Genomic DNA, 72089 nt, shown 5'->3' with positions numbered 1-72089 from the left:
CAATCTTTATTTGCGAATAAGCTCTGATTATAAGATCTAATGAGAGACAGAGGGACGGCCATCTGCCTCCGGCAACTGTGTGGCACTTACAAACCAGCAGCTCCGATGGATCTTGAAAGACAAACTACCCTCTGCACCCCAAACTTCCAGGGAAAAGTTACATGACAGTTACATAGACCAGTTCCCAGGTGACCTCTTTGTAGCTTTTGCCCCAGGTTTGAATTTGGTCTTCCATCTTTTTCAGTCCTCACCAGTTTATTCATGATGGATCTTGAGGCTAAAGAATAAATGAAATCTTTCCTCTATGAAGTCTTTACCTATACCACCCTGTCCTCGTGCCTACGCTGCGTCAGGCTGATGGGCCATGTAAAGTTAGCTCTTAGTGGAATGTCTCTCAAGCACCGTCGCAATGTTACATGCATGCGAACAGTGACAACTCCTGTTTGCCAAGTGAATGCAAGGGCATCTGAGAGCCGTCTTCAGAGATGATCAGAATTGGCTCGTGTGATCTGTCAGCCAATAACATTTAGCTACAGATGTCATTACCTGGAGGCTCTTAAGACTCCAAAATAAGGGCCAAATGCTCTCCATCGGGCTGTGCCCATCTACTTCCTCCTACAGGAAATGGCAAAACAGCATACGTCATCCAAACGTAAGGCACAAAAGGAAGAATAAAACCCTGAGTTAACTTTTCTTGAGAGAAGATATCAAATCTGAAGCGAATGTGAGCCCATTTTCCTTACAGACAAGTAAACCTGCGTTTAAAACTCAAAGTTCTCTTTTAGCTTTGGTCTCCTTTTGCTTCCCTTTAAAGGCACAGTATTTTCTCGTTTTGAGGGACCTCTCCCTTCATTGATTCGCTTGTCACCAACTCTCATACTCTGAGAAAGAAACATTGAGCAAGTTACTGACCTCCACTTGCTCCCGTGGAAGCCAGACACCACAAGAGGATATCTACTTGATGCCCCCCCCCCTCTGATCGTCTTTTATAAACCGGAATGAAAGGAGGTTTAAGAGAGTCGGCTGAGGCAAAGCTAGAATGCCACATCAGCACATTTCATATCCAAGTGAGCCGGGCCAATAGTCTGCTCTTTCAGAGTTCACAGGAGGGAGCCAGCAGAAAGCCCAATCCAAGGACAAGCAGAATGGTTGATCTCTGCCCCAAGCTGCCACCCAGCAGAACCTGCCAGAGTATCTGAAATCCCATTAAAAACACATTTTTTCTTTTCAGGGTAAGTCAGTACTTGTTCCTAAATAACCTCTTTTTAAATTAATCCAAATGTTAGGAAAGATGAGGTTGTAATGCATGATTTATCTGCAAAACCACTTTGAAATTCTGTTCCAAGTTCCCTTGCACCCAGACTGGAAAAGCCGTGTGGGGTTTGCTTTTTGCTTTTCCTTAGTAGCTATGCGAGACAAAGCATTATATCATCCTGAGTGATGTTGATCTCGTTCCTGAAAACAAGCACTGCCCTAGCTAGACTCTTACACACACCCATTCACCCACTGAGCAAACATTTATTGAGATCTACTCGCATAGGTTCCATAGGCAATTTTAAGTAGAAAATAATCTTGGCAAAGTGACCTGATGTGTTACAAATTCAATGGTTCTTGAATAATTTCAAAATATATCTTAAAACATAAGCTAAAATTATTTTAAATGATTTATAAAATGATTATATATACATGTATATGCAATGCATTTCTTTTAGGAAAGGGTGTGTGAGGGTGTATGTGTATGTGTAGACTGATATATGCACACACACACATACACACACACACACACACACACACACACACACACACACACAAAGCAGCAGTTGCAGAACACAGCATCAATGGACATGACAGAAACATGGTCCTTCCATCTTCTCTAAGGCATCCAAGTTCCAAAGACCTTCACCTGCATAGACTCTTTTAGAGCCTTGAATGGTCTAGAAATGTGCTCGTTTTGACTGTGTCGTTTTGATACATGGCTTTAAAGAGGCCCTCTGATATTATTTGTGATATGGCCATGAGTAGCATCAATAATACATGGCTGGAAGCAGATGTTAGACGTAGTAATGTGCACTCACTGGCTATTAAATATATGATGGATCCAATAAAAGAGGATTTAAACACTGAATAGGAGCACAAATATTCTGTTTCCAGACGACTGTGTCCCCTCCATTCCTGGCTTCGGGTAAAGTCACTTCAGCTGGTGCATGCGTCCAACCCTCAGTTCACTGTGTCACAGCTGCATGCAAAGGGATGATGACAAAGAGAGGCATTTTACAAACGAGAAATGAGTCAGAAATGTGTGACGACTTGATGAAGGTCAGGTGGTAAAGAATACCGGCAAAGAGACCCGGCTTTCTAAGCTCTCCCTTGGCGACCTTTCCCCTCCTGCATCCCTTGAAGCAGTGGAAGAGGCGAGAGGCGCACACCCTCCCCTCATAGCACACATACCGCAGTGCTGCATACAGTGGAGGCACACAGAAGAAGCAAAAACACAATTCTTTCTCTTGACTTGTACTGGGAGAGCAACAATGAATAAACCCATCCTGACGTAAAGACAAAGCTTCCAAAACTAATGCTCAACCTCTAAAACACTGTCCTGGCCCCCACAGCCTCCAAAATTGTGCCACTTTCTGGCTCCTCAAGCTCCCTCCTCTCTATGTGTCTCCACAGACACTTCAGTATTTCAAAGAATGCAGTCTTTTAGGGACTCTGGTCACATTCCACTGCGTGTGGAAGCCATGAAGATATTTCTAATGTCAAAACAGAAGCATGCATCGCCATCAATTCCCATTAAAATAATGAAGCTGAACGTGAAAAGGGCCAAAGAGAGAACCATGCCAATTTTGCCCAAATCCTCCACCTCTGGGAAGTTATTTCCTATCCCTGAATGAGAAAAAAAGCCTTTAAGCTCAGTCTGGGCCAACAGAACAGAAAAGGAAAGATGGCAGATATGTAAATGATTTCCAGACAACACTAGCTAATTTCTTGAACAGGCAAGTGATAGATAGCTCTTGTGTCTTAACCATTCCTTTAATAGTCTCCTACAGCCTGCTTTCCTCCTTCACTCTGTAGGACGGCCCACTTAAGGGCCTCCAATGACCCCCCTCAACCAATCAATTTTACTCTTTTTTTCCTCTGTCCTTATTCTTGGCATTCTCTAGCTAGCTGATATAGTCTGAATGTTTTTCTCGCCATGGTCCACATATTAAAAATCACACCCAGAAGGTGCTGGTGTGTGGTCCTGGGAGGTGATTAAAAGAGAACTTTCGTGATGGAATTGGTGCTTTAGTAAGGATACCCCCAGAAAGCCCCCCTTGCCCCTCTGCCACGTGAGAACATGCCATCTACAAACCAAAACACACACACTTATGAGACAGACATGGTCTGCCAATGCCCAGATCTTAGAACCACAGTCTTTCATAACTGTGAGAAGCAAGACTTGGTGCTCCCAACCCTCTGAGTTGGTGGTACATTGTGACAGCCGTCCAAGTGGATTGAGACTGGGACCCTCTTACCCTGTTGACCTCTTTCTGAAACCTCCAGGCCTGTGGCCTTCAGGATACATCTGGGTCTGGTTCCTCTCTCTTTCTATTCTTCTTTTCTTCTTGGTCTATTGATAGAACCTTCTAGTCTCTGTTTAGCTCCTTTTCCCTCCCAGGGCGACAACAATGACAAAGAGATTTAAAACCCAGCGTCATCTCCGACAGCCCAATCTGAGAGATAAGCCACTTGCTTCTGCTTGCAAATGTGTTTCCAGGATTTATCTCAGAGACTAACTGGAGCAAGGCAAGGGTCAGCAGAATTTTTCTTTGGGTAGGAGCACGCATATTTTCATGCTTAATAAGGTTGTCTGTGGAATCAGTAAAAACTCACAAGCTCACTGCCAAAATCTTCCCCAAGGATGGAGCAAACACTGAAACTTTTTAACTCTATCCCTGATGGACCAAGTATGAAGGTCTCAAGGTCCATAGAACCATATACTTTATCTGACTGTCCAATAACCAGACTCATATTGCTAATAATCAGTCAAAAGCTAGATTGATACATAATTGATACATTTTGCCTGTTGGCACTCTGTGAGGATCAGCATGTTTCTCTGACGGAAGGGCAATATAATTAATGAATCTAATTTGGAACTCAAAGAGGAATATACTTACCTTCAGGGAACCCTACTGTGCCCACAGAGACACGTTCCCTGGCCAGGAAGAAAAGTAGCCATTACTGATTGTACGATTCACAGATTTGACAAAGGTTGAGGTAAAATTCTTGCTTTCTCAATAAAATATTTTAACAGGATTATTAGAATTTTTATTAATTTATTCAGATTACATCTCCATTGTTATGCCCTTGCTTGTCTCCTCCCATTCCTCCCTCCCTCCCTCTTACACCCTATTCCCCTCCCCTAGGTGGGTGACAGAAGGGGACCTCCTCTCCCATCATATTGATTTAAAAGTTAATGAATAGTCTTTAATGTAGAGGTCTCTTTGTAAGTCATTGATACAGCAAGCTAAACTAAGTGCATTAGTTACTTTTCTAGTGCTGTGATAAAACACCATAGCCAAGACAACTTCTAGAAGAAAATATTTGAGCTTATGCTACAGAGGGATAAGCGTCCATTATGGCAAGGGAGGCGTGGTATCAAGTGGCAGGCATAACAGCGGGAGCAGGAAGGTGAGGGCTCACATCTTGAACTTCAGGCACAAAGCAGATAGAGTGAGCTAGAAGCGGCGTGAGTCTTGAAGTCTGAAAGCCCGTTCCCAGGAACATACTTCCTCCAGAGGGCCACACCTGCTAACCCTATCCAGACAATGCTGCCAACTGAGGGCTAAGTATTCAAAGGCCCAAGACTATGGAGGAGAGTTATCATGAAAACTACCACAGTAATCGAGTGCTGGTCATGCTGCAGGAAAGGTAAAGGAGAAATACCTTCTCTAGACAAGAGATGGAGAGGTGTGGTTAAATGTGCCCTTAAATGACTACAAAATAAATGTTGCAAACGTTGTGCAGATAAAACACTCCATTTCAGGTTTTTAGGTTCCGGTACAGAAGTATTACTTCTGATGCCGCGGAGTTGAGGCCATGGAAGAGAGGAGAGATTAAGGGGGATGGCATCATTTCATCTGTGGTTGACTTCTCTCATTCATTCATTCACTGGACAGTTAGTTAACTTGCCCACAAATAGAAGGTGTGGGGGATAAGACACTGACAAAACACATGGTGACCTAGGGTCTATGCAGTTCTAAGTCCCATGAGGAAAGCATATGAAAGTGGAAAAAAATAGAAACTAATGCACTGGGAGTTATAACTTGGCCACTTTAGGGGAGCCTAGCATCCTTCTGTGCCCTAAGGCATCCTAAGGCTTTTTCTTTCCTAGGCAAAAAGCCTTAGATTGTGACTGTGGGGTTTTTACTATTTACAAAAACAAACAAACAGACAAAAATAAGCTCTATATTTATTAGCCGAAGACCATATTGGTGTCTGAATAAACAGGAACCTGTCTCTACAGAGAGAGAAAAAAACTGGAGAAATTAAACATATGCTGATAATGCTGCTGGCTATGGATGTGGTCATGCATCTTCTAAGACATGATAATCCTCTTTACAAAAGCCGGACAGACATATGATGTGTCCATATTGAGTCCTTGAGCTTCATGATTGACACACCCTAACCTAGGGTATTTAAGACTACTGAAGTGGATCCAGGCTCAGAGCTGCATGTCATAAAAAGTAACTCTCCAATTATGCCACTCAAGCAGAAGTAGCATATCTATACCTCCTAATTCATTCACCTCAGTCGTCAAAAGCAAATTCATTCATAAATAGTTTTAAATGTACTGGGTGAGCTCATGTACAATGTGGAAATTCCTTTATAAAACAATTAGGGCACTGTTCTTTAAAATTAAAGCCTCTATGATTATATAAATTTTGTGTGGTGATTTTAAAAATGCATTTTTAAAAAATTAGTGTGCTTGGTTCATTTATATTTCTCCCTGGACACCATGGAGGTGTTTGCATGCAGACCTGAATCCTTGCATTTAAGCCCTAGGTCCCACGTGGTGGCAAGAGAGAATGCACTGAGCTCCACACAGGGAGCACACAGCCTTGCACTCCCTTACACCTAAACAAGTGTACACAAAAACTAATACAATAAAGCAAATGTGTTACTTAATTTATCGGTAGACTTATTTTCTCACATTTTCACTCATTTAGCAAAAAATTTACTACGCTGTGCTAGACAGTATACTTAAAAAGACAGGATTAAAAAAAAACAACCATAGTCCCTGACTTCAAAAGTAATTATCACACAGTGCTTTTCCAGGTGACCTCCGTGGAAATGGGTTTTAAGGAAGACAGTATCACCCATCTTGGACACGAGTATACCAGAACAAGATAACAGATAAAGTTTTTTTTTTAATCTCAGAGGCTTATGGGAAGAGCAATTTAGGACTTGGTTAAATTACACATTAATGTAATAAGACATTTTCCCCTAGAGTTATGTTACTTGTTTCCCTTTCTATTGTTGGACGGTTTCATACATCTGTATAATGCATGCTAGACCTTTCTACCCCTATTCTTCCCCCGCATGCCCCTCCCTTTCCACTAGCACCCTTCTTTCTGCCAAGTCTCTAATGTGGCCTACTGAGTTTAATTAGAGTTACTTGGCCTAGTGTAGGTGGGAGGTAATTCCATGGCACAAAGGCAGCTATCTGTGATTACACTACAGAAGAAAGCGACACTCCTTCCCTAACAAGCCTTACACTGAGTGTGCTGGGGTTTGAGGAAAAGCTAAAAATAGAGGACACTGACTGTAGGAGCTGATTTTTTTTAAAAAACCATCTAAGAGCATCAACCGTTAATAAATCCTGAAAGAAAGTATATGGGAAGAGCCAGAAGGTGCGTGGATAGTCAGCCTGCTGCACAGACATTCCCAGGATTACCACAAGAGAGACATGATGTGTGCACATAAAATAAGACTTGGTGACTTGAAGACTTTAGTTTCATTACAACAAGAGGGCCAGCGTTTGCTTTCAGTCCTGAGATAAGAAGTGTGGTTTCTCAGCACCTTTCTGTCCCCCGCGCTAAGGTGCTCAACAAGAGTGGGCTGATGGAGTTGTTTCTAATCCGAGAACCCGAGGTTGAAAGGGTGAAGAGTGTGACAGAAGTGGCCTGAGCTCAGGACAAGGCAAGATGGTGCTTGGTGTAAGGCCCAAGGGTCAACCAACCATTTAGCTTTTGAGACAGTGCTGGATGAAATGTTCCTAAGTGAGCTGTAGAGCAGAGAAGATGTGCACTCTGAACCACTTTCAAGCAGATCCAAGACGCCTCAAGTTAGTGCCGCCTCCTCCAACTCAGAGGGACCAAGAGTCGGGGGCTCTCACAGATCTCATGTGTGCTGTGCATAACTAGTGGCTTTGTTCTTAGAACTGCTGAAAAATCCCCTATCACTGCCCCCATCCTACACCACTAGGATAGGCTCTGCTTTATTGGCTAGGGAGATAGAGGGATTTTCATCCATGATAATTTTTTCTAAAATATTAGTTCATGTTCATTTGTTTTTGCATTCCTGATTGTACACTTCGGCAAATTTTGAAATGCGTATGATTTTATATAACCACTACTGTGGTAAAACCACAGAACATTCTCGTGTTCTTCACACCCCGAGACCTCTCTCTGTTGTCCCTCCCACCCAGCTCCCACCCACAGAGGCAGAGTGTGAATCTGGAGCGGAAGGGTCTTTCCTTTCTGTGGAGAGCCACAGATAGCAGCTTCCCCGGCGCAATGCACCCCCTTTTGCGCATGCGCAGTGCGTAAACCATATGCGCACGCGCAGTGAGCAAGCCCCTTATGTGCATGACTGAAGGCATGACGTAAGGTGGCATGATTCGAACAAGACACAGCGTGAGGTGGTGTGATCCGAATGCACCAACCAGGAGTGACGACGTGGCAGTTTCTGATAGGACAGGCACACTATAAAGGTTCTATGGGAGCTTTTCCCGGGGTCACTCTGGTAGTCAAGGATCCTGAATAAAAAACTGCTGTAAGAAGAGTTCCCGGTGTTGGTGTCTTTCCTGCTGGACGGGAGCGGCATCGACACCTTTCTGCAGGATGCCAGCTGCTTGCTGTCAAAATGGGCAAGTTCATGAAACGGGGGAAAAGTGGTGCTGGTCCTGGCTGGACACTACTCCAGACGCAAAGCAGTCATCAGGAAGAATATTGATGATGGTGCCTCAGACTGCCCTGACAGCTATGCCCTGGTGGCTGGAACTGACCGCTATCCTCCAAAAAGTGACAGCTGCCATGGACACGAAGAAAATCACCAAGAGGTCAAAGATCAATTTCTTTGTGAAAGTTTGTAACTACACTCACCTCATGCCCACCAGGCACTTTGCGGATATCCCCTTGGACAAGGCTGTTGTCAACAAGGATGTCTTTATAGACCCAGCCCTGAAAGGCAAGGCCAGGCGGAAGGCCAAGGTCAAGTTTGAGGAAGGATACAAGACAGGGAAGCACAAGTGATTTTTCCAGAAGCTTTGCTTTTAGGTAAATGTTCATTTCTATCATTAAATTTTTAAAGAAAAGTGTGAATCTGTAGAATTTCCTGATATTAAGTGATACAGCTCATCCTTTCTGAAGCTAGTTTCTCTCCCCCACATATGCCTGCATCCATCAGTGTTGCTGGGAAGGCTCATGTTTTGTTCTCTTTTGTGTGATGAAATGACCACAGTGCTTTACACATCCTGCTGGGCTGTTTCTAGCTCCAAACTTGCAATAATAGAGCTACTGTAAATACACCTGACTAATTCTTCGTGGGGGCAAATACATCCATGTCTCTTGGGTCAATATTGAAAAGGATCACGAAAAGGAGTAGGTAGGTGTTCAACTTAATAAAATTATTTAAAAGTCAAAGCATTTTTCCCTTTGGAAGTTGTACCATCTAGCCTCCCACTGATACATGAAAACTGTACTTGTTTCACGTTGTCAACAAAGCTCGCTGTAAATCATTTGGGGTTACAGGTGTCACGTGCTCCTGAGGCAGGCACTCAAACAAAGATAGAGCTTTGTCCCACACCTTCTGTTCTCAGGAGAGTTTAAATGTCAAGTTCGAGATTTCCCAGGTTTGCACATGCGCCATCTTACTAGTCCCATGCACTTTCCCCCTGGAGGCACGGTCCACGAGCCTCACAAATAAGGGGCTACTTACAAGAAGCCAGGAGTACTTAAAAAGCCATTGCATCTCTGAGAACTCTGTCCCCAAATGGGTGATGACTCACTCAAGAAAGCCTCGTGGCTGAAGCTCTCTGCTCAACTCAAAGGCAGCTCAACAGTGTGAGACTCTGTTTTCTGTAGAAGGGTTATTTCAACCACACTTTTCACTGTAGCCTTGGCTGGCCAGTCTCTTCTTCCACTAGCTGTGGATTCCTTTTTCCTAGTGGAGAAAGGCCTTTGAGGGTCTTTCTTGTTCCTGTGGCCTTTTGTTTATCTCCTGAGTTTCCGAGCATCCTCATGCTTCTTGGAGGGAATGCCTTAATTAGAAGGAAACTGCCATATGACAGAAACACAAACACAGACGTCATATCTTGTTGGTATTTGGAGTGGAGCCTTCGGGAGGTGATAAGAATTAACTGAGTTCATGGAGGTGCAGTGCCCATGATAACATCGGTGGCTTTATGAAAACGGATGGGAAGGGAGATCAGGACTACATCGTTTATTTTATAGCTCAGCACACTAGTGTTGCTAAATATTTTGTGAAATATTTAAAAGAATGTTCACCAACATACCCTTTATAACAATATGGATTTAAGATGGATAGTTTTTTTCCAATTTATATAAGCACATGTTTGGGTTGGGTTGTTTGCACAACATCGTATACCACTATGTATGTTGTAAGTTTAAAACTTATTAATATTTTTGCTTCGTTTATTAGTCTTTTAAGTATAGCAAAGATTTCTTTCTTTATGTTTGTCCAAATATATTTTCTGGTATTGTATGCCTACAACTTCATGCAGATCTGAACCCCAAGTCATATTGCTCTATAGCAGTTGTAAGCTTTTATCTCAGCTAGGGGAAATAAACACACACTATTCAATACTTTAATTATTCCTGTAACAGAAAGAACCAAAGCTTCACAGTGTCTGAATTTTGAGGTGTTTACTTGGTTCCGATAATGATTACGTTAACGCTCACTGCACCCCCATAAATCAGGTAAACATTTCTTTACGGCCATGCTTCAGATGTTTTAGCACACCACCTCATTTTATTTGCAAGGGCTATTGCCATGTGTGGGCTTTCATTTTGAATCATAAGAACAGAGACAGGAGGAAGAAAAGAGGCTGAGAAAGAGACCTGTTTTTTTGGATAGGCATCTTACACTGGTTCCCTTCTTTCCTTGGGACATTGAAGATATGGCTCCCAATCACATGACTTGTAACAGTGAAACGGCTCATTAAGGGCACTTGTGAGATAGATCAAAGTAAACATATTAAAAGTTGTGCAATTGGTTGTAATTAGTGTGGATACCAATAGCTCAAGAAGACAAGGAAAGGAAGTTCACTTGAGGACTAAAGACAACGGCTTTCTAAAGGAGACAGTTTATGCTAGACTTTATGCATAGCCTTCGTGAAAAAAGATGTTTGCAACTTAAAGCACCCCAGTTCCCTTCTCTCGGTCCCCTGATTCTATTTAACAGTTGTTCCAGAACATTTTACAGCCATTCAGCAGCTTGCATTGATTTCCCTGCCTGAGCTGAGAAAATATGATCACACAATGTTCTCTTGCTTGGAACTTCAAGGAGAAAGTGTAATTATGTTCTTGAAATGTTTCAGTTTTATTTGTTCTATAGCCATGGCCAGATAATAAACATTTTTTAGGAGAAAGGAACTTCTCCTTTATTTCTTCCTAATCAGATGGATAAAAAGCAAATAATGTTCATTAAGAGAGTGGTGTAAGTAAACGATGTGCACGATTTCTCACAGTGGCTTGACTGGTTGATGTCATCTTTCTCTAAGTTGGCAGATGATGGTGGACAGTTGGCATGAATGATGCTTGGACCAAGTGGGTAGGGTTCAGAAATGCAGTACTGCCTTAGTTAGGGTTTCTATTGCTGCGGTAAAACACCATGAACAAAAGCCAGTTGGGGCAGAAAAGTTTTATCTAAGCTTCCAATTCTCAGGTCACCAAACAAAGTCAAGGACTCAAGGCAGGAACGTGGAGTCAGGAACTGAAACAGAGGCCACAAAGGAATAATACTACTTACTGGCTTGTTAGCTGGCTTGCTGATGGCTTGCTCAGTCTGCTCTCTTATATAGCTTAGGACCATCTGTGAAGGGTTGCCACCACCCCCAGTAGGCTGGGCCTTCCAACATCAATCATTAATCAAGAAAAGCCTTGATGGACTTCACTATAGACCTGATATATAGAGGCATTTTCTCAATTGCGAGTCCTCTTCCTAAATAACACTGGCTTGTGTGAAGCTTGCAAAACACTAACTAGCACACATACAAATACACAAAAATATAAGAGCAGCATCCCTTGTAGCCCCTAGGGCTCTGCTGCTAATACTTGCTTCAACATAGATACCAGAGAACGCCATATTTTTAAACTCTGGTACCATGTGGATGTAGTAATGCTATTTCTAATGTCAATTACTATAGCATTACTAAATAGTTTGTGAGGAATATGTATTTAAATTTTCAACTTTGAGAAATTAAAAAGAACAATAAACCCCCCTTCTCTCTCTCTCTCTCTCTCTCTCTCTCTCTCTCTCTCTCTCTCTCTCTCTCTCTCTCTCTCTCTCTCCTCCCTCCCTGTCTGTCTCTCTCCTAAATCAGATGTAAGAGAACATCTCAGAAGCAAGAGATGGAAGAGCATAGACAATACCTTTTAACTCCTTCTAATACACTTTTATCATTGAGATTTTTGTCAACTGAAGACAATTCCATCCTTAACCCTGGCATGATTGTTAACTCTTGAATCTTGCAGCTATACAATCCCAGGAAATCATATTGCTTCAAGTATATCTAGAACCTTGCCAGCTCTCCTGTGTGCCACTGGTGTCACTAGCCATCTGCCACCTTTTCAGTAGATTCTTGCATCTGCCTGTTTCCAAGTTTTACTTCTCAACAGCCAAGGCTCAGCCCAACATCTGGACCAAGCATTTTAAAACCAAGGATCGATCTGCTCAAAAGTCTGCAATGTTCTTGTTTGCTTGTTTCCTGTTCTTAAAAATGAAGAAACCAAAGATAAACCTTTGAACATAGAAGCACAGCTATGTCAACTGACAGCTGACCCCCCCTCCTCCACCCTGATCCCCCACCCTGAGTATCCCAGTGGGTGGTGCATAGCCCAAGCTATCCTTACATACAGGACAGAATAGGACAGGTCCCACATCTAAAGGGTGATGGAGTTTTATGAGGCCAAGTCTTCCTCTCTCCCATGTGACTGCCTCCTACTCACTGATGGATAATAAAAATAAATTCAAGCAAGACCATATAACTTTAATCCTTATTAGATAACAAAAATATATATTACTGGAAATTTTTGTATTTAAAAGTATGTGAACTTCTCTTCTTGCCAATAAAGTCATGCAGATAAATAGCAGTAAAGAGAGAAGAAAGTTCAATAAAAATCTTACACAATAAGGGATACAAACTTTAGCTGGAGCATACTTTTATGAAAGCCCCAAACTAAAAATGATTCCTATTAAAGTTTTAATGGCCATATAAAAATTAAATGTGAAAATAACAGTGTATATTTACTGTAGCAATGCAAGGAATACAAATACATAAATAAATACAGTTTTTCATTTACTTTCAAATTCTTATAATAAAATCCTTTTTAAAAAAAGAAACCATTGTCTTTCCTTCCCAAAAGCTGTGATTTCATAGCTTGGTGTACACTCTGTGCTTCTGCTGAGCCATAGTTAAATGTAAAGCAGACTCCAGTGGAAAATGAATTAAACTTTAGACTCAGTTCCATTCTCTATTTAGGTTAAGGCTGTTTGTCAAAAACTAATTATAGACTTCTCTAGAATATTTGAATATGAATATTCTATTTAAGAATATATATATTCTTAAGAATATAAGAAACAGCATAAAAGCATATAATCCTTCAGTATGTCTCTAAATGTCTGATAACCCAGCTTTCTGGGTAATGTTTTGTGTGTTTGCTTCCATCTGAGATTGTTGTCCAAGTTCGTGCTCTCATCCAAGGAAGAAATAAGATGCCATTTTCCTAGGTTTCTTTCTTTTTTACATTAAAACTATAGGAGGAAAAATGACTACTTAGACCTGAGACGGTCAAAATCCTTGGCCCATGACAGACAGTGTGTTCAGTACACCCAGGTCATGAATTATTTCCTGAAAGCCCTCTAGTAATTTTCATTTAATTTAGAAAAAAAAGTTGTTGTTGGTTTTTTTTAACTACTTATCGGGCACATGCCTAGAACCTAGCATTTGGGAGGATGTGGCTGTGGCCAACTTGGGCTATGTAGGGAGACTTTTTTTCATTAAGAGAAATAAAATTTCCAATAAAAGTCAGAGAGAAAGAGAGAGAGAGAGAGAGAGAGAGAGAGAGAGAGAGAGAGTGTGTGTTTAGAGGTTTGTGGGTAAGAGGGCTGAAAGTTGATAATCTGAAAGAGAGGACGCAGCTTGGCCATGTAATATTTAGAAACTTGGAAATCTGCAGTTGGCACAAAACAGGGCTCAAGTCAATGAACGGTAGCTACCAGCTGCCTCACTCTCATTTTAAAAGTGCTAGATAATTTCTTTAGACTCACAGTAAGATCAAGAACTTACTCAGAAGAAATTCCCAAAACTAAGATAATCTGTCCAAACAAATACTTCCCTGCTTTAAGGAAGTATCTACATAACACTGCTTTCAAGTTCCAATCAATTTTTGATCATTTTTTATACATTCAGTATCTATGCATTAGTTATACCTGGCTGCACAGGCCTGTACATGGAAGGTGAAGGCAGCGTGATCACGAGTTCAAGGGCTGCCTAAAGCACACAGACAGTTAGACAACTCAGACCTTGTCTTAAATAATAGAAAGCTGGCAGGTAGATAAATGTTTGTCTAGCATAGACAGAGCCGTTAGTCTAAGCCAAGTTCCCCAAAAGCATGAATAATGAGTTAAGATGTATGTTACATATTAAATATAAGCATAAAGCATATAAAATTATATGAATCCAAACATACACACACACACACACACACACACACACACACACACACACACACACACACGGGGGGGGGAGAGATTCTTTTATTGGAATTTTATTTCCTTTAATGAAAAAAGTCTCCCTACATAGCCCAAGTTGGCCACAGCCACAGCCTCCCAAATGCTAGGTTCTAGGCATGTGCCACCATAAGTAGTTAAAAAAAACAAAACAAAACTTTTTTTCTAAAGTAAATGAAAATTACTAGTTCCCTTTCTTCCTCCCGTCCCTCCCTCCTTCCTTCCTTCCCTCCTTTTTTGCCTCCTGTTTTCATTTTAAAACATGGAAGAATACACACAGTAAGAATGTTGTCCAAGGAAGCACAGCAGAACGTGACACTCAGAGGGTACTTTAGAACAACAGAAAAGAAGGCACACTCCCCCGGAAGGACAGAACTGACCATCAGCTCTACTGGCCCCTCCCCCGGAAGGACAGAACTGACCATCAGCTCTACTGGTTCCTCCCCCAGAAGGACAGAACCGACTACCAGCTCTGGGGGCCCACGTTCCTGCATCTCGCTTTAGTCACGCTTTCACTCTGAGCCTGTGTTTCCACCATGGAAAGTTGGACCCACAAACTTCTCCAAGTTCAAATCTACTCAACAGCAAAAGTCAAGGATGCGCTGCTCTATTAACCCTCACAACAGCTTTCTGGTGGGAAACAAAGAATGCAGCTTCCTTTCCTTTCTGTTTCTCCCCCCGCCCCATACCCTCAAAATCATGAGAAATATTTCAGGACTTGTTTGCCTACCCTCTCCCCCGCAACCTGAAAGAGTCAGGAACCCAAAGGCAAGCTTCCATTCATTAAGTGTTCGCATACCAAACACTGACAAGGGGAGAAGGGGCTCTTTCAAGTTCTGTTGATCAAGCATGAATCTGTTCTACACTTCTGAATAATGATAGCATTTAAGTTAAATAGATGCCACCAAGTGACAACGACCCTAAAAGTCATCCAGATAAACTTCTGAGGACAGTAAGGAAGGCAAAGGAGTTAGGAGCTTTAGTTTTAACATTCAATGGTTTTTAATAGAAAAACAGAAGTCAGTATTAAAGGGATGTCTGGTAAATTACACAAAGAAGATGCTGGATATGAGAAGGAGAACAAGAACTGCTTCCAAGATCCACCCAGAACTAACAACAGTACCACTACAGTCACGATGATACAAGTGGGGCCATTGTAAAAAGTGGTAGCAGTCATAATATCCACTGGTGTCTAATGCACCTTTGCTATGTGCCACCATGCACAGGACAGAGCCCTCAAAAACCATCAGCTAAAATGAATCCTTCCTCCCAGCAGTTGTTTCAGGTATCCCATCACAGCAAACTGACGGATACTGTGGGTACACAGGACACATAACTGATAAAAAAAAAAAAAAGTGAACGGCCCCCAGCTTACCCAGAGCGTGTGCTCACAGCTTTAGATATTCATTGGGAAATAAATGAGGACCTCCACTGACCAAAGAGAAACTGCCCTCCCTCAGGGCCATGAGTGAGGAGTTCCTGTGTGAACTAGATAAGGGGAAAGAGTTCCCATCTTACCCCTGTGGTGTGGCGGCTAATTTTGTCTTATGTGTGAGAAGGTATATGCTTTTCTTACCTTTATACCAGGTAAACTAAAGATGTCCGCAGAAAACCCTCCCAGGTTTCTCTCAACCGGTTAAACTGGCTCTTGGACATCCCTAACCCCAACCTTTGTAGAGTAAGACTCAGCTTTAACAGAACCAGTGACAGAGAATACTGCATCCCTGCAGAAGGACACGTCGCCGGAACCTGTTTCGGTGGGATATGGGGGTGGTCCTCTACTCTTAAATTTTTCTCCTTCTAAGAGCTAAGCTTTGAAGCGCTTCCACTGGGAAACAACTCATCAGTTATATCTACTTACGCAGTCACTGCGTCGTATTTTTTCCTATTGATTTTATTGCATGTGTTATTACCTAGGAGTACAATGGCATAAGCAAAGGACATGGTGGGACAAAGGAGAAATGTGCTGAGTGATTAAAACCAGTGCTATTCATCTCCAGAAGTTGAGATAAACGCCAGCTATATACACTTGAAAACACAAGCCGTTGCCCTAGCTGCAGCCTGCAGTCACTTATTTGCCCTGTTCTCCAGCTCGCTCGCATCTATGAAATTCAGCACAGCAAATAACATTGCTATCCTTTGACGGGACAGTTCCCATCCCCAGTAGGGAAAATTAGCTTTTGTCACAATTTGACTCTTCATGTAAATATAGCATATGCTTAATTCTAAATATCTACTAATTTGCTTTAAGTCGGCCTACTGATTATTGTTGCTTAAAATTATGGCAATGAAAACATTTCTGCATTTTGAAAAGCTAATCTCTTGACAGCAGGTGATTTTTTTTTCCTGCCAGTGTAATTTTTTTCCTATAAAGATCGTTGTCAGTTAATTGTGAGTGGCAGCTGTTTGGAATACATGTTCATTCATGACAATGGCTTGATTGATTATTGGTGCTCTCGTGCCACTGTGTGATTTGAAAAGAGACACCATCAAAAGCTTTACTATCAACTCACATTAGCTCATTCTGTCATGAACTGGCTACATACAAACATTTTGGAGGTTAAAAAAAATATAAAACTCAAAACAAAGCAATTTTGTATGGCTTTAAATAAAATTTCTCCAGTTCTCTGGCCAATGGGCAGGACATTCTCCACACTCAAGTGGAAAGTGGGGACTGACTTTCACGCGAACTCTGGTGCCCCATATTTTAACATGTCCCCTGCATGGGGAGGCCTGGTGGTACTCAGAGGAAGGATAGCAGGCTACCAAGAAAAGACTTGATACCCAGTGAGCATATATGGGGAAAGGGGTCCCCCTCAGTCACAGTCATAGGGGAGGGGAGTAAGGGGAAAATGGGAGGGAGGGAGGAATGGGAGGATACAAGGAATGGGATAACAATTTAGGTGTAATATGAATAAATTAATAAAATGTATTTTTTTTTAAATTTCTCCAGTTCTTGCCTGAAACAAGATATTCTCTGAAGACAATTAATTTAGACAAAGTATTTCATTTGAAGGATATTACTGTCTTAAAAGAAGACAGGGTTCTATAGATTTAGAAGAATAAAATCTAAGATAACATATCCCATATTTAATCACATCTTGGGGAGTAATGGGCCCTCTTAGGAGTCCAGAGCACATGAAAAATATGAAATGACCAGATGCAGATGGCTGGACTTCAACCTCACCTAGTGTGTAGGTCACAGGATGCAGATGCCAGATGATGGATATCTGTTTGCCTCAGAGATGGGGATGCTGAGCATGGTGAGCTCAGAGACACTCTCTCCTCTTTGGGAGCCAGTACCAGCACAGGATGAATATCTAACATTGGCTATGCCCCAGTCCTACCCCTCTCTTAACTTCTTAAGGGGATGTAGCTGCATGACTTTTGGCAGGACTCATGTCTCCCCTCTCCAAAAACCTGCCACATCCATGAAATTATGCTGACAGTATAACCTGGTGTTGTGAAAACCAAATGACAGGACCTACTTCAAGGTTTTTGAAACATTGTCCTCATGTGTTAAGCATTCAAACAGTATAGACCAGTAGTTCTCTGTGGGTCTTGACCCTTCTGGGAGGACCAAGGACTGTTTTACAGGGGTCACCTAGTCATGGGACTAGCAAAATCACATTTATGAAGTATCAACAGGAATAAGTTTATGGTTGGGGGGTCATCACAACATGAGGAACTGTATTAAAGGGTCACAGCATTGGGAAGGTTGAGAACCCCTGGTCTAGGCCATCTCAGAGTCATTAGCCCTGCACTGAATGTCTTCACTAAGCATCTCCTCAGGACCAGATACCCTGCTAGGTGAGCATAAAATTCCATACCTACCCTCTAAAGCCGAGGTTGGAACACTGCTGTTTGTTGCTTCATGTTTTTGCTTGGGCCCTGTCTCATGGAACATCATGACCAAAAAAACAACTTGGAGAGGAAAGGGTTTCTTTGGCTTAAAATTTCACATCACGGTTTATCACCAAAGGAAATCAGGACTGGACCTCAAGCAGGGCAGAAACCTGGAGGCAGGCGCTGATGCAGAGGCCATGGAGGATGCTGCTTACTGGCTTGCTCCTCATGCCTTGCTCAGCCTGCTTTCTTATAGAACCCGAGAGCACCAGCACAGGGATGGCCCCACCCATAATGGACTGAACCCTCCTGCATTGATCATTAATTGAGAAAATGTTTACAGGTCTGCTTTTGGAAGCTTTTTTTTTTTTTGAGGGAGGTGGTTTAGTTGGTTTGGTTTAGGTTTTTGTGTTTTGTTTTTCTCAAGACAGGGTTTCTCTGTATAGCCTTGGCTGTCCTGGACTCTCTCTCTGTAGACCAGGCTGGCCTCGAACTCACAGAGACCCACCTACTTCTGTCTCCCTGAGTACTGGGATTACGAGCATGCACCACCACACCTGGCTCAAGGCATTTTGTTAACTGAGGTTCCCTCCTCTTCAGATGACTTTAGCTTGTGTCAAGTTGACACAAAACTATCAACCACAGGCTGCAAATTAATAATAATTCATATTTTTGAAGGGTTGTAAATAAAAGCAAAGAATATATAACAGAGATTGGTAAAGGTGTGCAAAATCTACAGCATTTATTAGGTGGTATATAAAGAATAAATTCCCATATGCCCTACCTCTATAGAGATAGAGAAAGAAATGACTGGGTAAGGAAGAAATTCCCAGGGAGGGAACTCAGCATTGGAGGTCATATCTGAAGAAGGATTTATGGGGTTGGTTAAGAGTTCACCAGTCCCAAAGGACAAAGTGGGATAAACTAAGGAAACAGAGCCTCTGCTCAAACAGTAGGGCAGTGGACCTCAGGGTTGCTGTCAATCAGCTGCTTGACTGTAGGAGGCTCCATGTACAGAAATTGGAGTCAGATGAGGGTTGGAGATTGGAAAAGAAGGCAAATATTACAAAGGGCCTTACAATTTGGCTAAAGACTAGAACTTCAACTTGAGAGTAAAAGGTTATCACCAAAGATTTTTCAAAACAAAAGATTGAGGAACTATAGTGAATAATTCAGACAATGGTATAAACATGAATTATAAAGAAAGTGTAGCTTTTACCTCAGATGGAGCAATCGGATCTAACTTTCTATCTGAAAGAACTTAAGAAAACAATCTAGCCAGGTGTGGTGGCACACGCCTTTAATTCCAGCACTTGGGAGGCAGAGGCAGGTGGATCGCTGTGAGTTCGAGGCCAGCCTGGTCTACAAAGCGAGCCCAGGACAGCCAAGGCTACACAGAGAAACCCTGTCTCAAAAAACAAAACAAAAAAGAAAGAAAGAAAGAAAGAAAGAAAGAAAGAAAGAAAGAAAGAAAACAATCTAGATAAAATACACAAAACACGTTTTTCAGAGCTAGACAACAGATAGTTGTCCTCAGTCTATCTGGGGGAGAGTTATATGTTTCAGGACAGTAGGACAAAGATGTAATCTGCAATGAGGAATAAAATGAACCAATCCCAACAGACCCAGAAAGAAGCACAACAGATTTTATGACATATATTTAAATATAAGCCTTTATCCCGGGTATCCAAACACTAAAGATGTAGAGGCATACCTATACCCACTCATCATTCCCATGCCATTTTATATATTAAAAACTGAATTTTTAAAGACAAAAGACAAGGTTAAGGGTGAAAATATGTGATATAGGAAGCACAAGAAGCAGACACTGTTGAAGAGTCTCAGACTGCGTTGGCTGAGCGAGCAGCTATCAAAGAGATGCTTGGCAGAGTCAAGCGTCTGGCAACACCTGAGGTTTTTATGTTGAGTCACATCCCTGAATAAAGCTGTCTGTTAATTCAGACACACACGTCTTTCCAGGGTGGGATAAGAAGAAAAGATAACAAGGCTTCGGAGAGCTGAAATAGGAAAACAATGGTGGCTTCGATGCACAACTCTGCGTTGTAGGGTACACTCCTGTGTGCCTGCTGCTCAGCCACAAGAAGATAAACTCTTAATTTTCTAGGAATCTATCATCATCATCTCTGGGCTTACAGTAGCTTTTGACTGTGGTTTTACAGCTCACAAGAGAAAAGATGACACGATAAAAATCTTCATTCTCATGAGAGTATGTATTGCTTGTTTGGTATGAGATAGAAGCAGATGCTAACATCATCCACTTCATTTCTAATCATTGGGGATAGACTAACAGCAAGAAAGCAATTTAACTGCATAGCTCGGGGACAAGGAGAATAAAAGAACAACAACAATGAAACGATAGGCGTGTGTCCCCCAGAGCACAGAAGTGATGAGTGAGGGATCCTGCTAATTGGAGATTAGCCAGCAACTTAAAGTAATATGTTTCTCAAACCCTTCATGAAGTAGGCTTCTTCAAGTTTTGAATTTTGAAAGCTCTGGTGACTTATTTCTACTGTCACTCATGTTAAGTGTCTTTCTTGTGTGTTCACTCGCCTTGCTTCAAGCTTTCATCCACTTCCCAAGCAGTCACAGTACTTGGACCTCCTACACAACGCTCCTCCAAGGGATTCTGCCCTCCATTTAAAAAAAAATGCCAAGAGACAGAGAGGTTTCAGTCCAGAACAACTGCTATTTTAAGAATCACAACACACAATCCAGAAGGATGAAGTGACTCGAAAGAGGCAACCTCCCCGGAGGAAATGTAACAGTAACCCATAAAAAGTAATTAAACCATTCCTAGTATACTCCAAAGAGGTCACAAGAATTGAATTACAGACTTCATAGTTACATCACGAAAATTTACACCACCACCAGAGGCAAGAAGTCACCAAGCTGGGAAGGACTTCGTCACAGAGTGTGTCTTGATGTCACTCACAAAAGATTACTAGATGCCCCCCCACAGAAGCATATTCAAGGACTTCTGGGTAGCTTTCACAGCAACCTCTTCAAAGACGCTGCAATGCACACAGGAGACAATGGCGAGAAAGGGTAAAGTCTTTATTCTCCATCTGCTGTGAGGAAAGGTGATAGCAGTTCATCTAGGTTCATCAGCGTCATCACAGCACCAGCCTGGGGATATGCCAAGCAAAAACACATTTGCCTGATTAAATGAGCAAGGAAGGCAGGGTTTTTTGCCAAGATGCATTTATTTTTCTTGCATGTGTGTATGTGTGTGCATGTTTTGTCTGCATGTATGTATGTGCACCACATGAGTTCCTGGTGCCTGCGGAGGTTGGGAGACTGCACCATGGTCTCTTGAACCAAAGTTACAGGTGATTCTGAGGCCCACCTGACTCTACTCCCTGAGGTTGGGCGCAATACAGTCTTTCCCAAAACATGTAGGCAGGAGAAAAGGTTAATGAGTTACAGCGAATTACAACTTCTTAGGATGGGAAAAGGGGAGGACGGATAAAGCTGGCTGTGGGAAAGAGATAAGCAAAGGAACACTGAAAGAATTGATGTTCCACTCCTCTTGTGTTTTCACAGGGGAAACACTAGCTAATGAGAGGACCCCACCCCACCCCAGGAAGAACGGTGGAAGGATCCATGCCACCCATGCTGACGTTTTCTGTATCCACGCATTCCAGAATCCCAAGTAATGAGTGACTTACTGTTGCATGGACCTACTGCAGAAGTGTAAGTCCTGTGTCCCTTTAGGAAGTGGGAAGAAAGGGGGGATGCCAAGCATGCAATTCCCCTGGAGAAAAGTCTTGGGAAGGGGTCTCTTAGGCACCAGTGCTTAATAACAGTGAGCCATTGCTGGATGATAGAAGATTATCATTTCTGATCCAGTGACTTAGAAAAACCACTGTTAAGAAAGAGTGTAGGTGAAAATCCTTTCTGACTGACACCTATGGCATGTAATACAGAAACGTACCAAACTATAGTAGCAGCAGCTTTTTACCCCTTCGTAAGCACCTTCCATAATTGGAATATGGAAAACTTGTCAGGAGACATGCCTGCAGAGCTCCTTCCTGTTACATGAGAGGACCTGACAAGTGGCCTAAGTACAGGCAAGTCTCGACAGATTGGCGTATATTCTTTCAGCTGAAAAGTTTTATGGACTTTGACCTTTAATAACATGTGTATTTGATACCACCTATTTAGCACTCAGACATACCTTGTTGTATCTTATTAAGGGTTTCGCTAAATTATAAGTTCTTTGACGGAGTGTATGTTCCCCTGGGGTAAGTATTTCGTTTCTTCTTGATATAACTTGTTTAATAGGTGTTCAGTTAAGAATGGATATGGAGTTCTACATTTTCTTCCCTCCTTCCTTTCTTTTCTTCCTTGTGCTTCCCCCTTTCTCTTCCTCCCTCCCTCCTCTTTCCTTTTTTCCTTCCTTCCTTCCTTCCTTCCCTTTGCAAAACAGTTTTGAAAAGATTGGTGTTCCAAAAATGTATCCATAACCTTGGACTCAAAAGATAAGCTAACTTTTCCACTTGGTATAATGCTCAAGGTAGCAGTTAGGTCTCCAGGGTAAGCTACTTAACAAATAAGATAGTCAATATGGGATAGCTTTTACATGAATAGCAGTAGAAATTCATCCTACCAGAGGGGTGCAAGGATCAATCCAGAATCACCTGGCTTCAGACCCCACGGTGTCTTTGAAAACCAATAGCATTTAGTAGTCACTATGATAGAAGTTCTACAATGTTAAAACACTGAATATTAAAATGCTTGAAAACAAAAGACAGTTGTTCTAGCCTAAAGTACCGCTTACTTTTGCAATACATAACATAAAAATCTTTTTTAATTTTTATTTCTTTAAGTAATTTATTCATATTACATCTTATTTGTTATCCCCTCACTGGTACCTTCCCATTCCCCCTCCCTCCCTCTTTCATCCTATTCCCCTCCCCTAGGTCTGTGACAGAAGGGGACCTTGTCTCCTACTATAAGATCAAAACCTATCAGGTCTCTTCCTGGTAGCCTGTTTCCTCTTCCTCTGAGTGTCACCAGGTCTCCCCACCAAGGGGAAGTGGTCTCATAGAGGGCATCAGCGTTCAAGAACATGGTTTTAGAGAGCTGCTGAGGCAGGTGAGTGCCTGCATGAAGGCTCTGAGAGGCCATTGACCTCTTGAAAATGAAGCCTTCACTTCAGTATAGCCCCCCAACATGTTGGAGATTCCAGAGCCGTGGGGTGTCTGCCAAGGAGAGCTGCAGACCGGGAACAGGACCGGGACAAGTATGTTGCAGGCAGCAGAGCTAAAGAGGCAAAGCTATCTAAGCCCTTTAAAACCAGTCATGGAGCTGCGGGATTTGGTGTTTTCTTCTCAGGGTTTTGGTCTTTCTTTGAGCCAGAATTACCTCACGACTCCCCCTATCCTCCCCCTTGGAATGTATATTCTGTACTATTATACATTGAAAGGATATAATTTACTTTTTTGATGATTTTACACGGGGTTGCAATTAAGAGATTGCTTTGCGTCTCAGAAGCGACTTTGGACTTTGAACTTGTAAGCAGTGTTGAGGCCACAAAAGATTATGAGAATTTTTGAAGCCAGACTAAATGCATTTTACATTTTTTTATATGGCCAAGAGCCTGTGGGGGCCAAGGAGTAGAATGCGAAGGTTTGAATGGGAAATGCCTCCCATAGTCCCACGCACTTGAGCGATGGGAGGCATCCCTCGGTCTCAGCTGGCATATGCTGTTTGCGGAGGGTTAGGTAGTGTGTCCTTGATGGAGAACGTACTTCACTGGGGCCGAGCAGCCTTTGAGGAAAACCCATACCACTTCCAGTTTGCTCTCTCCTGCTCATGGTTTTGACTCGCGCTCTCGGCTTCTGGCTCCTGCCACTATGCACACCACTCACAGCTGTGCCTCCCTTCTGCCATGGGCTTTTTCATCCCTCTGCAACTGTGAGGCCAGGAAATTCTTTCTTCTGTAAGTTGTTTTGGTCACGGTATTTATCATAGAAATTTGACATTTGCTCACTTTGTTTCTTTTGTTCCTGTGTACTTATGTAACCAAGGAAGACTTAAAGCTATATAATCAGTAATTAAAGTTTCTGAGGCAATGTGTGTAAATAAAACTTGCAAAGGACACAGGCTATCAGAGCAGGAAAAAAAAAATATATATATATATATATATATGGAGAGAGAGAGAGAGATCTGACAGAATTCAGATTTAATTCATTTTTTTCTGGATTGTGCTTAAGGAATTGGGTGTCAGCTGCTTGCATCCCTACTTGCAGTCAAAACAGCTACTTGTCCAGCACAGAAAAATGGATTTTCTTTATTTCATATATATATGAGCCCCAAATAAGAGGCTTGGTTTTGTTGTTGTTGTTTTGGCTTTTGGCTTTTGGGCTTTTTGGTCTTGGCATCGATTCCTTCTTTTTTTTTTTTTTTTTTCTTTTCTCTTCTTCTTCTTCTTCTTCTTCTTTTTTTTTTTTTTTTTTTTTTTTTTTTTTTTTTTTTGGCTGTTCATGGCTCCACTTTGGCACACTTCAAGGTCGCAGCTGCTGTGGTTGCAGTCACCTTTGCTGAATTGCTGGTTTGCTGTTTAACGGGTCTGCTGACTACCAAGAGTGGAATCACTCCAAGGAACTGAGTCTTAAAAGGTCTACTTCTCTTGTTCCCATTAAGCTCTTTTCTCTCCTGTCTAAGGTAGATGGGTTAGAAGGGAGGTATAAGCATGAAAGAACTCCAAATAAAGTAAGTTTGAGAAAGTTCAAAGCCTACAACAAGCAATTTCAAACTCGATGCTCTTAGAGGCTTGGAATTAATGAAAATGTTCAGGTACTGAGTTACACGCTATCAAGCTCACAAGAATGACTGGATCTTTAGATGTAATTAGGACAATTATATATGATCTACTGGGAAATAAAGAAAACCCATCTTTCTATGCTGGACAAGTAGCTGTTTTGACTGCAAATAGGGATGCAAGCAGCTGACACCCAATTCCTTAAGCACCATCCAGAAAAAAAAAAAAGAATTAAATCTGAATTCTGTCAGAGCTCTGTTTTTCTCATTGGATTTCACACAAATTTTATTATGTCTCCCACTGGAAAAATTGGGGTCTCAAAATAAATGTTGTGGTATAAAAGCAAAATACACACAAATCAAATGAGAACAATAATGCATTTTTGAAAGCAAAACATTTGAATGACAATGGATTAAAATCCTAGCACTGAGTCCACCCAGCAAATAAATTAAGAATACAACACACCACAAGCCATGCTTGCAATGTGGCATCAGAAGACACAGGCTGTCTGGCTGTCTCCTGCCTAATCTGCTTTGAGGGCAGCAGGGATTCAGGCTCCACAGTGTTTCTCTGCTTTCCTGTTTCCCTTCTGGGATCTTCAAGTAATAGCACAAAGACATAATAAGTAATTCATTTATTTATACAACTCCTACCAAGTCTTTTCCTCACTAATCTACTCTGATGAGCAACTCTTAGAGACAAGCAAGTTGACCATCTGGCGGACACAGCCCAAGCACCGGCTTCAGTCAGAGTAATTGGATGGGGGGAAGTGATGGGGAGAATGAGATTGTGCTAAACACAGTTGATCCAAGTCAGCAATTCTTGGCTAATCAGCAGCTAATCCCACTTCAGCTGCATGAAACCTGAAGTGGGGGGCTGGGACGGGGGGAACACACCATCTCTAAGCTTTCCCAAGATCCCAGGAGAGTCACCTTCTAGAAGCACTGACTTTATATAAAGTGGTAGACTGCACGCTGCACTCCATTCATCCTACTGGGCCTGTAGAGCAGTCTGAGGTCTGCCAACCTCCTGGACAATCCAGACTTGTGTCTGGATTGACTCCCAGGTGACCTAGCTCCAATCTTCCAAGGAACAACACTATCTCCTAGTTGGCAAGAATGAATTCTAAGTCTCACTTTGGTGGGGAGAGCAAAAATATTCTTGGGGGGCAGGGCAAACAGTCAGCATCTAATCTTTGTTCAGCAAATGCTTTTACATCAAAGGCACGCTTGACTGGTTTAAACGTAACTGTTTATGTGAAGTACTTCCTCTCCTGCAGTGTTGTAGAAATCAGCTGCCTATTGAGCCATTTTATAGTCTCATCTAAAGACGTGTTTTGGATTTATTCTAAATTTGGGGAACTACTGAAATCTTTTACAATTTTAAATTAAAATATAATTATATTATTTTCCTCTTTCCATTCTTCCCTCCAACCTTGCTCATGTACCCCTGACATCCTTTTGAAATCACATACTCTTTTTTTTAGATACACACACACACACACACACACGCACACACACACACACACATGCACACTCACACATACACTACAACCTGCTAAGTCCCTTCATTGTATGTATATGGTTTTAAGAAATGTAAATCTGGATGTGGAAGAGACATCTTCTCTCATATCCTTATTCAAAATGTTCATGATGGACCAGAGCAACCCAGCTCTGATGGATGGATGGATGGATGGATGGATGGATGGATAGATGGATGGATACAGAAAACATGCTGTGTGTATATAATAGAATAACATCCCACCATAAAATTATGTCATTCTTCCATGCAAGCCAACATGGATGCAACTGACAAACATTAAATGAAGAGAGTCAGGCATGTAAAGACAAACACCAAACACCCCCTGTTCTCATTTATATATGGAAGCAAACAGTTGATTGCAAAGAAGTAGAAAGTAATAGTTACTGGAGTGGGGATAAGAAGGAGGAGGAAAAGAAAGAGAAAGGTTAATGAGTACAAGGGTGTGACTGCAAAGAAGAAATAACTAATACTGTTTGGCATAACACAAGAAGATAATCATAATGATCAGAAATAAGGCTTTCAAAATAGCTATTAAAGAGGAACTCAAATATTACCAACTCAAAGAAATGATAAATACACAATTACCCAGTCTTATCATTACACACACATAGGCAGAGAACTATTCATTTGAAAGGGGAAAAAAACATACTTTACAAAATAGTGTGTCTGGTGTAACAATTAAAACAATATAAAATTATATCTTTTAGCTATCTCCAATTTCTAGTCGCCTGTCATAACCAATGATCAGTGTTGAATGTGTATTCTGTTTTTCTAGGTTCGTATGTTTATATACACAAAAAATATACATATTCACATAGCTGATAGGTTCTGGATGGTCAGGCAATCTTATTTTAGCCTGTTCTGTGTTGTGTAGCAGTTTCTTCACCGAGACTAAAGTCTTCCATCTCGAACAGAAGCTCATTAAGACACAGGGTGTTTACAGTGAGGTGAAACAACAGCATGTTCTTCCAGGAAGTGAAATGCCCCGTCCTGCAGCTCAAAAGGAAGCAACTCAAAATAGCTTCAAGAAGTCCCTGAAATGGACTACGCTCCTCCTTCCTCAACCACACAGAAGCAAAAGGACTGTCGAAAGGTACCCTCAAACAAGCTAAGCTGCCTGGCAAAAATCAAAGAGTAGCCAACCGGCCTGGCGGAAGCTCAGAGCAATTGAACTGGCCCTATAGAGTCCATCCTCCAACCTGCCGAGCTGCCTGCAGGCTGTGCAGTGCGCTCCGGGTTCCCAGTTCCTAAAAGCTGCCACCATGTTGAGGTGAGATCCGGTGATGCAACTCTTTCTGAGATGGCATATCTTTTAAGTAACCCCTCACCTATATTCCTATAAACCACTCCAATAAAGCACACCAGTCCACCAAGGTGAGCTTTGACGGCATCCTTACTTTTGGTCTGTTGCTGTTTCCTTATCTCAGGTGAGGAAATATTTGTTCACGTTTCCCCGGAAATGACGTCACAGAGCACCCCAGAATGCAGATGTTGATAAAAAGAAGCTGTTCACTCAACTCACCACCAGCTGCCTACATCTGACACGACAGACCGTTTTCCATCTTCTCCTGGTGTTAACGGATGTTCCCACAGCAGTCCAAGTATACACGCCAACCACCAAGTTATAAGATAATGAATTAAAGGGGCAGACTAAATCCTCAGAAGATGAGGGCTTTGGCCCTGTAACACTATGACAATGTGAATGTGATGTGAGTGGAGCTAAATACTTCCAAAATAGCCTCATGGTGTTGTAGTGATCTCTCTTACCACTTACAGTCAGGCCACGTTCACAGTGTTGGAAACTATGGCCGAAGATGTTATACACATGATTGAGGTTAAAGTTAAGTGGCAATGTTACAAAGACAGAAAACAGTTAGTATAGGCATGTTTCCTTAGACATTGTTTATACATTTTAAAGGACATTATATAAATTAAGAAGGAATAACTATTTCATAAGAATGAAAAAATAAAATCAGTGAAGGGTTCCAATACCCTTGTTGGTGGCACAGCTCCCAGCATGAGACACTGAAAGTGAATCCAGTAGCCTTGATGACAGTGGGACATTTGTCTCCCAGGACAGCTCTTCGGCTCTATTGAGCCCAATAATATGGGGTTCTCAACTTTGATCAGTGTCTTCTGGTTGAGTCTGCAGATAAAACTGGGATACAAAGCATCCATAAACAGAGGACTCAGCTACTTAAGAGACTGTGGGCGGAGGGTTGACTACTTCCCAGGCTAAAGAGTAACGTTAAGACAGCCCAGGCTATCTACTGAGGCCACGTCTTCAGATTAAAAGTAAAAAGGGTATTGAGAGCATAGTTCAATGGTGGATCATCTGTCTAGCATGTATGATGCCCTCGTGTTAAGCCCCATTAATGAAAAGTAAATTTTAATATTCTATAGCTAACTTACCCCCCACACCCTCTGCTGGGAATAAACTATGAGGCCATTGCGCCAGTGTCTGTGCCTGACAATTTGCGAATATCATTCAAAAGCCAGGCAACTCAATACCAACTTTCGTTTCTTTCTTACTGCCCGCCCTCTCTTGTAAAAACTTGCTCGTGCAGGCTACAACTCCTTCAGAAGAGAAGCTATGGCAAAGCATAGCATCCGAGAGTTTCGAAACACATTCCCAAAAAAGCTGTTATCCTAACATACAAGATGAGAAATGGTTTTCTGCTAATGGTTTAGATAAACAAAGGTGTGGGACTCCATGCCGTTGAATGGGAGCCAGCGTAGCACCACCGGGAAGGCTAAATGTTTGCCTCCACTCCATCCACTAGTCACTAAAATCACTCAGTGTGCCCAAAATTGCCTCCCTCTGCACTGCTTACAGAAGCAATGGCTTGTGGGTAGCAAGAGCACTTCAACCTAGAAAGTATGAATCAAGGGCACGGTAAGGGAAAGGGCCGGTATTGAGTATTACGAGCTGGATTTCCATGAGACAAGTTACAAACAAAGCCACTTACAAAAATGGTGCAGGTAACGGAACTGGACTATAGCATCATAGACAACGAATATTCTGAAAGGAGCCCAAGTGGCCTACCGCAGCCCAAGAGGCGGGCACTACAGGACTCTGGCTGCCCGCCGTGGGGAATGCAAACCTTGTACTGCCCGATCTTTCAGTAACTTGTGTTAATAAAAAGAAAATCAGAAAAATTTTAATAAAAAACTTCCTATTTCACAATTTAGCAATTTAAGATCAATGTACCTCAAAAAGAACACGTGTGGGAGCCGGGCGTGGTGGCGCATGCCTGTAATCCCAGCACTCGGGAGGCAGAGGCAGGTGGATCGCTGTGAGTTCGAGGCCAGCCTGGTCTACAAAGTGAGTCCAGGACAGCCAAGGCTACACAGAGAAACCCTGTCTCGAAAAACCAAAAAAGAAAAAGAAAAAAAAAAGCACGTATGTGGCCTACAACCCCCAGCTGGACCACTATTTTGTGATCATTCTGAGAAGGGGAGTTTCTCTGTTTCCCACGATGCCTTTATGTCAAAATTAACTGATATTTTTAAAATAGGAAAAAAAATGGCCACAAACAAATTCTGTCTGTATCAAAGAAAAGGAAGAAGCAGCTTGGAAACACCGGTGTCTTCCCATGGTCATGCTGCTGTTCCAGGAGCAGAGATGCTTTCTCCTCACTGGTCTGTTCTCCTGCAGAGACTGTGGACTTCAACACTTTCCTGTGGATCCTCCAGGATCGGTAAAGGTGATCATTATAAAGCTCTAGCTAAAGCAGCAGACCATGGGAGTTCAGAGCTGGTTCTGCTGCCTGCTGCAGCCAAATGGCTTTACCTAAAGTCTTTGAAACTCCACTCTAACATACAGCGCCTCAAGAATTCAACTTTGCTGTTGTTTCCTGTGATAAGAACTTTATTTCTAGCTACTGAGAATCGAAAGGATACCACACACACACACACACATGAACATGCGCACACACATGAATGCACGTGCATACACACATGTGAGCACACACACACACACACGCATGAACACGCACACACACATGCATGTGCACACACATGTACACATGCATATACACACGCATGTATGTGCACACACACATGAATGCACGTGCATACACACATGTGAGCACACACACACACACACACACTTGTTTTCTTTTATTTTTGGAGCTAGCACCTCACTATGTAGCTCACACTGGTCTCTTAGGGTACTCCTTTGCCTACCTCCCAAGTTCTGGAATTACAAAGGAACATTACCACTCTCCAAGCTCTTGACAAAATTTTTTTAAATTTCTATTTCATTTATTTTTTTTAATGAATTATAATCATACCACTGCAATATTTCTGATGACAAGTCTTGTTCTGTTATCCTTCAGGTACCCAGTTTCTGACATAAATTTAATCACTTGCTACATGCTAAACAATGGAGGAACAAGAGCCATCAAGTAATTATCCTGTTGGAGGAGAGATGACATCATTCACAGACAGATCGAAAAAGGAGGTTATAGAAAACATCTGTGTTGATTTATCTTTTCCCATAACACACAGCTTGAAACATAAATTGATAAAGATTTACATCCTAACACTAATCCAATTAATTTAAACAGAATAGGAAATTAATACATGGCTGTTGATTCAAAGGCATTACTGGTTTTTTTCTTAATCTAGTAGTGTAAATTTAGCCTCTTATTCATGAAACAAAACAAATCTTATTTAGCAAAATGTCTGCTTTTAAGCTGGGAAACGTGCAGAGCTCTCAAAATCTCATCAGCACAAAAGCCAGAAAGGTTAATCCTGATTTAGCCCCCGGAGACATTCAAAGCCGATCAGCTGTTTCTGTCCTTTTGTTCCAATCCACCTGCACAGATGCTGGGGGCTCCAACAACGCTACTCTAATGTCCTGGGTCTCCAGAGAGCCTTAGGCTGGTGACACACAGGGACTGAGAATGTTCTGTCACCATCCCTGCTGAGCACACAGCGGCACTGCCCAAGGTCAGGTATAATGTGGAGAAACTCATGAGAGAGTATCACCCATCTGCCACAGCTTTGCATTATGCACACTGTAGACGTTTGTTAAGAGACAAAGAATACGAAAGAAAAAGCAAGCAGGTTCTTGCATGATTAAGGCTTAGTGAGTGGGGCTGGGACACCTGCAAACTGAAAATGTCCAGGGCCACGGTGTTTCCGATGGCAATATAAAACAAGCCAAGATTGAGATGTAATCTGAATTAATTATTTAAATCAAACAAACAAATAAATAAATAAAATAAGCCAAGAACAAGAGCTTGACTGCTGGGGAGCATTCTGAGACTTAGTGGGCTGTTAACAAATAAGCAAGCAAATATGTAAGGAAACAGAAAGCCATTTTATCCAACACACTCATTTTTGCTGAATACAAATAACACCGATGGCTTAGGGACATGGTTCAATCAGTAAAGTGATTGCCTTATAAGCATGAGGACATGAGTTCAATTCCCAGAACCTGGGTTTGTTTTTTGGTTTTTTTTTTTTTCTTAAAAAAAAAAAAAAGCCAGATACAATAGCATGTGCTTGTAATCTGGGTCCATGAGACACAGTGGCCAGCCAGCTTAGCCTAGCCTAGTCAGGATCCGGGTCTCAAAAGATGGTGAGGAGGGGAACAGTACCTGAGAAATAACACCCAAGGCTGACCTTTGGCCTACACAGACACACACAGACACACACACACACACACACACACACACACACAGAGAGAGAGAGAGAGAGAGAGAGAGAGAGAGAGAGAGAGAGAGAGAGAGAGAGAATAGAATTCATTAATAAAAGTAGGTAAAGAACTCTGGTGTCCTCACTAAAAAAGAAAGCTTCTTTAAGTCATCCTTTTTCTCCAAGTACCCTTTCTGTCTTTCTTACATGCCCTTGGTTCCAATCCAGCTGCCCAGGATCCCATATGTTCACGGGTCAATCACAGAAGTTCTCTGCCTTGGTTTTCATCACTTGTAAAAATGGAAAAGCAACAGCACAGACCTCAGGAAACTGTTACCACTATTAATTCAAAACATATCGTGTTCAACCAATGAGGGTCACCAGAGACCAAGACCAGTTGGGTCTTTAGGACAGGATGCTCCTCATTAAGAATTGGGAAAGAATCAAAATTCTAGTGAAGTCTTCCAAGAAAAATAAAGCTAATGGTAGCTTGTGCACTGGTGAGGATAGATTTGAACTCAAAGGTTTGGACATGAAATCTGAGCAGGTGACATATGAAAAAAAAAAAAGAGAGAGACCTCAGGAGTGTCCAGTCTGTAGGGAAGAGGTGGGAAATATTGAGAAAGAGAAAGCTCTGAGAATCCTGACAGTAGGCTTGGTGGGGGAGAACTGTGAACTGGACGACAGTAGCCATGTTTATAAGGATCCCATATGAAGGGGATCGGGAGATACTGACAAAGGGAAAAGCAAGAGAAGCAGAGATGGCAGAGGCTGTGTGTAAGCCAGGGAGGGGGTCTAGGTAGCACCATCCCACTGCTACAGGAGAAGTCTGAGCCTGGTAAACGACGGAGAAAGGAAAAAGGATTGGGCAGATGGCATCCGAGACTGCAGCGTAGGTTCAAAAATGGCATGGTCATGCCAAGAAGTTTTCAAGGCCAAGCCACTATCAGAGGAGTCCTTTGACATGTGGGTCTTGGAAGGAAGAGCTTTATTCGTCCCAGGCTGTGCACAGCTGTGAAGCCCAAAAGCCTATGTGTGACAGAGATGGGCTCAAGAAGGATCATGGGACAGATCCAGAAGGATTACAGATGAGGCTATCAGTTGGTCACATTCAGATGACCGGACACTTGCAAATTTATTCTTTCCTTGTTCACTCGACCTCATGGCCACAACCAGTTCACCTCTCCTGCCTCCGCTCCATCCCAAGTTCCATCACAGCCTGTTGCCACCTCAGCAGGCTGTGGTGGCTCACCTGCTGCTGGTTATCCAATCTTTCCATCTTGAAGAGTCTGACCCTTTCCTGCTCAGGGTTACTGAACACCTAATTCCACACCACAGGCCAATGACTGGAAGTAGATGCCAAAGCCTACCAAAGGGCCACACATGAATCTCTTCCTACCCCATCTCGGAAACAGCAGCCTCATTCGCCCTGTTGCTCAGGACCAATTACACTGCCAGGATGCTGATCCCCCTTGCCTGCAAGGTGTCAGCAAAGTTGTTTGATGTACATTGGCAGGAGAAGGAGCCTGGACCTCAACGGTGCCTATGTGTACCAGCAAAAGGTTATACTATTTGGAATCTGGTCTTCCAATTCTAAGAACCCGGAATTTTGCATATAGAAAACACAAAATACCCTGCAGGGTGGTAAGTGGAGTATTTCTTTGCATATCTTAGTTCCCAGGCCCACATAATCTGTTGTTTGAGGATGTGGTGTCCTCAAGCAGAGTTTCAACTTAGTACATATGGTACATCTTGAAGGCCAGCGCCCTTTTCTTTGAAAAAGAATGCCTCTGAGATTTTGATTCAACACTGTCTTCAGGTGGCCACTTCAGGGCTTGTTGAGGCCAGCTGTTTTAAAGGGTGGACCGTGTAGTCTGTACTAATATCAATGCGTCCCAAGGTCACCATCTCATTCCTTTGCCAAAAAAATAAGATGAGTGCTGTGGATAAGACAAGAGAGTGGGGCCTTTGGGGACAATGTGAGACCCCAGAGAATAATGGGGGTGAAATTCCTCAAGCAAGAGAGACAAACAGATAAGTGAGGTGGGCTCCATCCACTAAGACTAAACTACCAGCCTCTCTAGGATGACTCTGAGTCAGACATCCTGTCTCCAAGTGGCCCTGTAAGAATATGTTATCCAGGCTTGGACCTGGTTCTGGGGCAGATGGTAGGTTATTCAGAGTGTACCTTTCACTCATTACCAGTAGACACTGTGTCATCATGGACAAGTCACATGACCTTTTTCACGCCGTGGTTTCCTTTTATGAATAATGAAGTTGGCGTAGAATACATGTACCCTAGAATTTCTTCCATTTTCAGCAGCATACAATACCATAGCACAAATCTCCAAGATGTTATTGGATGAGGATGTGATGTTCCTGGAACCCCGGGTGCAGACACAGTGAGACCCCCACCTTAGTGGCTTGAATTACTGCTGTGTTCTAGATGGGCAGAAACTCACAGAAGTCCAAATCATAAAATATCTGAAATGAACTTTTGTTATTGTCAAGTATAAATATATTGCTCATATTAGTCTGACAGCTGACTACCCAATAAAGAATCTACTTAGTCAAGGAAAAAAATAAGTTCTAAACACTAACTTCTGTGAGTGGATTGTTTAGAAAACAAAGAAAGAAAAGCATTTCTAAGCATCTCTACCTTGCATTGCCTTGAGTCTCAGATTCACTCTTAAATCAGGTTTGTAATCACCACCCTAGCATGACTTTCATAGTAAATTATTTAGTATCAGGGATCACTAGGGACACATGTGACTGACCAATGCAGCAAGAATCCAAATGTTTGCAGAGCAGCAGTTGCGTTCTAGGGTGCTGGCCAGCCTTCTCTCTTGACCACATTTTTCTTCATTTTTGCTCTTCCTGATTTGGCCTAAAACAAGCCCAGTACTTTCTCTGTGGCTTTTGTTTTCTTTACCCATAAAATGGAGGCAGTTTTGGCTGTTCATTGCTCCACTTCCAGATGATCCTAGAGAGAACCACTCAAAAGAAGGCTTCGGGGCTCCAGCTCCTGCTGAGGTTCTGGGTTCTGGTTACTCCAGGTTCCAGAAGAAGAAATCCTGTTGACTATGCCAGGAGAATCGCTCCTCAGAACTGATACCCTTACAGCTTTGTTATTGTGTTCCTTAATCCTCTTTCCCTATTGTTTTGGTTAGTCGGGTTATAAGTGACATACGCTCAGTTAATAAGTTGTAATAAAATATATTGGTTAAGAAAATTGAGCCTACAATGTGTGACTGCTTAAGTTCTCTAAGATTTAGGTCTTTAATTTTTAAATCTGTAATAAGAAACATTTCTCATGGAGTTATTATTAGAGTGAAATAAACAATGCATTTCTAAAAAAAAAAAAATTCCCAATCCCCACCTTCTTTTACAACCTTCTGCCTTATCCCTAGGGAGAATGTTCTAAGATGTTCTGAGGCCCCTTGACACCTCACGGAATACCAATGCTGTGCATACTCTGCTTTAGAGTTTATCCCCATACTGAAATCTGAGTTACACGCTAAGCGTAGTAAGACGGTAACAATACTGACAACACAGAACAATGCCAGTGATCCATGATAATACGTGTTTAAAAGATAAGTTTTTGGGTCTGCAATTTTTCACGTGATGTCTTTAAAGCATGATTGGCTGCAGGGTACTGAGATCCCCGAATACCAAACTGCATAAGGAGCGAGCCGCTGGCTGTCTGCAGATGGTCAAGTTTACACACCTCCAAGTGACAGGTAAGGGAGCAAGCCCAGAGCAGGCATGCGGTCTGGCAGCCATTGCAGAAACGCCAGTGAGAATCTGAACACTTTAGATTAGACTGAGGGCAGCACGTGCTTCCTGGGAAAGATATGGTGGTCAATGTTTTGGAGCTTTGTCTGCTCCTGTCTGTTCTTTATTATTATAAACCATTAACGATTTACAAATAATTCTTGCCTCCCAGGCCATATACAAACAAGGCACTAGCTGATCTGGACACCAAGCCATACTATACCAACTTCTGCATTGTGTAATTCTACCAACACACTCCTTGAATTTATTTTCTTTCTTTCTTTCTTCTTTTTTTTTTTTCCATTTTATTTTCATCCTGTCCCATGGACACACACACAATTCAAAATGCCTTCAGGTTGTATAACTAGATCTTCCTGTCTTTGTGTGTGTGTGTTCTGTTTGATTTGGGTGTTGTTGTTGTTGTTGTTGTTGTTGTTGTTGTTGTTTATAGTAACCTCAGGGTCCTCAGATTCTTTTTTTCATAGTTAAATCTTTTCCCAACAGTTTGCAAAATAAACTTACAAGTCCTAGCCTGTAAACTAGCACATCTTGCTAAAGTGGTGAAACAGTTTTATTGTTTTTTTTTTTTTTAGGAAAAACTATCAGTCTAATCTTTTTAACTGGAAAAATATCTTGTGTGGCTTTAATTGCTAAGGATTTTTCCATAGTATTCTCGTTTGTTAAATATTCTGTATAGGAGTTGAGAAGGAAATGGGCTCTCTGAGCTTCTTTTAAACAGAGCCTTATCTCTTGTCATCACTTTGAACATAACCAGGAGGTCTTTGAAAAATTAATCAACACACCAGGGGGAGGGGAGGGGAACTGGGAGGGAAGAATCGAAGTTTTCCCGTTGATATCCACTTGTCCGGCCATCAGATCTTTCTGACCTTTTAGGGGTTAAAGAAGATTTTCTATGTCAATTCTGAAAAAGCAAACAGGAAATCAATACCATGCTCATAAACACGGGGTGGGCCTCTATAGACAGACATAAGCCATCCTTTGTATGTGATTGGCGTCCGTCTACTGTGAGCATTGCTGCTCTTGGGTCCTGGATTTATAGAAAATGTGGGTTTTCAGCAAGCCAGATGCCGATGCGACCTTCTGCATAATCGATTCCACGTGCTAATTGCTTTTGCAAACCCGCTCCTTTCTCTTACCAGGTGGGTCAAAGCCTCTTTAGTATAATGTTGATGAGAAACATACCCCATGTGTTATACATTACACACTTGGCATCCACACAATAGAGACAGGATCCTCCCTCTCCTCTTCTCCCCCACCTTCCTGTAGGGGTTGAAGGGTTGGCTGCACTCAGCAGCTGGATACTCTGTGGGCTTCATCGATTCCCATAGGTTCGTTCCTAAACTACATCCCAGGCATCCCCACTGTGCATTCTATACATCCACCTGTTTCTTCGAGGAGGGGCTTCATTGCCATTTTCATTTGAATATTTATACATTTTTGTGTTTTTTTCCACCATTTTCTTTTCAATAAAAGAGGACACCTTAGGCAATCTCTACTATATTCCAAATTTGAATCTGTCATATAGTCCCAGCCAGTAATAGTAACTACCTCTCATTTTTAAGAGAAATGTATAACCCATAAGAAAATTATAACACATATAATATTGCATATGTGGAAGGAAATCTCTAAATCATATAGAATTTATTACCTAAATGTCTACTATCTCCCCTGTTGGATCTTCCCTCACGTACTACTTTTGGAAGATACTAATCACAATGGTATCTTCCCCATAATTTCATTGTCCATACCAAATCAGAAACACATGCTGAAAGGGATAATATTGATTATCAACTTGACAGGATCCATAATTACCTATGAGACCAGCCTCTGTGTGTACCTATAGGGTTATATGGAAAGTCATACCTTAAGTATACATGACTCCATTCTGTAGTCTGGTATAATCCCAGCACTGGGGAGGCAGAGGCAGGCAGATCTTCATGAGTTCAAGGTCAGCCTGGTCAACAAAGTGAATCCAGGCAGCCAGGGCCATTACACAGAGAAACCTGTCTCTAAAAACAAAAACAAAAACAAAAGAAACAAGAAGGAATATAGGAGCTAAGCATGTCAGTTCATTGCTTTCAACTTCCTGACTGCAGACACAACCACAACACAACCAGCCACCTCAAGCTCTTGCCACCATTACATCTCTGGACAACAAACACCCCTGAGTTTCTTCTTTAAATTCATCTTTTTGCATATTTTGTCACAAGAACAAGTACCACAGAAACTACAGGTTCTCAAATTTTTATAACCACAAAACCCAGAAAATGACATGCCAGAGGTGCCGATCACCAAACCAGAGATCCCATTCAATGAGGTGGAGCCTGGGAATACAGATTTTAGCAAGGCTTTCAGTTGACTAGGATGCAGTTGGTCCTGTGGTCAAAAACAGAATCGGGGAGGGGGGGGGTGGTGAGACTCCCTGGGGAACACACTGGAAACCATAGAGAAAAGGTGAACTGCATTTTCTTCATGTTCCAAGAGAAAAGTAACCTAATGATCATCAATTTGCATAAGTATGGATCTTATAGGTTTTTTTTATTAGTCAGAGTTCTCCAGAGAAACAAAATCAATTAGATGATTGTAGACACTGTTGAATACAAAAATCTGAGGAAGTATATCAGCAGACTGCAGACGTAAATGCTACGGAAAGAGATATAGTTAAGTGCAAGCACATTCTGCTGTGGAGTCAGGCAGAGCCAGTACAATAAAGGAAATCAGGATACCATCTGCTAGACAATACACTGTTGATCAGAGGCAATCACCCTTTTATCCTTTAAGGCTTCATTTTACTGGAAGATGTTCACTTACGTTGTGAGGAAGCTCTGCTTTATTCTGTGTCCACTCTTTAATTGTAAACCTCACCAGCCACACTCTCAGTGAAGCATCCAGCATAAGATTTGACCAAAGGCCCAGACAAGTTGCTGTTATATGGCAGTTTCCTCCAAGATTGCAACATTCTATCCTATAGGGATGCTCCTTAAGACAGGAAGTAAAGAACTCAAAATAGCTTCAGGAAGTCCCTAAAACTGACTAGATCCACTAGGCCCCTCCTTCCCAATAGTAAACAATAAAGACTGCTGTGAGCCATTCTCAGACAAGCCAAACTGCAAAGAAGACCAGCTGCCTGGAAGAAACAGGAACAGGCCAAGCTGCCCGGAAGAGGTAAAATGGTAAGTCACTTAGAAAGGGCATTTTCCAAACTGGTGAGCTGCCTGCAGGCTATGTATTGTGCTTCAGGTTCCCAGATTTTTGTGGCATGTCACCCATGCTAGAGTGGGCTTTGGTGATGCAGCTCTCTTTGAGTCATTTCTGCTCCTGTAAGTAACCCTTCACCCATATTCCTGTAAGCAAAACTCACTGGGTCACCAGACTAGGCTTTTGTGGCATCAGCACTTTGATCTATCATGGGCTTCTTGTCTGTGGTGAGTAGAGACGTGTGTTGCATCTCCTCAGGAGAAGTCTTATGACACAACAGTCACTCAGTTAAATTACCATCACAGACACATTACCCAATAAAATGAGCTGAGATTCCAGAGTCATGAGTTATAATGCTATAACCCTCTGACTCTAATTCATTGATTTTTCTAGGTTTACTGCCATCTATAGGATATAATGTCTCTTTTAGTGGGTAAATACTCATGATTGTTGATTGTTTTATGAGTAACTACTCCCCCCTTTCTATACCATTTAACCATCTCTTCTTTCCTCCTGCCATCACCAGAAGAGCTGTAACTAACATTTTCAATAATTCTGGGGTTAATTTCAGAGACATGGTGATATCGATGCTTTCATTTGGAAAACATAGGCTCCAAGTTTTTTAGTATCAAAGTTTAACAGATGGAGAGAGGGAGGGAGGGTGGGGAGGGGAGGAGAGAGACAGAGAGAGAGAGAGAGAGAGAGAGAGATTGTTTTAGAAATGGGTCTGAGGCCTTCCTTCATATTACTTTAAAAGCTGGAGACTCAAGAATGGTATCAGCTTTAGTTTCTTGTGACATTCATTCATTCATTCATTCATTCATTTATTCATTCGATTATCCTGCTTAAAGTACTATCTTTCTCTTAGCACTATCTTTCTGAGTTGAAATAGGTGAAAAAAATTATTACAGACATTAAAATAATCATAACTATTTCCTAAGTGTTTATTATATGAACCATATTGAATATTATTCTTTTTTATCTAAACCTTGTGGAAATGAAGTTTAAAATAGTGATCCATATAAATTTCAAAGGCTTACTTCTCTCTAGACTTTAGGTTTTAAGGGTGCAGAGCCAACTATTATTTTTCCTTATTGACTTAATGAAAACTGAAAATGCCCACAGTTCTACAGAGCTCAGTTCTAGGAGCACATTTTGTTCATTGCTTTATTTATAAGTGTAAAACTCTAACATATTGTTGGGCTCCTGGAGAGAACAACGTATCTTCATATTTTCTTTTTAAACTGTCTTCATGAGTTACCACACAATCACCTAAGACACCAGGAACTCATGAAGAATTTGTTTTTGCCTTTAAAAGGAAACACCATGCTTTCTAACCTGGAGAGACATTGCTTCCTTGAAGTGCTACCCAGTGAGTTTAAAGAATCAATGGCTCTCGTTGTTGGGGGGGGGGGGGGAAAGCAACAATGAAATGGAAAATCCCATGCCTTGCGCAGCAATTGCCAATGTCCGTAGTATTTACATGTGTATTTTAATGGCGTCATTTCTGCAGGGTACATATTGGAGGAAACTATCCAAATGGCAGCATAAATATCATTACAGCCTAGAGTTTCAGGAAATAATGCCAGCTAGAGTGGATACTCCACAGCAGACCTAATGTGCCAGAAAGCATTCATGAAAATTGCATTACCGGTCCAAAACTACGATAGCAATCTTTTCTTTTTTGTATTATCATATATACAGTGGATGTAACGCTGAGCTTCTAGACAACATTTTTATAGAAAGAGCTTACATTGACCCTGCTCCCCTCCTGCACACCCCATGTTCTCCTTCTCCTCTCTCCTGCCCCCTCATGATGGTCCTCTTTGTTCCTCTAAACCAATGGTTCTCAATCTGTGGACTGTGACCTCTTTGGGGGTCAAATGACCCTTTCACAGGGGTCACATATCAGATATCCTGCATGTCAGATATTTACATCATCATTAATAACAGTAGAAAATTACAATTATGAAGTAGCAAAGAAATAAGTTTATGGTTGGGAGAAGCACTAAAACATGAGGAATTGTGTTAAAGAGTCACAGCATTAGGAAGGTTGAGAACCACTGCCCTAAACAGTTTCATTACTACTCTCATGTTATTTCAATTTATGTAGGAGCCATAAATGACAGAAAATACAACATTTTGTGTCTTTATAAGAGTCTTAATTTATTAATGATTATTTCAAGTTGCGTTCATTTTTTTCTGAAAAATGACATATCCGTTCTTCTTCATGATTGGAAAATAATCCCATTGTTTATAGAAATTACATTTTCTTCATCTATTTCTCTTTTGATGGATACCTAGGATGGTGCCCTAATTTAGCCAGTATGAAAAGTGCTGCAATAAACAATAGTGGGCAAATGCCTTATTATTGTTAACTTAGAGATTTTGGTATAAATATTCAGAAATAGTTAGCTGGCTCATATGGTTCATCTAAGTTTAGCTTTGTGAGGAACACCAAGAGTGATTTCCGTTGTGATCAAAATAGTTGTCAGTTCAAGCAGCAGTACAATGGTTAATCTCTGTTGTCAACCTGCTCTTCTCTATAATCAACTAACAGACATACTCATGCAAAATTCTTAAGGCTATTTTCTGGGAAAGTATTTCCAGGAAGACCCTCCTCTGAGTTAGTCTGGTGATGGCCCAGCTGTAAAGAGGTCCTAAAGAAAAGAGATTGCAGCTGGGCGTGGTGGTGCATGCCTTTAATCCCAGCATTTAGGAGGCAGAGGCAGGCAGATAGCTGTGAGTTCAAGGCCAGCTTGGTCTGCAAAATGAGTCCAAGACAGCCAAGGCTACACAGAAATACCCTGTCTCAAAAAGGAAGAAGAAGAAGAAGAAGAAGAAGAAGAAGAAGAAGAAGAAGAAGAAGAAGAAGAAGAAGAAAAGAGATTGCTTTTGCCTTTCCTCTTTCACTGACTACTTGTCAGTGCATCTACATTGTTGCTGCCATTGCTGCCATCCTTTACTTACATCAGAACTCAACTCCAGCCTTCTACCATGCACTGAAGTCCTGTGGTTCTTTCAAGAATTCTACAGGCCTTTCACCCTTGTAGACTGAGCAAATACCATGTTCTTAATCTCTACAGCACGATGATAACCACTATTAACTTCCCAACCATATTCACATAATCTAATCTAATAAGTTCACTTTGTAATATAGATCCTTTTAATTAGTTCTGTTCCCATTGAGAACTGTGACAAAACAAGCAATATATTTTATCTACACCTTCACCAGCACTTGGTATTTGTTGCCTAGTGACTATTGTTCTAACTGGGGTGAGATACAGTGTCATTGTAGTTCTAATTAGCATTTCTGAAGACAGGGATGTGGTAATTTTTTCATATGTTTATTAACCATTTGTTCTTCGTTTTATGGCAACAATTTTAAATACATTCCCAAGTCCTAAGTACTGCCTTTGCCGAGAAACATTGTTCTTCCAAGCATTTTCCCATATAATTTAGCCATTAGTTAAGGCTTAGAAATATACATAGGCTTTGACCTTTTCCAACCCTACTTTATTTGAGGTTCTTTAATGCTTATACCTCCCTTCCAAGCCACCTACCCTAGATAGGAGACAAAATAGGTTAATGAGAACATGAGAAGTAGACCTTTATGAACTCAATTCCTGGGAGCAAATCTCCTGGCATAGTCAGCAGGATTTCAGCAGCCCAGCAATTCAACCAAAGTTGCTGCTGAAGCCTGGAACAGCAGCTGGAACCTGGAACCATGAAGCATTCTCTGGAGTGATTCTCCCTTAGAGAGTCTTGGAGTAGAGCAATGAGCAGCCAAACAATACCAAGACCCAAAAAAACCCCTTCCTGTTTTGGGCATACACACACACACACATTTATATATATATATATCCTCTCAGAGTCTGTGCTAAAATATGTTTCAGCTGGCAAAAACCAAGCCCCTGCACAAGGTGGTTTGTCTTCTAGTGGATAAACATCACCTGTTCTCTCCCAAGTCTCACAAGTCTCACAAGTCCACACTTGGGATCAAAACAAAAACATGTTTACATCCACTACAGATATACTCATCTTCTTTAGCATCACAGCATGGTATATTAACAGTGGATGATGATATATGTTTCCCCAAAGATAAACACAGAACAGCAAGACTCCTGTATGTATAGATTACAGAAAACCAATAAAGGCTTATTGCTCTCTTTTCCCCTTTCTTTTCTTCTTCTTTTCTTCCTTCCTTCATCTCCCCATTTCTTTTTCTTCTCCTCTTTCTCCTGTTCATTTTTCTTCCTTCTCTTCTCCTCCTTTTTTTTGATACAAGGTCTTTGTATATGGCCCCAGCTATCCTGAAACTCACTATGTAGACCAGGCTGGCCTTGAACTCATAGCTATCTACTTTCCTTTCAAGGTATGGGATCAAAGACATGACCCACTATTCCAGCTAGAGTTTCATTTGAGCATGAAAAATGAATCTGGAGGAGACTATTTTCTCCATCAGATTTCTTTTATAATATGATGAGGGACATAAGAATTTATGAACCTTATCACAGAACTTAGCACTATCCTATTTGGATATATGAGTCTTTTTCTTTAGTCTCAACTGAAGCCTTTTCTGTGTGTGTGTGTGTGTGTGTGTGTGTGTGTGTGTGTGTGTGTGTGTGTGTGACAGAGAGAGAGAGAGAGAGAGAGAGAGAGAGGGAGAGAGAGAGACTCGCATGTGTGTGATTTTATGTGTATATTAATTTTTCTTTTCCCAAATACTGAGAGGTACAACTTGATGTCTTAAAAGCCTGCATAAATCCTTGGATTAAGACAGCCAAATCAATTTCCAGTTTTAAATGTTGGCTGAATTGCCAGAACAAACAAATTTATCCTTGAGAAATGTGTGTTGGGGTTACTGGTCAGATATGCTTTGGGTGTTAGTTTTTGTTCTGATAGCTCCTTGAGAAAGGCCCTGCTTCTGAGAGGAAAATCCCCTTCAAAAATTATCTATTTCTGAAAAAGTTAAGAATTGTTTATGTTCTAAAAATGGCTTATTGGCTTACCTTTTGTAAACCAATTGTGCTGGGGAGAAGTTATATATACACACATATACTCCATCCAAGCCCTCCCTGAGTATCTGTGCTCAGTGGCATAGGATACAGATGAAATGGGTGGGTCTTCTCACCTCTAAGTGTTAAAATCTACTGGAAGCAACAGACATAAACAGATAATTATAGCACCATGTACGAAGTGCTAGGCAGACATGGGAACACAGTGATGTGGAAACTCCAAGGGGAGGATTTTTCTGGGCTTGTGAGTGTTGTTATTCTTCCTATAACTGCCATCTCTGTCAAGATGCTTTATGGTAAGTAGGCAAAACAGAGACGTCTCTGCATTTGATGTTAGAACAGAGAGAGGAGGGCTCCTGTGTATTGAAACTGAATAAGGTGGTGATTGCATAAGAACCATTGCTGCTAACGTTGAGTTGAGCCTTGCCTGTTTCTAGAACATTGCTAAGGACAGAGCCTGCTCAGTGGCAGTGCCAAGGAAACTGTTGGAAGTTGCCAGTCATTTGAGAGAAATGCCACAGAGCACTGAGTGCCAGATGGCCACCGATGAAAGTGATGAAGGTTCACACTTAGAAGTGAAGTCCAATTCCATATTTGGGCCTTTCCTTTGCTCTCGTTTGAATGCAGAAGAGAACAGAGCCTGAGATTTATTTTATTCTTGCCTTACAGAATCCCCAGTATCTTTTATTCTTTTAATGAGGTAGTAGAGGTGGAGTCAAATTAAATCTGCTTTTCCTCAACGTTTCAAAGGTCCAATGAGCTGTTTCTCATTGGGTTGGGCCTTTTCTTTCTTACCTGTTCTTTGCCCTGACCATCAGGAATGACGGTCAATGGAAAATACTCAGGGTCTGCCTCCCATGACTGAAGTCTCTGTGATATTACTGTACATCACGGAAGAGTCAAAATAAATGTCCCTGAAAACAATAGCTTGCTTTGCAGAATTCCACCCTGCCTCTTTTGAGTAGGACATCCTTCCTAAACACAACTCTTTCACCAGCTCTTTTAGGACTAAATGGTTCTTACAATCCTGTGAGAGAGCCCCACCAGGTGGACTAACAGTCCTGATGGTCCTCTACTCCAAGTGAGATGCTCATGAGAGGAATGAACTGGCTGATGATCCCAGAACCTTGTTTCTTCTGCATCAGGGCCTTTGTCAGTCAACTTCCTGGTGTTAGAACAAAATGCCTGAGGTCCACAACTTAAAAGAAAGAAAAGCTTATTTTCTGCTTCTGAGATTTAAGTCCGTGGTCACGTGGCTATGTTATTTTGGGTCAGTGTCATCACAGTACACCTCAGTGGGGTCATGTGATAGAGCATGTTTATCTCATGATAGTCTGCAAGCAAATGGAGAAAGGAAGAAACTGGGGCTTCAGCATACCTCTGAGGTACAACTTCCAATGACGTAACTTCCTCTGCTAGGCATCACCTCTTTAAAGTTGTGCCACCTACCAACATGGCCACAGGCTGGTGATCAAATCTATAATATATGGGCCTCTGGGGAAAACTTATCTAAATCACAGTGGGAGCCATAACACTACTGTTCCTTATGTCAGCAGAGAATGTTTGAACCTGTCTATGTTGCATTCAACATGATCTGGTTGCCTTGTTTGTATTTGTGTAACTACCTTCCAAACCAAGGCTCATAGAAAATATGACATTTTATTCCTCTATTTTGGGCACTACCAAAGATCTCTGGGGAATAAGAAGTAGTCATATGAGTGGTAAGGTATAAACTACCCTCCAAGAATATTCACAGCAGTTAGAAAACACTGAGTCTTTGCGGCGAGATAAATGGCTCAGGCCTTAAGAGTGCTTGCTTCTCTTGCAAAGTACTAGAGTTCAGTTCCCAGAATCCATGCTGGGTTGCTCATAATTGCCCATGGACTCCGTCTCCATGAGTCATAGTCTGACACTGTCTTCTGGAGTCTGCAGGCACTTGCACACACACACACACACACACACACACACACACACACACAGAGAGAGAGAGAGGGGGGGGAGGGAGGGAGCGAGCATATTATGACCCTTTCTGTTTGGGACTCTGGTGTGTAGAAAATCTCACTAAAAGCAAGGAGATAAATAACATTTTTCAATCCATCCTGGATACAAGAGGGCTTGAGGGACCACAGATATAACAGCAGTGTAGAGTGCTTGTTCGGTGTGCGTGAGACCCTGGGTTCCATCCCCAGCACCACAAAACCAAGAAACAAAATAATAGGGCTTGATATAGGGTATAATTAATACAAGTTACCAAGGAGAGACTTGATACCCTATGATCATATAGAGGGGGAGGTAATCCCCCTCAGGAACAGTCATAGGGGAGGGGAATAAGGGGAAATTGGGAGGGAGGGAAGAATGGGAGGATACAAGGGATGGGATAACCATTGAGATGTAACAAGAATAAATTAATAAAGGAGAAAAAATGTAAAAAAAAAAAAAAAAAGAATTCTCTGTTGTCAGTTTTAACTTGGCCTCTAAGGAAGAAAGGAAGGAAACGCAAAAGCATAATGGCACTTGGGAGTTCTGAATGACATGTGCCTTGAGTCTCTGACTTCTCCGCCCCAAACACATCCTCATGGCTGCAGCACCAAACCCTCTTACAGCCCCCAGGAAGCTTCCTCCATGCTGGGCGTGGTGGTGCAAGTCTTTAGTCCCAGCACTTGGGAGGCAGAGGAAGGAGGATCCCTGTGAGTTGGAGGCCTGCCTGGTCTACATAGTGAGTTCCAGACCAGCCAAAGACTACATGGGGAGAGTCTGTCTCACAAGTGAAGGAGAAGGAGGAAGAGGATGGGGGAGAGCAGGGGAGAGGGAAGAAGGAAGAAGGCAGGAGGAAGAGGCAGCAGCTCCTCCATCACTACAGAGCAATGCCTGTCTTTGACTCTTCTACAGTACGTACCTTTTTTAAAAAGATTTATTTGTTTATTATTTATGCAGTGTTCTGCCTGCAGGTACACGTGTAGGCCAGAAGAGGGCACCAGATCACATTATAGATGGTTGTGAGCCAACATGTGGTTGCTGGGAATTGAACTCAGGACCTTTGGAAGAACAGGCAGTGCTCCTAACTTCTGGGCTATCTCTCTGGCCCCTGCCATACATACCTTAAGGGAGTTAATAGCAGTGACTGCAGCATCGTGACAGAAGGAACGTCTGCCCATGTGCTTGCTCACCTCCAGAAGAAAAAAAAAGGTCCACTGACTCCGGGATACTTTTCCTCTGCCATCTTTAGTGCCTCTAAGTGCTTCACAGGCCATGTTATGTTCAGAAGTCTCCACTGAAGGTCCCAGTCAAAACTGTGAAGAGCAGAACATTTCAGAGCATACAACTTGACCTTTATTTTTCTGGGGGATTTCTTTACATTGTTGTAGATCTTAGCGGGGGAGGGGGGCTCGTAAGGTAGCAGTTCTCAACCTGTGGGTCGCGACCCCTTTAGGTTGCGCTTAAAGTATTCTGCACATCAGATCGTTACATTATGATTCATAACCATAACAAAATTAGTTATAAAGAAGCAACGAAAATTAATTTATGGTTGGGGGGTCACCACAACATGATGAACTATATTAAAGAGTCTTGGCATTAGGAGGGTTGAGGACCACCGAAAGGTCTGGAGCTCTGGGCGGGTGGGGGCACGGGGGGGTGGCTAGAGTGTTTTCCCATAGGTCAGGTAGCTTGGCTGTCTGCACCAGCAGGGGATGGTGAGACTGAGGGCAGCATTCCAGGCAATTCAGAGGAGCAGAATCTGAGCTTGGCTTTCAAAAGACCTGAGGAAAGCAATTTTGATGCCTGGATAATCACCCCTGTAGCTTACGAAGCTTGCCAGTGGAAACCTGTCCCAAAGGTTCCAAGCTTAGATAGTACAGTGATTGAAGCTCCATCCAGAAGGAGGGGTAGTAAGGCAATTAAACGAGGGAGCAAGTGGGGCCTTCGCCTGGAGCCACTTCTGTTCCATCAATTGAGGGAATTTACTTGCCCTCAAAGGAAAGTTATTTCAGCACCTGGCACCAGAAATCTCAGCATATGAGCTTTCAGACTCCTTTGATCTGTGCTCACTGGTTCCTGGATTATCGGGCTGTAACCAGGGGAAGGAACACGTTCTCTGGCTGCGCTTGGCCCACAGGCTGTGATCTTGCATGGAGGCGGCATTCCCCCACACGGTTAGCCTCATTTATATACAGCTTTGCTCATCGGGGCTCCCATTTTAAACCCCACGAAACAAAAGCTAATTGTCTCTAATGTCAGGCTGCATCGACGCCGACGCCGTAAGTCACCTTCAGTTGCTCCTGTCATTTCCCAACCCTGCAGCGATGGCCCTGGTAACAAGTGATGCGATCCAAAAAGGACGAAGCACTTTTTCCTCGCTGCTGTTTTCTTTCGTCATTTTGTTTTTTCGAGAGGGAGAACTCCAAGGTCAATGCGGGCCCAGATTCAGGTCCCCATTGTGTGACTCACAGGAGTAGTTTTCCTAATGTGTGACGTAACCTTGTTCATTTAGCATTAGGACCAAATGGAACATCTTATTTCACACACTAGAACCGCTAACATATAGAAAGCATGCAGTAAATACTTTCCCCACCCTTGCTCCAACCCACATTCTAGACTAGTGTTTACAACGACGTGCTCTGCAGAGACAATTATTAGATTTTTTTTTAAGAGTTAGACGAGCCAGCTGGTGTTATAGTACATGATAGGTCACAATGCAAGTATATTTATCAGCACACCATGTTTTCCTTAGTAAGATCCGTAAAATAGCAAAGCAAGCTACAACAATGACTAACCTACCTGGCAAGACATACCACTGGTGTAATAATAGCACAAACGTCATGAGGGTAACCGATAACTATCTGAGTCTCTTTAAGGGCTGCTCCACAAGTTGAAACTTATATTTGGCACCAATATCCAAGTGAGGAATCTGTGGCTAGACACATTATAGCGCACTAATCTATAGGTATAATAATAAGGCATTAGGAGTTGGTTTAATTCCATGTATTATAATAATAATAATAATAATAATAATAATAATAATAATAATAATAATTTCTTCCCTAGAGTCTATAATGTGTCCAGCTTCTTAGTGTCTCTTTTCTCTAGACTACTTGACAAACCATCATCATCATCACTACCAGCAGCAGCAGGAACCAGCAGGAAGAACAGCTGTGCCCCTGTCTTAGGACTCTGGCCTCTTTATACCCTATCTAGAGTCCCCAGAATGAAAGTATCTTCATCTAGGAGAATCATATCCCTGCCAGAGCACACATGAGGCAAATAATCTGCTGCTGTGGACAATCTGGAGCAGCCCCATATCCTACACCTGGGAGGAAAACAAAAACATGTTTACATAACATAACTGAGTTTTTAAAGAAACCAACACTCTCACTCTAAGGTCTCACATTCAAGAATATATGGGCAACACCAACTGGGCTTGATGGGTTCTAAAATGCACAAAGTTCAATAAGTGGGGAAGTGGAGAGGGGTAGGATGTGAGAGGAATGGGGTTTATGGGTGAATATGATCAAAATACATTCTATGAAATTTTCATAGAACTAGTAAAAGTAAAAAAAAAAATCCCAAGGACACTAAAAGGGAAGTAGCCAAGAACTGTGAGTTCACCATGTATGTTGGAGGCACTCAGAGATGAAAGGATGCCTAATAAAATTGCAGTACTTCAGGTGCATTGTTTTCTATCATCCTCTCTAAATTTGTTTTATTTCATTAACTTATTTTTTTGTATACGTGTAGAAGGAGAGATGCAGTCATGTCTTCAGGCTTGGTGTCCAGGGCTTTTGCCAATGAGCCACCTTGCTGGCCCTCCTACTGTCTCTCATCTGTCCTTTATCACTTGTGAACTCTGGGCATAGTATCCACATACCTGGCCTTCTAAATTATGATACAAGTTTCCAAAGGCAGAGCTGTGCATCGTGTGAAGGGTACCCTGCTAAGATGCTCTGTTCTCTCATCACCCACCAAGACACCACCATCTCTCTTCTTTCATAGAATAGAAAAGCCATTACCCCAAGCTATTCTGTCACCCACTGGCTCGACGAAGCAGTCTGAAACTATGCATGTGCGGTTGTTGTTTTGTTGTGTTGTGTTGTGTGTGTTTAGCATTTTTGTTGTATTAAAAAGAACATGTAATCATCTTTAAAATAAACTCTCATCTTTAACGTAACCTGGAACAGCTAAACCTCTGTCAGCCCAGAGTACTTTAACAAGGATGGTTTATTCACTTGCCTCTTTAAGCTTTCAAAAGTCTGTGAGTCATTTCAGCAAGTGAGAAAAAAGACAAAACAGCAGTATCCCACTGGAAAAAATATTGTGGTTATTGGCACGAGAACAAAAATAATACTACGATAAAAGCATTGTGTTCCCCAACTCAAGTGTATGCCTCATCTTTTTCTTAAGAAATCTCCCTGCAGTGAAAACATGTGTGAGTCATGAATGTTTGTAAGCTACACAGTGTGGCCTTGGACAAGCTTATCTCTCTGATTATTAGTTCCCTCCTGGGTAAAATGGAAATCATTATATCTATACTACAAGATGTATGTGGTAGGCACCAGAGCAGCACTCACATCCAACAATACCCTGTCTCTCCATTGACCTTAAAATGAAGTTCTATCTGAGTATCTCAAAGGACCGTCCCACGTTCAGATAACTCAATGGTACCTGGCTCATGCCAGCCCCACCTCCCAGAACTTCCATAACCTGGAAGAAAGATGTACATGAGATTGCTTGGACCCAAACAAGGTATTTTGCCTTTGTTATTTATTCAGAGACTGTATTAGGACAAAAAGAGCTCATCAAAAAGAGCTCTGGTCAAAATGAAAATATGGCTTTCTAAAATACTTTGAAGTGATATGATATGCAAAGCAGATATTGCTGACCTTGACCTACCTCCCATGGCCTTTACTCCAACCCTGAACCCCTTTCACAGGAGATGAGCCTTAATGTCTGTTTTCCATATTACTTGGGAGCAAGTTCCGGAGACCAACAGGTAAATAAGAACTATACAAAGGTTTCAGAGTGCTGACTGGGAAACCATTGCCTGAATTAACCAGTTGTAGAAAAGAAATAAGAAACAATTGTCCTGTTGTCCTGATTTCAAAGTAATATTTGTATCAAGTAGAAAAAAATCAGGATTAATTGAGTATCTCCTGGTATATTTTAAGAGGGAATGGACATTAATTGGTTAAGTATAAAGAGGAGCTCTGGAAAGGAGGTAAAGGTTACAGTCAACAGCATACTAATGGTGGCTGTGACCACAGGAGGAGGTGATGTCTACCACAGAGAAGGTGGGAGTTAAAAGAGCTGAGATTTGCAATGAAGAATGAGGGGAGAAAAAGCATCCTGATAGGAAGAGAGCTGCCTACTGGAATGCAGAATCCCCCAGAAGGAAGGGCTCAGAATGTGTGTGGTTATCTGAGGCAGAGTCTGCACATGTAGATATTCTCAGGTATCCAATACACACTGAGCAAAAAGAGCAAATCGGAGGCCTGAGCTATGAAGTTGCTGTCACTTTAGCTGAATCTAAATTGCCTATTTCTGCCAAGTGCAGCTTTGTTTTTTTTTTATTTTGTCATTGTTTTGCTTTTATTTTTGTAAGTTAGTCTTGTTTGTAGCCAAGGTTAGCCCCAAACTCTAGATAATCCAGCCTCAGCCTTCCAAATACTCTACCATGTTCTACCACGCTCAGCTAAAAAAGACTCTACAAGAAAATACACAAGAAACTGTCAAGAAGAGGTCCTGGGAAGGTAAGACTGGAGAGGTCTATAGAGAAGGAGAAGACTACAAAATATTATTCAGTGCCCCTCTGACATCAATAAATATGTCTCAAAGTGGGTGTAATATTTATGTATTTTAGTCTAATTAAAAGATAGACATCAAAGTTTCCAAAGATGCAACACAACGAATACAATCAAAACGACAAGAAAACGCATTAGCTGTGCACTAATGAGATCATCTGTGAGTTGATGCAAACCGTATCTGAAGAGTGATAGGGCTTAATTTGTGGGCAGCTACAATGAAATGAGAGAGTAAAAGGAGGAAGCATATGCGTCCAGCAGTGCTTGGTGGCAGCTGCGGTGGTGGCTGTAGAAACGGAGCCACACTGGTGGACAGGCCAGCCAGTGCTCTTAACCACTGTGCCTTCTCTCTAGCACTAGCATTAATTAGTATTTACTGGATATTATATTCTGTCATGGCTGTCATAGTTACTGCTTTTCAACATCACTTTAAAAGGAATGTTTTCAACTTTGTTACGCAATAGATTTGTGTAGGTTGAAGTGCAAAAATTCAGCGAGCAATCTAAACTTGTGACATCATCGCGGATGCGATGCTGTATTAGTGAACTTTGTGTTCTCTTTCTCTGCTTTAGGTCATCCTTTCCGCCTTTTGTGTCTCTTTGTTTAGATTCGTTACATTCATATTTAATCTTCACTGATACAAAATCCTACATTATTGGAAAACTCGTGAGCAAATTTGTGTGTGGTGAATTAATGTTTTTTTTTTACAACACGTCTTGTTGCTTTGTTTTATGAACCACTCATTTTAAGCAACATGCTGTGAGATTATTATATTTTCAGTAGCTACGTCATAGACTGAAGATACCACTTCACGGCATATTCTTATTCTTTCGTTTCTTTCTTCTATGATGGTTTTTCTAATAATCTCATCTGATTATTAGATGGAGTGGCAGAAACGTTCCATTTAGGGCTAAAAGAAGAAAAAGGAATAATAATAGACCATCTAAACTCCTTTGAGGAGGTAGCAAAATGGGGCACTTCCAAGGGCGTGTGGCATTGAGGAGGGGGGCTTGTTATTATTGACCCTTCTCAGAGCATTCCTATTGGGATAGACCTCAGCCCATCAAGAAAACAGCCTCTGGGTAATGGGCAAGAAAAGCAAGGACATGCAACAGACATCTTGGAGGAGCTGGAAGGAATGCACTAAGGAGAAAATAAGAATTAACCTTGAGTAGGGGAAAAATGTTTCTCTGCCTGAAGAAGAATGTGAAAGACTAAAGGTAATGAAGGAGGTCCATAGCCCTGGTGATGAAGGAGGTCCATAGCCCTGGTGATGAAGGAGGTCCATAGCCCTGGTGATGAAGGAGGTCCATAGCCCTGGTGATGAAGGAGGTCCATAGCCCTAGTGATGAAGGAGGTCCATAGCCCTGGTGATGAAGGAGGTCCATAGCCCTGGTGATGAAGGAGGTCCATAGCCCTAGTGATGAAGGAGGTCCATAGCCCTGGTGATGAAGGAGGTCCAGAGCCCTGGGAAGTAGCTTAGGCTTCTGAATTTTCTGGTAGGCAAACAAGATCCAAGTACATTCTATGTTGCAGGCCTGGAGCAAATCAGAGTTTAGAAGGTGATCTCTGTGATTTAAAAAAAAAAAAAAAAGCCAGGTGGTCGTGGTGCAGGTCTTCAGTCCTAGCACTAAGGAGGCAGAGGCAGGCAGATCGCTGTGAGTTCGAGGCCAGCCTGGTCTACAAAGTCAGTCCAAGACAGCCAAGGCTACACAGAGAAACCCTGTCTTGAAAAACCAAAAAGAAAAAAGGCATATCATTTCATTAATTCTTTCTCATACAAAGAAAATATGTACGGCTATAAAGATCTTATATACAATTTATACTTTTGAAGGAAGTATACGTTCTATCTGGAAAAGTTATGTGAATTTTATTGTCAGTTTTTATACCCAAGAAGCCATGTAAAATGGTAACTTCAATTAATCTTACTGATAATGTTACAAATTTCTCAGGAGCAGGATGTCTGTCTTGTCTTTATTTACAAGAGAGAAAGGAACAGGCTGTAGAAGCCCTTGACAATGAAGAACCACCCATGTGTATCCGTGTTCATACTACACCCCTTAATGTTGGGCAGACGTTAAAATGATAGCGCTCCTCAATGAAGTTTCATGCCTAAAAAAAAAAAAAAAAAAAAAAAAAAAAAAAGTTGCCTCAGGATGGCAGCAGGGTTTACCAATGCATTTACTCATCAGAGCTACCTGGCACAGGACTGTGACCTCTATACAGCTAGCCTAGTGTAGTCTTAATCCGCCTTAGCTGTAATTACAATTAAGGGCTATTTGTCAAAGGAAGTGAACAAATTGGAAACACGCACCTTGGTGCGCTCCCGCCCCGCCACTCAGAACAGCCACTTAGAAAGGGAGCTGAGAGTGCCTAACCTCACTACCTTCTTTGCGTGCATCTCTAGCTGTGACCAGCTCAGATTCAGTGAGGGCAGATTATCACGTGTCCCCTGACTTCACTCAGTAGGAAGGCTGTTCCGGAAGAATCAAATGGACTTGTAAGAGGAAACTGGTAGGCGGGCCTTCCGCTCTGAACCCACCCACCCCGCACAAATTATAGGTGCGGCCTGATGATAGCTCTGAGCTCGGGTGTTTCTTCACTGAGGCCTCCCTTCTGGAAATCCCTACTGTTCCTTCCCATATTTATTCCCGCCACAGAAATAAGTACTTTGACAAGCTAACCTCCAGCGATGTTCTTCAGCTAAAAGATCTAAGAGGCATAAGAGAAACAAACAAAAAGAATGAGGTGATGATGTAAATTAGAGGGTGCGCATAATGACATGGAGGTCTCCCTGTGGGGGAATGACATTTTTTTTTCTTCTGGGAAATTTAAGGCAAAATTACAATGTATTTTGGTCATATTTGATGACCTCCCTCCCCCAACTCCTCTACACAGTTACCTCATTGCCCACTAAATTTAAGGATTTTTCTCTCCCCCCCCCATAGTGTTCAGTTATGATTGGCCAACTACTTTTTAGAAGTGGAGCATGCCTTGGAGTTCAGTCAGACTACTCGGGGTCACATCATTAAAGAAAACTAACTCTCCTGTCAGCTACCGAATGTCAATGGCTGCTTATTTAATGATAGGATTTTGTCCCCTCCTCATCCCCTCCACGGGGGGTGGGGGGTGGGGTGGGGTGGGGTGGGGGAGGGGCGGGGGGGGGGATTTTGTCTCCCATGAGCTTGTGCAGGTTTCCTGCATGCTCTCACAATTGTTGAGTTCATGTGTGCAACTGTCCTATTGTGTCCAGAAATTACTGTTTTCTTGAAGTTGTCTATTATTTCTAGTTCTTATGATCTTTTCACACCACCCCCTCCCCCTTTCTGGGAGCATCTCTAAGCCTTGGAGACAAGTGTGTAGTGACTTGCATTCAAGAAATACTCACAGATCCCCCAAAAGAGCCCCTTGCTTCTAGCTCTACTACAAGTCCCCACCTCCTCAATACACAAAAATGTCAACCTTACCCCAACGGTATCCCATTGCAGGCAGCACAACAGTTATCACATCTCCCTTGGTAGATTTGCTGTTGAGAACTATTAAGTGCAGATTTCAAAGCAGCCACTGTTCTATGGAAAATAGCTCCTGTCAACGTTTCTTGAGCTCTTACTTTCAGCGAGCATCCCTAATATTCTCTCCATCACTCTAGAGTACAGACCGCTCTCAACCCCCAATTAACGAATGTGGAAACCTGAGTTCAAGGAAGCTAAGTCACGTGCCAAAGTCAAGCTGCGAGTTTGGAAGAACAGCTAGGAATTCAATCGAATCATTCTGATTCTCATCTAAGTTTGGCAGAAGTGCTGGTGAAGTTCAAGTCCTTCCGCTGCCCAGATAACCTGCTGGAAATTGCACATCATAGGTCATATCTGCTGCCCAGACATCCTGCTGGGAAGTGGGCATCATAGGCCATAGCTGGACATCGGGCAACTAACATAGTTGCACTTAAGGAAATGGTTATACTTTTCCCTTCTTTTTATAATTGCTTCCCGTTTGCAATTTAACTGTCTGCCTCTCCTCAGCCCTAACCCTCCACCATTTTCAATAGATAGTTTAATAGCCTAAGTAGTATGTCAGAGGTTGAAATCCAAGCCATCATGTGCTGTATCCAGATCGCGAGACACCCCCCCCCCAAAGAAAAAGACCACCAAGACCCAATATACATAAGGACCTTTAATCGACTCGAGCCATGCTATGACTGGTCACCAACACAGTAGTATCCAGAAAGAGCCTCGATCTCTGAACTGAGGGTAAATTTACAGGTTCCTATCCATCCCAAAGCAGGTGGGTCCTAGCCTGGCAATCATCTATTGGTTGAGTAACATAAAGAGGTCTAATGTCTAAAGTGACCGGCTACAGAAAAAGACTCCAAGACCACCTATGGTTTAGCTTTCTTTGTTCTCTTTGTTCACTACCTTGTCCAGGGAAGTGTCTGGTTTCTTATTAACCCTATCTGCAGTGGACAGGAAGGAATGTGGCCATAGAACTGGGTCTCTTATTAACTGTATCTCTGGTGAGACCCTTTGGGTCAGTTACTAGGCAACACTCTCTCTAGTCGGGCTCTTCTTTGCAGCTGGCCAGATTATCTCCTATAGGCCTATTTCTTAACCTTTGCTCTGGTAACCCTGAAATTCAATTTCAGTTCTTCTAGTATCTCACATGGAGTCACTTTCTATGCTTTCCCTTTAAAACTGAGCCCCCTGAGGGTTAGCTGAGCACTTGGCCGCAATGGAGGCTCCTCTTCTGGAGTGATGTCATTTTATGAACCTGAGCAGCTTCCTAACTTTGCCCCAGAGCCATACAGAACAATGAGATGATGCGTAGTGATGACTGAGGCAGTGATGAGGGGTTTCTTGCTTAGCTCTTCCAGTCAAAAGTCTCTCTTGGTTTGAGCTGACCACACTTGGGAGGAGGGTAGCTAAAGTAAGCTGTGCCCTTCCTTTCTTTCTGTGACCAGTCTGACTTCCTGTGCCCCACACAGTTTTCCTCTACTTCCATCATTGAGGTGAAAATGTCATTTCTTCCTGTAGTCTCTCTTGCTTCCATATGGCTAGCAGGAAGTGAGCTGATGTGCTCAGTGTAATTCCCAGAGCCTTCCATACTGGGATTATCTTATACCTTCCTTCTGCATTGCTTTGGGACAGCCTTCAGATGGGAGAGACATCATAGGATATCAACAAGGAAGAGGCACAGCACCCCAAAGGATAATGAGACAAGCAGCAAGGGAGCCTGAGTTCTTGGACCTCCACCTGGACCCCCTAATCCCTCTGATTAGCTACCATCCCGTGTCTTCACATTAGAAGGAAGTACATTTTTTATCTAGTTTGAACTAGTTTTCTTTGTTCTACTCTGAAGCATCCAATCCCAAACAGAAGAAAGGCAAGAAATCAGAATAGGACAGTTAAGTGGGGAAACCACCAAGCAGCCAGGAAAGTCAGGGTAGGAGTCAGGTTTTGTGTGTTTGTTTTAAAGCATTCGGAAACACAAGGGAAGAGGAGGAAAGCAAAGCCAGGGAAGAAAGGAAACATACAACCATTCTCTTTTATCTGGCCTCTGGGAAGGCTGTGGGTGGCAGAAAAACAGAAGGGGAGAGGAATCCCCAGCTGTTATCAGAGCCCATAAATGGTTCAAGCCCAGCCCACCGCTGCGAGCCAAGGATGTCATTCACTCAAAGCAGAAGTTTCTCGGGATTAGCCATTGGTCTACGAGAAGCCTCTGCACCATGCAAAAGCCTCTGTCAAGCCTAGATCTGAGCCAACCTCTGCCTACGAAGAGGATGGGACCTCCCTTAGCTGCTCACTATAGTTTCTAGCCTTCAGCTTTCCTCACAAGAACAACAAACCATACATTGCCAACATGTGCCGGCTTCCAGTATCTTCTGAGAAGACACATCCTTTGAAGCATTCACTTCCAGAGTCCTCTGAACAGGACATTGCCTGTTAATTACATAAAAACAAATACAGCTACTCGGAATTAAGAAACCCATATGCTAATTACTGTTCCATGCAATACCTTACCACAGCCAGCTTTTCTGTAAGTAAACACCACTGCTTGCCTTCCAGGGCTTGGCAGAGCCCCAGTCCCACACGAGTCCCACACACAGCGCTCTCAAGCTGGCTGTCAGACCTCCGCAGCTCAACAGCACTTTCCTGGTGCAGTGATTGCTGATGTGGCATTTTAGAAGTGACACGCAGATCAATGGGGGAGTAAATTAGCCATGGTCAGTGAATAATAGTAAGCAAGGGGAAAAGGAGACAGCGGGCCATTTGAATTCCATTCCAACAGTTAAAAGCCAGCAACTTAGGAAGAATAAATTCAAATATGAAGTCCAAATTCCCCATCACTTCAGTTGTTGTTAAGGATTTTGTTACTTGTTTTCTACAGAGTCTCATGTAGTCCAGGCTGGCCTCGAACTCCTTACATAGCTGATGATGGCTTTGAACTTCTGATCCTCCAATTTCTACCTCCTGAGTGCAGGGATTACCCATATGTACCACCACTGCATGTCTATGCAGGGTCCCATACACTGTGAGCAAACCTCTACCAGCTCTACATCCAAAACCCCTTGTAATCATTAGTCAGAGAACTCCTGCAGAGCGTCCAGAAACCTAATCTGGGATGTTGATGAATTTCCCTTGCTTGTTAATTCAGGGTTGCTCTGAAGATGTTTACTCATCAGATAAGTCCATCTCGGCTGTCCACTGCCACCTTAGTTGGCGGCCATCTTTCTTGTGCTTAGCAACGGCTCCTCTGCAGCGGGGTTACTTCTGGCTAGCTCACAGCTTGTCACTTAGGGATGGCAATATTGTGGTTCCCCCTGCCGCCTTCTTCTCCTCAAGAATGGACACAAGTTATACAAGGACTCGTGATGGTTTGCGAAGGGACAGGTAAAGGAATACACCAGTGGTTCTCAACCTGTGGGTCGTGATGGCATTTGAGCGGCCTTCTCGTCGGGGTCACCAAGGACCATTGGAAACACAGATATTCACACTGGGACTTGTAACGGTAGCAAATTTACAGTTATGACGTGTCAATGAGAATGATTTATGGTCATCACAACATGAGGAACTGTATTAAAGGGCCGCAGCATCAAGAAGGGTTGAGAACCACTGGGATAGAAAGAAAGAAAATCAGCAGGCTTCTACTTAGCGGCCATCAAAGAGGGACAGAGACCAGGATAAGAACAGCTTGTGTGTTACACCACCAGGCCACAGGGTTACTGTATTTGAAAGGAAGGAGATCTTATTTTAGTCTAAGTGGATTTTAGAGAGCTCAAGGGCCCTGCACATCTCCCTTAAAACACAACTTCCTCTTTACCACTCATCATTGGTTGGAGAACCCGGTCACAGCATTCAGATATGCAGCTTTGACTTCAAGAAGGGTCAAGTCTACACTGTCAGGCAAAGCCCTTCAGTGCCTCGTTGTCCTGGACCTGATTTGGCTTTATCTTGTACACAGTAATCATGAAATCAGTAACCACCACCACAGTTACACAGAGACCATGTACAGCACATCGAGAGCAGCTATCTCCCTCAACCCCCTTTCCTCTTACTCTGATTAAGGTTTCAGAAGTATTGGGAAGGAGGAAAGCTTGGAAGGAAATCACTGGAGATTCCCCCCCCCCCCCCCGAGAATCTAGCAGTGCCTTCACCTCACCTAGAATTCAGAATTGAAACCATCTCAACGTGTAATATAAGTACAACATAAAGGATATCAGCTAAATTATCGAGTGGTTTTTTTTTCCTGAATTAGGATTTAGATTCTTTTTCTTCACAAGTTTTCAATGCAAATGCTTTCATAAGATGCATACATTCTCAGGTTTTCCTTCTCCACTGTCTTTCCAGGTGCCTTCAGCTTACAGAGAAACCTGTATTCCGTCTAGTGTCACAACCCTCAGTGCCTCGTGGGTGGCTAAGTCCAAGAGCCTTGCAAACATTAAGACTGCCTCTGCCTAGAGATCTGCCAAAGTTCCCACATCCATGGACAATGTCTGTACCCTAACACCTGAGGGCAATGGATTCTTGTTTTCTTTTTTACTTAGCAAACAAGGTTTTGCTCCATCTGGATCACTTTTAGAACAAATTCCAGCTCCTTCTTTCTTCATGTCATTTTTTTCCTTCCAGTCATTAAAACTGGAGGCAAAAGGAAATCTCGCCTGACTCACTTACCCAACAGCACTGAGCATCTACAGTGGAGTGAACGGTGCACCCCTAAAATTCAAACACAACTGGGACCTCAGAATGTGACCTTATTTAGAAGTATGATATCTGCAGATGAAATTGGTTAAAATGAGGCCATATTAAAGTTTTCTGGGTCCTAAATCCCATAACTGGTGTCATTATATAAAAGAGAGGAAGAGGAAGCGGGTGTTTCCAGTGGGGATGGTTGGAGCTGACACAACTATAAGCCAAAAAATTCAAGCTCTTCCTCTCTGAGATGACCAGTGCATAGAGAAAAATGTATGGGACAGACTGGGCCCAAGACTACAGAAAAAAGCAAGCCTTGCTGAAAGCCCTATGTTTGGCCTTCAGGCCACCTGAACGGTTAAGAGTAGCGATTCTGCTGATGGAAGCCACCCAGCTTGTGCCGACTTCTTTTGGTGGCCACAGGAGGATGGCGTGGTCTCCAGTCGGAGGTTCAAGTGGAGGAGCACAAATGAGCAAGAGCTTCCGGTCCAATAGCTTGCCGTTGTCATGGAGAAAATGGGAGCATAGTAAAAAATAAGTAAATGTCTTCTGCTAAGCTGGAGAGGAAAAAAACAGAATTTTGTGAAAATGCACATTGTAGGTGGAGCAGCGTCACCTCACGTGGACAGTTTCAAACCACCCCTAACGCGTCCTCAAATTGATCTCTATACTTGTTGGAGACCCTGTCAGTTCTCAGCCCAGGCACTCTCTCTCCCCTTCCTTCTTCCATACCATCCGGATCCAATCCACAGAAGTGTCTTTTCCTTCACGTGTTCCCCAGCTTGAACATGCACAAACCGAGAGATGCTTTTATCCTCCACCCCACCCCCATCCGGTTTGAACATGATGGATGGCGGCGTGTTTCCTCGCAGTACTAGAGAGAGCAGATCCAATCTGACTTAATTACAGCTGGAGCTCTGTAAACAGCCGCTCGTTACTGCCGAGCCCTGCGGTTTTCCAAGAGAACACCGCAAATGACAGGAAGCTGCTGCGAGGGGGGGGAAATTGTCCCGGCTGCCTGTGGCATGTTCCTTGTGGATACAGATACTTCCATTCATCAATGAGGACCTTTATGAAATCTGGGCTGCCGGGAGGACGTTCTAGAAAAGCGCGGCAGAGGTCTGCTGTGGCTTCTGTGCTCTGATGCTGCAGTGGTCTCTAAGGATGAATCCGAGATTCTCTGAGGAACAGCCAGTTACTGAGAGGATTTTAGGGCCATCCCTGTCTCTACCACTCACCCCGACATGGAGCTGTCAGTGATTTTATCACAAGGACTTGCCTTCTAAAGCAAAGCAAAGCAAAGCAAAAAAACAAAACACAAACAAGTAAAAACCAACAACAACAAAAAGCCAACAAACAGTGCATGCTTCACAAAATGAGGGATGCTATTCTGACAGATGAAATGCTGTACAAGACTGCAGAGATCGTGAGGGCTTCTTGTCCTCCATAGACATATGTGGACAAGGAGCTAGAGGAAGAAGAAGGAGTTATAGTCAGAGAAGAGCCCAGCAATATCTGCTTTTACACCTACCCTCCTCGTGAAGTAGATCCCTTGTCAAAATGCAGGCTCTGGTTCAACAGACCTGGACAGGAGCTAGATAGAATTCCACATCACAACTGGACTCTTATTGAGGCCAGTATCATAGGCTCTAGAAGCCAGAAAAGAGAAGGGACCGGTGATGGAGTAGTTGGGGAGAGGCCTGCCCAGGACTTCTCAGTGCCCAGGAGTCTGTGTATCAAATAACGCTGCATATGAGCCTTCTGCTTCCATGGAAAGACAGCCAGAGACAAATAATGTTATGAGTTAGAAGCTGCTTATCATCAAAATGGATAAAGTAGTCCTACTTCATTAAAAAAAAAAACCCCAAGCCCCCAAATTCTATCCCCTCTGTCTTTGTTTAGTACCTGAGATCACTAGACACATTCGGTTCACATACCTGCCACTCTGAATCCTTTGACACATGAATTTTAATATTTCCTACCCCACTCGCCAAAGCCAGTTCCATTCTTTATGCCTGTTACACTGTACATTTTCTTTCCTGGCTCCAGGAACATGTGAAAGCGGATGTCGTCTCTTAGTGTCTGGCTGGTGGTGGCACCTCAGAGCATCTTGGACTCGTTGGCTCAAGTCTATCACACTGTAATTAAAATGGCAGAATCTCTTGCTTTTTTAATGATGAAGTATTCTATCATATGAATAAATACTTACACATATATCACCTTTTCTTTTTTTTAATCACAATATGTTAAGTTCTTTTTATTGTTTGAGAATTTTATACATGCGTATGCTTTGCTCAAACACACCCCATGACTCCCTCCCAATTCCTCCTTTCCCCTCCCAACTTAGCCACTGGATTCACTTAGTGCAGCCTGTATGGTCATGGGCTTGGGAACATATACTGGGGCATGGGTGGCCTCTTTGGGAAAACATCCCTGCATAAAACTAATTCTTGACTCCCCAGAAGTCTCCGAATTACTGCCCTATGTGTTTTTCCCCCATTGTGTCTCCTTGGCCTTGTGCAATCAACCCATGCACATTTAGATTTATTTCTGGTCTCTCTATTCTGTTCCATTGGTCTGCCTTTGTGTTAGGACCATGTTGTCTTGCTCATCATTGCTTTATAATAAAATTTCAATCCAGGAATGATGGTGCCTCTGACTTGGCTTAGTTTCCTCAGTATTGGTTCAGCTCTTGGGGTTTGTTGTTGTTTTTAATGTGTGGTTCATACAGATTTTCAGATTGCTTTTTCTATGTCTATGAAGGATGTTATTGGAATTATCATAGAGAGTCTGTTAAATCTCTACACTGCTTTGGTGGCTCTCAACCTTCCTGATGCAGCCACCTCATCTTGTCCCTTGGATTGTGGTGACCCCTAACCATAAAATTCTTTCATTGCTACTCCATAACTGTAATTTCGCTACAGTTATGGCTCATACTGTAGATATCTGATATACAACATCTGTGAAAAGATCATTCAACCTCCAAAGGGATCGCGACCCCCAGGTTGAGAGCCACTGCTTTAAATGGGATGAACATTTCATTAATATTAATTCCTACCCATGAACATATAACACCTTTCCACCTACTTGTGCCTTCAATTTTTTTCAGTACTATTATGAAGTTTTTAGCATACAAAATGTTTACTTCTCAGTTTATGTTTATTCCTAAATAGTTATTATTATTATTATTACTGTGTGATTTTAAAATTTTCTTTTTAAACAACGTGTCATTTGTACATAGAAATGCTACTAATTTGCATGATGGTTTTATATCTGCCACATTACTGACTTTGTGTATTAATCCAAAATTATTTGTAAATGTATTTGTGTGTTTGTGTGTATGTGTGTGTGTGCGTGCTTGTGTGAGCACATGTGCATACACAAAAGCTTATATGTACCACATGCACGCAGGGACCCTAGAAGGCCAGAAGAAGGCATTGCATTTCCTGGAACTAGAGGTACAAACATCTGTTAGTACCAGGCACTTACCCTGGGTTCTCTGCAAGAGTGGTGTCTTTGTTAAATTCCTGTCACTGTGTTTTATCAACAAATCGACTGGAGGAGGAGAGGAAAGGGTTGATTTCCTCTCACAACAGTCAGGCCAGACTCCATCACTGAGAGAAAGCAGATCAGGAACTCAAGGCAGAAACCTAGAGGCAGGAACTGAAGCAAAAGCCATGGAGGAAGGCTGCTTACTGGCTTTCTCCATGTTCTTTAGCGGTGCATGCGTGCGTGCGTGCCTACGTGCGTGCGTGCGTGCGTGCTAGGACGTTCTCCATGTATGTCATGTCATCTGCAATGAAGGTAACTTCATTTCTTCCTTTCTGGTTTGGATGACTTCCCTTTATTCCCATTCCCTAATTGCTGTGACCGGTACTTCCAGTGCCGTGAGAAACAGAAACTTGTATCTGATACTGAGCCCAGAAAAGGAAAGAGAGAGTGGTGGGGACGGTAGGGAAGAGAATCCTACATGAAGGCTATTATAAACGTCCTAGAGCCTGCAGTTTAAGCCTGCTGCTTCCTAAGTAATATCTGAAGATGGGCAATGATAAAATGCATTTTATATCACATGCTGTTTATCATGCAACAGTGCCAAAATCTATCCACGTAACAAAACCCTATAGTGCCATACAATTCTAAAACCTATTGTCTCTGTGACCCCCGCAAAGATCCCGACACTCATATACTATAGATCTGTCTCTGTAGCCTTTGACACACAAATCCTCATTTCTTCTACGCCCATGTATCCATAGCCACTGTCTCATCCTTTATTCTCTGATTTTTTTTTTTTACCTTTTTTTCCAGATCTCCCATGTAAGTAAAAGCCTGTTTTACTTGACATGAAGTCTTCCAGGTGAGGTGTTATAGTGCTGTGGACAATTGGCAAGTTCTCTTTCTTTGTAAGCTAAATAATATTCCACTCTAACGTGTATGTATTTTTTCTTTATTCATTTCTTAAAGATACTCTTGATTATTTCCATATGCCTAGTGTGAAAAAATGCTGTAAACTTTTAGTTATTCATTGAGTATGATATTAGCTATGGGATTTTTATAAATGGACCTTATTTTGCTCCTTATATATCCAATTGTATAAAAAATGTTAGAAAAAACAAAAAACAAAAACCTCAGGACTTGGTCAACTCTTTTTCTTTGTATCACCTGCGATGATTATCTGGCTTTTTGCGTTTATCCAGCTAATATAATGCATTACATTGATTGATTTGCATGAGTTTAAACCAGGCTTTCCGTCCAATTATCATTCTCGCTAGTCCTGGTGTGTGATCTTTTTGATGCATTGTTGTGCTTGGCCTGCTACTATTTTGGTAAAGATTTTGACATGAATTCTAGTTAGAGATGTTAGTCTATAGTTCCCTTTTCTTTCTTTCTTTCTTTCTTTCTTTCTTTCTTTCTTTCTTTCTGTGTGTGTGTGTTTTAACAGTTTATTTTTGAAGGTCTTTAAAAAAAAAAAAGTAAAAGACAATCTGAGAAAAAAAAATTGCCCAGATGACACTCATTAAATAAGTGTGGCGATTGAAACAGCCGGGTGTGCGCTCTTCTGCAGCTCCGGAAGTGAGTTCTGTGGTCCTGAAGGTTCTTACACTTCCAGGAGGGGGAGGGGAATCATGGCAAGTAAAGCTGCCTCGTAATCATGTAAATCTACAGTAGCAACCAAATGTTTAGTTCCCTTTTCTTGTGATGTCATTGTCTGGCTTGTATGCCGCAGTCATGATGGCCTTGTATGATGCCTATGGAAGTATTCTCACTAGCTTTACTTTATTGAATTTTTTTTTTAAGTATTGGTAATTCTTTGAAATATTTTATAGTAGAAGTCAGCCATGATGCCAGCTGGTTTGGGCTTTTCTTTGTTGGAAGATATTTAATTACTTCTTCAAACTATTTATTGTTATTGTTTGGCTCAAGCTTTCTGCTTCTTCCTGATTCAATCTAGGTAGGGTATGATTTTCTGGGTCCGCATCTATTTCCTCTAACTTATCCAATTTGTTGGCATATAATTATTTGTAATATTCCTTATAATTTCTTTTAGTTTGAAGCATCTGTTGTGATGTCTTTACTTTCATTTCTGATTTTCCTATCTGAGTCTTCTCTTTATTTCTTAGTTTGCATAGCTTAGATTTTTTTTCCTGAAAAAAAAATCCTGATTTTCCTTTTTAATGATTTTTCCTTATGTTTGTTTTGACATTTATTATGTCCTGCTTTCTTCTAACTTTGGACCTAATGTGTTTTCTTTTTCTATGCTTTTCAGGTTAAATGATAGGCTATATATTTGGCCATTTATTATTTTTTAAGATGGGTGTTTATTACTATAGAGTCATCTCAGAATGACTCTTAATTCATTTCATAAATTTTCTGTTTTATTTCCATTGCCATTTGTCTTTTAAAAAATTTGTTTTATTTCTCTTTTGATTTTTCTTTGGAACCGTGATACTTTGGGGACACATTTTATAATTTCAAAATGTTTGTAAATTTTCTAAGATTCTTTCCTGGCATTGCGTCCTTGTTCCGTACCACATGGCTATGACAAGAACCTTTCCTTCCAGTTCTGGAGACTGAACACTTTGTCCATCACAGGCAAGGAACTCTACCTACCACTCAGCTGCATGCCCACTAGCAGCAGCACCGCCACCACGGCTTGAAAGTAACTACATATGATAGTAATCTTCTTCAGTTTGCTAAAGCTCACAACGTGTGGTCTATCCTGGAGAAGGTCTGAAGCATGAGAAAGGGGAAGGTACATTCTACTGCTGTCACAGGGGAAGGTCTGCAAATGCCTGTTAAGGACCATCTGGCCTGAGTGAAGTCCAAGTCCAGTATTTCTGATCTGTCTATCATTATGTTGAAAATAATTATATCTTCTTTTATTATTGTACTGCTCGCTATCTATTTTGCCTCATACCCATTACTATATGCTTTACATTTTTGGGTGTCTGGTATTGAGTACAGCACACTGACACTTCTTCCCTTTTGATCATTTTATCACTAAGCAGTGAACCCTGTTGTCTCTTCTACCCAGTTTTTCACTCAAAGTCGGCTTTATCAAACACAAGTGCGGGCGTCCCTCTTGTTTTCTGAGATGTGCTTGAACTTTCTTCACCAATCCACTAATTCCCACTCTAAATGCATCCTTAGAGCCAAAATGAGTCTCTTGCACAGAGTTGGATTTTGTTTTATCTGTTCAGCCACTCCATGTCTTTGGGTTGGAGAGTGGGGCACGGTTATTCACTTCTTTTTGCACTGCTGGCGTCAAAGGCAGGACATTTACAGTCTAGGAAGGCGTTCCACAGCTAAGCTACGCTTCAGGCCTGATGGGAGAATTTAATTGATAGACATCCTATGTCACTGTTGATAGGCATAGACTTACTCCAAGTATTTTGCTAGTTCGTCTGGGGTGAATCATTTCTTCCTTTGTTATGGTTTACATTTGGTGAGGGTTTTGTAGTGCCAAACCTTGATTTTCTTCTCTCACATGTCTGTATGTCTGTTATTGTCCATCCTTCATGGTTACCATGGGCTTATGTAAAACCTTGTTATAATGGCTAATTTTAGTCATAACTTAACTTTAGTCTTTCATAAAAATCCTAAGTTTGCTGTCTCCATATTTATAACTTTTTATTCGTTACAACTTTTGTAGTGTTCAGTTCTTTTCTATTAGTTAGTTTATTTATTTATTCACTTTACATCCTGGTCTTAGCCTCTTCCCTCCCTCTTCTCCCATTGTCCCTCTCCTATTCTTCAGAGAAGGGGATCCCCATCTACCGCTCATCCCAACTCATCAAGTCACACTAGGACTGAGCGCATCCCCTTCCACTGTGGCCTGGCAAGGCAGCCCTGCCAAGGGGACTGCCAGTGATCAAAAAGCAGACAACAAAGTCCATATCAAAGATCACCTCTGCTCCCCACTAAGCAAGGACTATGGCTCGGAAGAATTCCCCCCAGTGACCCGCCCCATCTTGGGGAAGAGGTCCACCTGCCTGTTCTATAGACTTTAACCCTGGGCCTAAGGCACACCAGTGACGTAGATTGAGTGAAGGTGGAGTATTTCAGAGGCCTGAGTCCAAGAGATGAGTAGTACAGGTATGATATAGGCCCCAGAATTAGAGAGTGACAGCCCAGGGCTCAAGAGAGGGAATACCATGTAGTTTTTCCTTAGGATCCTGGAGTGGTGAAACAGTGGCACAAACTCTGGGAGACAAGGTGCTATGACAATAAGATTCATGACACATATCCCTGTACCACAAGGGCTGCCACGGCAGTTCCACCAAAAGGGCTCAGACACCGATCCCACTGTACTTGTACTTCTGGCATACAGAAAATAAGGCATCACGTGAGCCAGGGTACTGAGGTTCTGATTGGCCCCTCCCACCCAAGGCTCTGATTCCCAGGAGTCTAGGCCACCAGGTATGCACTCACTCATGGGATGCCACAGCTGCTCTGCCCACACAGGCACAAATGCTTCACTGGGCAAGTGTCCCTGGTCCCCAGGGGATAGTTTGCTGTGTGGGTTAGGGTGCAAGCCTCAGAGTTGCTTCTCTATTAGAAGCTGTACTCCCAAGGAGCAAGGCTACACATGAGTTCTGGCTCCCACAGATGGTAGCTCCACTGTGGAAGGATCTAGAAAGCTCAGTAATGGAAGCAACTGGGATGCAAGTGATATGCTCCCCAAGTGGTTTGCTGCAATGATGTCGCTTAGCTGGGAAACGTATTACCATGTGTCCAAAGGCTGAGTAATGGAGAGATCTAGAAGCCAGTGTCCTCTGTAGCTGTACATGGCCTACTGTGGCTTCCATTCAACCAAGAACAGTAGAATAGAAGCCTGTGCCACAGGGATTGGGCCACAATGGAGGCTCCTCTTCTAGAGTGATGTCATTTTTTGAATTCTGAGCCGCTTCCTAAGTTTGCCCCAGAGCCATGCAGAACAATGGGATGATAAGTGGTGATGGCTGCGGCGGTGATGGGGGTTTCTTGCTTAGCTTTTTCCACTCAGAAGTCTCTCTTGATTTGAGCTGACTGCACTTGCATGTGGGGTAGCTAAAGTAGGCTATGCTATTCCTTTCTTTCTGTGGCCAGTCTGGCTCTCTGGGCCCTACACAGTTTTTTCTCTCTACTTCCATCATTGTGGTCAAAATGTAATTGTTCCTTTGTTGCCTGGGTCTTTTTCTATGTGGAAAGGTGGGATTAGACAACTCCTATTGGCCATCACCGCTAAATCCAGAAGGTTCTTCCATCCCCAACCCCCTCCGACTCTTGTGGACCCTCTTTGTACCCACTCTTATTCTGAACAAACGTGTTCCATGGTTCAGTGACGTTGACGTCACCTGGGACCTTAACAACTCAGAATCTCACAAAATGAATGCATACACACACACACACACACACACACACACGCACACGCACACACACATACACCACACATGCACACATACACACACTCACATATGCACACACATGCATGCACATGTACACACAGAGACCACACACACATGCATGCATACACACACATATACCACTCACATGCATGCACACACACACACACACACCACACATACACCACACACACTCACACACTCACATGCAAATGCATACACACACACACCACATACACCACACACACTCACACACACTCACACACTCACATGCAAATGCATACACACAGATATCACACACACACACACACACACACACACACACACACACACACCTATTGAATAAAGATTTGCATTTCAGCAAGATCCTCGGGTAGTTAGTATGCGAGACGAAGCCCAGAAGCAGAGCTGCACATGCGCTGGAACCATAAGCCTTCTGAACAAACACACACCGGCCACAGAGACAATCACCAAGCAACTCAGGAAACACAAATTGGAATCAACTGCTGGATATACGCTGTCTCGGCGACCATAGGAGAGGGACCTGAGGACATGTAATTGATTTACAGCATCATCTGGCTCTAACTCGCTGAAAGCCAACTTGTCTCCCTCTGAATTGATATAATTACCACCATGAGGGAAAGCAGGCCCTTCCTTCAGGTCAAGTAACCTTGTTATTTATCAGCCTGTGCTAGCTCAGCTTCTGATTAGCAATTTATTCTGGGTAGGTAGGTATTGACTGACCCAACTTGGCTCCTGTGTTTTTCATTCTGTTCCCACTGGCAATGATTATTTATTTCTCAAGATGATGAGGCTGTAGATGTTGCTGTGCATATGTGCACTTTATTTGTGCTTTTCTGGTTCTTGTTTTTCCTACCCTTCTTGGAGACAGAGTGTGACTGTTCCTCACAATACCAAGCAAAGACTTGTTTGTACTGATGGGTGTTGCCTTGAAGCCTCCCTCATACTGTTCATCTCAATCGGCTATCCCGTGAGCAACAAACAAAATTATTCTAAAGCCATCTTGGCATCTCCTCAGTTACACAGCTGATCACGTGCCTGCCAGTCATAAGCAGCAGATGCTGTCACCGTTTAGAGAGTTTGTTCCAATGACACTTATTGGAACTTTGAGTGTGTTAGTACAAAATTATTCCTGCAGTGGTTCCTAAGCTAGACCTCAAGAGTGGGAAGTCGTTTTCTTATCAGACCGCTAATTAACTATGGGCGAATTAAATTAAGTACAAATGGATTTTAGTTAACCAGAAGCAGGTGCTTAGAGCAGGGTTGGAATGAAAGGGTGGTAAAACACATCCTGAGCTGTGCCTCTTTTAAAGAACTTTAAAGATGGATGTCATCATTTCTTCATGGTGGTTTTTCCAAGTCAGACTTCTAGTTTTCTTTTATCCTAGGAAAAAAAAATATACATAGGGATGCTCTAATTCTTACAGTTCTTTTCCACAGATACAATCATTCTGTGGTTCACGGGTAATATAAGAAGAAGAAAGGGAAGGAAATGAGATGTTTAAAGAGAAAAACAATGAAGAAAATTGAATGTATCTGCAAGCCTAGTGGTTGTCGTGAAGTAGAAAGGAGTGAAGGGTTGTGCTCACATGGGAGTGGAGGATTGCTTCTCAGACTGCAAAGGTGCCCCGTTCGGTCCTCACATGTTCTCTTAGGCGGTGATTTTCTAGTGTGGTGACTTTCCCCCTAGGGCACGTTTTGATTTACAGAGCTAGTGGGGGCTACTTCTAGTGTCTTGTGAATTAGAGTCAGAAATGGTCCTTTAAATTATGCATGCGCCTGCACCTGCAGCCCCCTTAGCATCCCAGCCTCACCTCCCGCCCTCCTAGTCTCTGTTCTGCTGCGGCTTCCTCGTTGCTTCTCACGCACACCAGGACTGCTTCCTCATGGCCTTTGCACTTGCTGCTTCCCATATTTTTTTTCTCAGATCCAAGTGCCTTCATAGTCAACAGCGTTTGCTCAAACAGCATCCTTGTTGCTAGGCTTTCCATAACCTCCTTATGTAAAATGCCGCCTGCCCCGTGCCTCCACCTGTCCTAGCCTTGTTTTCTGTTTCATTTTTCTTTGGAAGACTGAGGAGCTTCTGAGAGAGTGTGCATTTTACTTATTTCTTTCTATTACATGGGTTCACTAAAATGGAATCTTTATGTCAATAGTGCTTTTTATCTGCCCATTCATTGTTAATCTTTAGCACTTACAGCAAGCCTAATATACTAGATGTTTCATATATATATATATATATATATTTCTGGATGAATCAAACCATCAAGGAAAAATACAAGGTAGAATATAATTGAAAGTTAAGTTATAGCAAGTCAAAAATATATGTGATGAAAGATTTATTAAAAATGAATTTCTGATCTCAATAGTGGACTGGAGAGATGACTAAGTACTTGAGAATGCATCCTGCTTTTGCAGAGGACCTGGGTTCCGCTACCAACCAAAACAGCTGTGTGTCGAGCTCCAGGAAATCTGACACCCTCTGGTTTCCTCTCTAGACACCTATGCTTGCATGCACAAACCCACTCACAGACACACAGAAAGTCATAATGAAAAACAAAGTAAAAATTTAAAAACATAAAGCCTAGATAATGTTACTCCCCTCGTTTCTGTTCCTGTGATAAAAACACCACGAGGGAGGCAGCTTATAGGAGAAAATGGTAATTGAGTTTATGGTTCCAGAGGGATAAGAGTCCATCATGACAGGACAGCACAGAAACAACGGACAATGTGAGAGCAGAAACAGGGAGCTGAGAGCTCACATCCTAAATAGTAGACATGAAACAGAGAAAAGAAACGGGAAGTAGGGTGACACAATAAATACTCAAAGCCTGCACCTTACTTCCTCCAGGAAAACCACACCTTCTGAAACTCCTGAGAATGGAGCTACCAGCTGGGGATAGCATGTTCAAATATCTGAGCCCATGCAGCTTGTTCTATTGAGACTGTTACCCTGCCCTTTAGAAATACTCTTTTGTTATCAAAAGTTTCTAAATATAGAAGAGGAATGTGTTGAATGCTTGCAAGTACAGTGTAAGTGTATAACATCTCAATATGACAGAGCAATGAGTTCTGGATGCACATATATATATAGTTATATATATAGTTATACATATAGTTATATATATATATAGTTATATAGT

This window comes from Acomys minous (assembly GCF_964271855.1).
Source record: "Acomys minous genome assembly, chromosome: 11".
In the NCBI taxonomy this organism is placed as follows: domain Eukaryota; kingdom Metazoa; phylum Chordata; class Mammalia; order Rodentia; family Muridae; genus Acomys; species Acomys minous.
The sequence above is the reverse complement of the archived record's forward strand: the minus strand, read 5'-3'. Positions refer to the sequence as shown.